This window comes from Hyaena hyaena, unplaced genomic scaffold (assembly GCF_003009895.1).
Source record: "Hyaena hyaena isolate Hyena2069 unplaced genomic scaffold, ASM300989v1 scaffold_210, whole genome shotgun sequence".
Taxonomy (NCBI): Eukaryota; Metazoa; Chordata; class Mammalia; order Carnivora; family Hyaenidae; genus Hyaena; species Hyaena hyaena.
In genome coordinates, this window is record NW_024080841.1 from 574,552 (window position 1) to 646,640 (window position 72,089).

The 72,089-nt window shown below is 39.8% G+C and overlaps 1 protein-coding gene across 1 annotated transcript; it reads left to right on the forward strand.

Annotated features, from left to right (window-relative positions):
* The first annotated feature begins 6,786 nt into the window (after positions 1-6,786).
* Positions 6,787-57,031, forward strand: MRPL3 (mitochondrial ribosomal protein L3). Its single transcript, XM_039242235.1, has 11 exons — positions 6,787-6,798; positions 12,497-12,726; positions 13,752-13,936; positions 14,942-15,033; positions 17,483-17,581; positions 24,533-24,632; positions 26,144-26,204; positions 43,308-43,416; positions 48,467-48,544; positions 52,030-52,107; positions 56,623-57,031. The coding sequence occupies exons 2-11, from the start codon at positions 12,635-12,637 to the stop codon at positions 56,773-56,775; spliced, it is 1,047 nt and encodes a 348-aa protein (XP_039098166.1). The 5' UTR covers positions 6,787-6,798; positions 12,497-12,634; the 3' UTR covers positions 56,776-57,031.
* The last annotated feature ends 15,058 nt before the right edge of the window (positions 57,032-72,089 follow it).

Here is a 72,089-nt window from a genome sequence, read left to right on the forward strand (position 1 = left end):
ATGGGAGGGAACAAGGTGTGTGATAGAAGTGTGCTGTGGTTCTCTGAGAAATGCAGCCGCTAAGCACATGTCAGATTCTGGTGCATCAACTTCCATCACACAAAAATTCTCAGTTTAACACCAAGATTCTCAGGCAAATACCATTAAGGACAAAAAACACAAGAGAGTGTAGTCAGTGCCTTAAGGTTTACATAATGTAATTACATAATCCAGATGCGTCCCAAACTTCTCTAGCCTTTCATTAAAACCCCCAATAGAATAGAGTGATAGAAATGTTTGGGAACTGGTAGAGATGGTGGTGCACAACATTGTGAATGTACAGACTGTCGCTGAATTGCCCACTTTAAAAGGGCTAATTTTCTATTATATATGTTATGTTATGTGAATTTCACCTCAATGTAAAATGAAACAAGGAGCACCTGAGTGGCATAGTTGGTTAAGTGTCTGACTTCAGCTCAGGTCATGAACTTGCAGTTCATGGGTTCAAGCCCCGCATCGGGCTCTGGGCTGTCAGCTCAAGCCTGGAGGCTGCTTCGGAATCTGTGTCTCCCCCTCTCTCTGCCTCTCCCCTGCTCACACCCTGCTCTCTCTCTCTCTTAAAAATAAATAAACATTTAAAAAACAAAACAAAACATGTTCTAATAGCCCAGCTGATTTGATTAGCAGGCAATCCAGTTGCTCATCGGGTTCCCCTCCCAAACCCAGCCTCGCTTCTCACCTTGGACCTGGCTCCAGGGTCTTCTGCTAATCACCTCCTATCTCTAATATCTCACTAACACATTTCTAGCCTGCTGAGTTTCTCTTTAAACCATACTTCACCACCCACTCCCCACACCCACCACCACAGCTCCTTTGCTGAACCCCCTGAAGTCCTGCCAAGAACACACAGCAGTACTTAACGGACACTTCCCTGCATACTGGAACTAAACAAAAGAAATCTTAATGCAAAGAGGATACATTTAAAACCGGATGCCTTGTTTGTGCTGAGAACTCATGGATTATAAAATGCATCATTAATTTAACAACCCACAGGAGAAAAAGAAACACTTCATTAAATATTTACAAAAAGTTCATATTCCCCAACAATATCACACATTTATCCCCACAATCCCATTCTCCTTTCTTCTTCGGTGACAAAGTACATCTAAGCCTTTTTCATATTGTGGCTTTAAAGGTTCTTTTACTGTGTGCGGTTATTCAGAACACCACAAAGAAATGTTGGGATTGGTAACCATGCTTGGGACCCTGACCTTTTCGGGTCTCCAGGGTGAGTAAAATAATTCTGAAGTTTACCCAAGAACACCGGGGTTTTGTATGCATTTCCTATTTGATTAAACTCACGGTGGTTTCTATTTTAAAAGCCCAGTGTGGAGTCACAAAGGAGCACAGGCTGCCTTTCCACCCCTGTCTGTGTTTCAGATTCCTGGGAGCATAAGAGGCTCCTGAAACTGCAGCCTGTTGACAGAGCACAGAAATACTTTTCCACGGAAAGTAAATACAGCTTCAAGTTCTGACACTATGAATACTTTCTCTAGTCTTGCTCAAGAATTTCTGAAAGAAAAAAAATAGATTCAAACATGCACTGGTTTGTTATAGTACATGGAATGCCCTTTCCCTTTATGCATCTAAGTACACACACAAATGCACGCACATGTACATACAGTCATTAACTTTCACGTTTGTAAAATTGAAAGCAGAGCCCAAGGTTGGCGGGCTCACTCTAAAATGAACAGACACATGTTGCTCCCATCCTGATGGCCGGGGTGAGATTTCTAGGAAAGGAACTTCTTTCACAGATGATCAAAAGATACGTTATGTTTCAAAAGGAAGATCTTTTCTTCTCTCTCACCTATTGAATGATTTTTCCAAGTAACATAAAAATGCTAGAAAGGGCCTCCTGCATTCATTAGCAATCCAAAGGTAAATCCTTGGCAACAAGCTGGGATCCACTGGGATTGAAATCCTTGCGTCACGGAAAGCAATCAGAGCCCAAATGTCAAACCCGGGTGGACTGGAGTGTGGGATATTAAAAAATACGTGCACCCAGAGAGACGGGGTTAGGCTGAGAAAATAATTTCATAATCTAAACTAATTCATTTAGAGTTTAATAGGAATCAAATGAATTGAAAGGGGCTAAAAATATCCTTAAGTATAGCCATGGCCCAGAAATTACCAGCACATTCTGTGTCTGTCTCTTTATTGAATATCCTCGGGATCAGAACAAGCTTAGCGGAGCTGCCTTTCTGCAGCTATCCCTTCATTATAGGACGTGCATTCATCCTTTCTAGCAAGGAGAGTTAACAAGCTGGCCTGACCCTCCTGAAGAAGGCAGAATCGTGATGGTTATGAGCAAGAGTTTTGGTGCCAGCAGAACTGTTTCCCAGAAAATAGAAATTGAGTTGCCCTCTCTGAGCTTCAGATTCCTCACCTGTAAAATGGAAACAATACCATCTACCTCTTAAAGTTCTTGTGAAGACTTAAGGAGATATCTTTAAAATGTCAGGCTTGGGGCTCCTCAGTCTGTTGAGCGTATGACTCTTGATTTTGGCTCAGGTCATGAGCTCACGGTTTTGTGAGTTCAAGCCCCTCGTTGGGCTCTGCACCGACAGCGGTGGGACCTGCTTAGGATTCTCTCTCCCGCCCTGTTTCTCTGCCCCTCCCTCACTCACATTCTGTCTCTCTCAAAATAAATAAATAAACTTTAAAATGTTTTGAAAATGAAAATTATAAAGTGTCAGGCTCAATGGATGGCACACAGGAAGTGGTCTCTAAGTCATTATTTATAGCATAGCAGTAAGCTGTGTAGCCTAGAAGACAAAAGAACGGTGAAAAAATTAAGGTAGACTAAAAACAAAAACAAAAACAAAAACAAAAACAAAACCCTGCAGAATTTAATGGCCCTAATCACAGTGACTGGCTCAAGGATAAATGTGTTAATCCAAACCCCAGACTTGCTGGAGCCTCAGGAGAAGGTAAGTTTCCTTTGCTGTGGGAGGACATGAATCTTCCTGGGCAGGAGCCATCCCACCACTTCATGGGAATGAGGCCAAAACATAGGAAAGCAGAACTAAAGCAGTACAATAAGAAAAAGTAATATGGCTGCCTGATGACCTCCTCTGTCAGCCTCTGGCCCCAGCCTCATCACTGGAATTTTCCACCTGCAAAACCCATAAATTCCCTTTTCACTTAATCCAGCTGACGCTGGATTTCTGTTGCTTACAACCAAAGATTTCTGATTGATGTAGCTTGGGCAGAAAGGAAAGATAGGGGAAGGGGGTCAGGAGGCGGTGCTGCACGGCCATTCTTCTCCATCCCTAACAGCTGCAAAGAGAACCCAATTCCCAGACTTCTTTCTGGCTGCTGAACCCTGGTAGGGATGAGAAGTCTCCAAATTAATATATTATCTATCTATTAATATTTTACTGTACGTATTCTGCCCCAGGACCTTGGAGAACAGGTTCATCTATGATTTCCCTGTAGGATCTAACACACAAGACAGCAGATGGCACACAGGATTTGGAATATAGAAGGTACTTGGATGTTTGTTGAGTGAAACGAACATGTTGCCCATCCAACCAGCCTCTACTTCCCTTCTTACGTGAGTTGGAAAATAAACAGAGGAGATACAGGTAATTTGTTCCTAGGCTGGATAAAATCGTTAGATTTGCCACTGCAGGGAAAGGGCAAAAGGACAGGCGATCATAGTGCCCCTCTCCTCCGCCTCTGGAAAATCCAATGTGCTCCTTCCTGGTGGCCTATATTCTACCACTTCTTACCATTTCCCTTTGACGTGCATTATATGACGACCCACTGCATATCTCACTTCAGGACTTGGATTAAGATCACTCAGATTTAGATGCATGGAACAATGGAGAGATTAAGGTCAAATCTCTCTTAGGTTCTTTGGAAGCAGGAGGGAAATAGCAGTTAAGGTTTTCTCTAAATTTTCTGGAAGTTTGAAGTGCAGGGGTGGGGGGGATCTGAGGGAAGTTAGAAGGAGAATGGCTCCTTGTCCTATAAGCTGGCTTCTTTGTTCTCCTCAGGAAAGGCCACTCTCCTTTCGAGTCCAAGAAAGCATCCATTATGACCAGCAACCTTTCTATTGCTTGAGGCCTCCCTACTGCCCAGTGCTGGGACCTTCTCCTGAGCCCATGGGAGAAAATGCCAAGTTTAGGTGACAAACTCAACTTCCCCAGGAATCAATTTCTAATATGTTCTATCCGGATGTCTGACCAAGTCCCACACTCCCTTTTGCAGAAGGACTTGCACACTCGGAATGACATTTTACATTAGACACTTCCAATCTGTTGATATTTCACTTTAAAGATCATTTTTTCCCCTCTCCTGCTGGCCACAACTTAAGCAAGGAGACATTTTACAAATAACTTCTTTCACTCATCCAAAACAGCAGACCAAAGGCCCAGCATCATGGAGAGTAGAAAAACAGAGGGGCGCCTGGGTGGCTCAGTCAGTTAAACATCTGACTTCAGTTCAGGTTATGATCTCATGGTTCGTGAGTTCAAGCCCCATGATAGGCTCTGTGCTGATGGCTTGGAGCCTCGAACCAGCTTCAGATTCTGTATCTCCCTCTCTCTGCCCCTCTCCCGCTCACTCACTTTCTCTCTCTCTCTCTTTCAAAAAGAAAAAAAAAAAAAAACAAAGAAAAAAAAGAAATACAGAATAGGAGTTAGGAGACCTGGTTCAAAACCAGACTGAACTAAGTATACACAGCTTTACTAAGGATATTTATTTACTAGATATGTGGTCTTGGACAATTTAACTAACCTCTCTGGCCACAGTGCTTTCCTCATAGATTATTCTGGGGATTAAATAAAATAATATTTGCAAAATATTTAGCATCATACTAGACACAATATAAATGGCCTTAAAAAGAACATTTTTATGAGCATGTTCATTACTAGTATTACTACTATTATGGTATAGCAGCAGTTTCACTTCTGAAGGATACATGTTCTCTCAAACAAATGACTGTTCCCATGATGACTGACTCCCTTGAAGGAGACTGTTTGCCATTAAGACAAAGTTTGCAGACCCATGCCTGGCATTCTCTGCCTTGCTCCTGGACTGGGGATTGCAAATTCCAAGGAGACAGAAAGGGAAGGAAGAGAGGGGGGTGGGCTTGGCATGCACAGCTTGTCCAGAAAGGAGCTCCGGTTCCCTGAGGATGGTGTTGATCGGACGATGACATGGTGTTTTTTAATAATGATAACACTGTTATTGCCCATGTTGCATCTCTGTAGTGATAAGAAGAGATTGGCACACATGGAGATAAAGGAACCTGAGGCCAAAGAACGATGAAGAGATCCGCTAGCTTCTTGTTAGAGTCTGATTGCGTCATGATGAGATTGTCCATGTAGACAATACCAAAAGGAAAGTCAAAAAAGGATGAATCAAGATTTTTCATAATTATCGTAGTATATAACAGAGAGTGAATAAAATTATATTTTTAATAATAGGAGTAGTACTTGTTTAGTTCTTACTCTGTACCAAGGACTGTGTTAAGTACATTGTGTGCATCATTACATTTAAGCTGTAGTGTTGCCTGGTGGAGGACTTTTTTTTATTATTATTATATTTTACAGACGAGGAAGCTCAGAGGAAATAAGTAATTCACCTGGGTGCATGGAGATACTAGCAAAGACAGAATCTGAACCCAGACCTTTCCACTTCTAAAAAAAAGAAAAGACTATTGCTAGCCGTTACAAGGGTGTATCAAGTCCTCTGCTTCTCTTCTTGTGGGTGGAAGAGGAGGCAAAAGGAATGTGCTTGTGGGAAAGACAGAGCCCTTTCCCTTCTGTTCGACATTTGGTAGCTCAAGTTCAGGCCCTTTCACCCCAGCTATGGCTCTGGAGTTGCCTGTACTCTGGTCAATGTGGTAATTCTGCCCATTCAGTATTTCACATCAGATTTCCATATATTTTCAATTTTCTGTTAATGAGGTATAATTCACAGAACATAGAATTCTCCCTTTCAAAGTGTACACTTCAAGACACCTGGGTGGCTCAGTCAATTAAGCGTCTGATTCTTGATTTCAGATCAGGCCATGGTCTTGCATTTGGATTCAAGCCCCTCATCGGACCCTGTGTTGATAGTGGAGCGTTTGCTTGGGATTCTGACTCTCTCCCTCTCTCTGCCCCTTCCCCGCTTGCTTGCTATCTCTCTCTCAAAATAAATAAAAATAAACTTAAAAAACCCAAAGTGTATACTTCAGTGGCCTTTGGTATATTCACAAAGTTTTGCAACTATCACCACTAAAATTTCCAACTATTTCAGAGCTCTTAGTATAAATGCAGGATTTCTGGGAGAGCTAAGGGAATATATGTTATCCTGCGTTTAAAGAGTTTGCAGTCCTATTGAGAAGACCTGGTTGATAAACTTGAGGCTTCTCCCTACTTACAACGATGAGAATAATACGGTGTAAGAACACGTGTGCATACACTAGGTGCTAAGAGAGGAGAGGAATGCATAGCCAGGGCTACCATTAGGAGGAGGTTGTCATGGGGAGGCGGGCCCTGGGATGACCTTGCAGAAAGGGGAAAATTGAAGAGGTGGTATGAGCTGGGAGGGCGTCAGAAGCAAGAACTGTCAGACTAAATGGCCCAAGTGTTAAAGTCTTGCCAAGCATGACTATTTGCCCTACTGAGAGACTGGGTGAGGCTGCAAGAGGAAATAGAAAAGAGATTAGATGAGGCCCAGTGATTTCATCCAGAGATCGCTGGGTCTATTTGAAGGTAATTTATATAATAGTGACCAGCATTTCGTCTCAGAAACTCGGCGGTGATGCTCATTGGTTGCAGCGGGATGTGTGCTTCACAGAGTGAAGACAGCATTTGGCCCTTGGTTGGAAAATCCTGCTTTAAAAAGCCATTTTGTTCCATTTTGAAATAAAGTGGGAGTGAAAGCCATGCCCCATGATGCTTCATCGCTAATAAAACTGCACAGGCATTTCTGCCTGGGCATAAAAGATTATTTTAAGCATCATCTCCTGGGCTCCTCGGTTACTAAGGGAATCCTGTCTCAGCCCAGCCGTGCAGACAGGCAAGTTGCCATGACGACCCTGCTAGGTCTGGCTGGAGTCTAAATACGGCAGATAGAGGAACCACAGTCCCTTCCTGCCTCCTGAGTGGCCCAGCAGTGCCCTCCCTGCCCCGTGGGGCTTGCAACTGCTCCTCCTGGATGCACATCACTACCCAGTCCTCGCCACTAGGGGGCATAGGCAGCTGGAAGGGCCCTCAGGGTCAGTGGCTCACCCTGTTTGATGGTCCGTCTCCCCTTCTGTTCCAGAGAGTGTCATTCGTGCCAGTCATATTCAAGTCCTCTTGGGCACATCCTTCAAGCCTGGCCTTTGCCTCTCTGAATAGAGGATATACTAGACACCTACCCAGAAGCTGTACTAGGAGAAGAAGAAAATCTGGAATAAAACTTATTTTTTTTTTTTCCTGTAAACCAGCCAAGCATAATCTGGAACTTTATTTTACAGGGTAAATCTATCATGGTAAATCTGTCAGGAACTGGTCAATTCCTGCAACTAGCTAGATGCAATTCCTTTTCTTTCACAGGGAAATACACACGGTGTTTGTGTCAGATTGTATTTTCTAAAGATGGCTGTAACAATGTTTCCCATCTCACCTGCTCTTCTAACAAGTGATTTTGACATGTTCCCATTGAGGGGTTGAGTTTATGTTCTTTCCCCTTGAATCTGGGCCAGTTTGTATCTGAAGTGAAGTAATACCATCTAATTTATAAAGATAGGTCATAAAGGTGACAGAGCTTACATCTGGTTCTCTTGAGATACTTGCTCTTGGAACCTAGCCACCATGAGGAAGCCCACGCAGTCCCACGGAGAGACCACATATAGATGTTCCAGAGAACAGCCTGGTTGAGGTCCTGACTGATGGCAGTATCTAGCACCAGACATGCAACAAATGAGCCTTCCAATGATTTCGGCCCCACAGCTAACATCACCTCCAGTCTTTGAGTCATTCTAGCTGAGCTCCCAAACATGTGCCCTTTCTGAATTCCTAACCAGCAGAAGCCACACAGATAATAAAGCAGTGGTTGTTCTCTGCCAAAAAGTTTAAAGAATAACCGCTGGAGTGGCTGGGGATTTTGGAGTCAAACAGGCCTACATTTTGAATTCCAGCTGGGCTACTTATTAGCTAATTGGGCAAGTTACTTACCCTCTGAGGAATCTCATATGTAATCACCTATGTAAAATGGTCACCATATCTACCATTATTGTGAGAAGCAATCTCGATGGTATCTTGTTTTCTCTATGGCTCAATTTCCACGTCAGCAAATGAGGGTGAAAATAATAGTATCTACATGATAGGTGAGGAGTGACTTAACATATGTTAAGCACTCAGAACAGTGCCTGCCACTCAGCAAGAGTGATGCGTTAGTTATTTCTCATTCTTCTGGGACCCCTTCCAAGAATAATCAAAATCCCAAATGAACTCGGTCTCTACGAATTTCTCAAGACTCTGTATCTTCTGGGCTCAGAGGGGACACCCTGACCATGGTTCCAGGTGACAAGAATATAGAGCCACACTCCAGCCATCAGAACTAAACTGGCATCAGGAGAAAGACCAGGGAGACGGAACTGCCTTTGGTTTAAAGCATTTGGTCCCCTGGCATGTGATGCTCCACTGAATATAGCTAACATTTCTGTTCAGTCATCAAATAATTTTAAAGAAATGCAGATGGGTTTAATTACACTAAGTTTCAGAACCATTCTGAATAACATGGGGGGCAGGATGCTGAGAAACTAAACCCACGTCACTACATGGCCACCTCCTCCTCCTCCTCCTCTGTCTTCTTTTTTTTAGGCTGATGTAAGAATTTATAAATAAAAATTTGTTTTTAAAAGCTTTGTATTGAAAGTGAAAACTGTAATTTGGTCTTACTGGAGGACACTGAAGCACAATTCATCATCTTACTGAACGAGCATCTGTGGATTTTGCAATATGGTCTTTTAAGCTTTCTACACAGCCAGCAATGGAGTCTCAAAGTTCAAAGTTTCTTAAAGTTCATTTTATCTATTGCCCTGTCCTATACTCAAAGCACCTTCATAACATCTCTATTGATTTTAGAACATGCAACATTCTGACAACTTTTAGAAAAACTGGAAGAAAGTCAAGATTAATTTAATGAAAATTTTAAGCTCACTTCAAAAAGATTTTTAATTTCAAATATAAGACATGCTATGAACTAAGAGACAGCATAAATGAATATAAAATGCAAATTAGCCAACAATGAAAAATTAATTATTCTGCAATAAGCCAAGCATATAGGACATATCACAAACATTATAAGAACTAACTGAAGAGCCTAAAAGCAGAAAGAAACACATAGAAAAGATATTTCCAATAATCTACTGGCTTGAAACCTCCTCCTTCTGGGGTGATTCTCTTTTGTTGGACATGGCTTTAGAAATTCGGAAGTGAAACTATTCCTTATGTTTTACTCAATAAGGGGTACATTTTTATATCACCTTTTTAAATTAGAGAAGTAAGAAGTGTAGAATTGTAGTACTGAAAACAGATTGTGGGGGTTATCTTTGTTCCAACGAGGAAGTGAAGTCCCAGACAGGCAAAGTGGTATTCGGGGTAGGGGTAACCTCAGAAAGCACAGGCATCTTGAGCCTCGTGCCCAAGGGCCGTAAAGGAGTCCTGGCTGGGTCCCTCAAGGACTAGCAACATACTGCCATGGCAAAATCAAGTATGATGACATTTCCAGACCCAGCTGGCAAACAGGAGATGTGTGCTATGTGCCAGCAGACACAAAGCACGCTTTGCTTAGATCCATTTAGGCAGTGGTGCTTGCTAAGGGTTTCATTGACTCAAGGCCTCTCTAATGGACCACGAGAGAGTTGGCGCCCGGGGCAAAGGCTAAACTGAATAGCTGCCTCCTCAATCCTCACAGACCTCTGTGTGTGATGCGTTTTCTTACCAATTTTCTGCTTTAGCCATAGAGGGATTCTAATGCAAGGGAAGGAACATATTGGTCACAGAGAGCCACGGAAACAAAATCGCTAAGAGCATAAGCTCTGTGCTCATATTGCTGAAATTTAAATCTTGGCTCTACCACTTACTGGCTAAGTGACCTAATTTAAGTTACGTAATCTCTCTATGGGTTTTTTTTTTCCTTGACTGTAAAATGGAGATCATTATGGTGTTATCACATAGGGTTGTTATAAAGATTAAGTGGGAAAATGCACCGAAAGAGTGAAAATGAATTGTTAGTAATCAGACTACAGTGTTTATAATGGAACGTCAACACAAGACTTCTAACAGATCATACCCAAGGCCACAGCACTGCTACAAAATGACTAACAGTTCCTTCTTCTGAGTAGTTTCTCCCTCCAAACCAGCATCAACCGAGTCTCACTGTGTTCTTGTCTCCAGAGCAAAATTTTTGAGATGCCCAATGTCCTTGCCTCTTAATAGCATTCCAAAACAATTCCCAACTTCCCCCATGCCCGCTTAAAATCTCCCAGCATAAGTCCAAATCTTATAACAAGCTCTACCCAACTCATTCTTACAGAGACATCCTCGGGTGTATGCTCTTTCTTGCTTGTAGCAAGCTAATTACACTTAACTTTGTATGAGTTCAGGTGTGGCCCTGGTGGTCTTTGATGGATTTCCACAACATTGAGCACATATTATATGCACAAGAAATGTTAGCTATTGAGGTGCCTGGGTGGCTCAGTTGGTTAAGCGTCCGGCTTTGGCTCAGGTCATGATCTCACGGTTGATGGGTTCAAGCCCCGCATCAGGCTCTGTGCTCACCGCTCAGAGCCTGAGGCCTGTTTCAGATTCTGTGTCTCCCTCTCTCTCTGCCCCTCCCCCACTCATGCTCTGCCTCTGTCTCAAAAATAAGTAAACATTTAAAAAAAAGAAAAAAGAAATGCTAGCTGTTGGCATTGATAGGAAAATTTTTTTTCCTCCTGCTTCTTCTACATATCATACCTCAAGGCACATTTGTTCAAAGAAGAGTCTTTCTTATGTAACTGGAAAGACAGATAGCATGGCTAGAATTAAGAGATGTCATATTTCCTCCAAGGCCCAAAGCGTTATTTGAAAGTGCCCAGGGTAATGGCAATACCAATTGGTGGAATGGAAGAGCAAGCAAAACAAAGTTTTTGAGCCTACTGAATTCCATGTAGGAACCAGGAATTGACCATTGCCTGACATTTTAAGCCAGGATAGCCAGAACACTAATAAAAAGAGCTTTTGAAATAGCTACATTTTTAAAGTTCTGATTCCCAAATTTCTACACTCATTTGGCAAATAAGGAAATGGACTTTTGGAGAAGTAGAATGAGTTCCCAAGGCACACACATGATGATTGGGTTGGGTCCGGAAACCAGAACAAGGGTTTGTTTGTCCAGAAGGTATGTTAGCTACTAATTGCTGCATCATAAATCACCCTAAAGCTTAAAGATAAGCGTAATCATTTATTCCCTTTGACAATTTTTCTGGTCAGGAGCCTGTGAGTTTCTTGGATGGGCGGTTCAGACTCTAGGTCTTTCATGACATGCAGTCATCCGAAGGGCTGCCTGGAACCAGAGGATCCACTTCTAAGGGGGGCTCACTCCTGGCTGAAAAGTTGGTTCCTCTTCATGTGGGCCTCTCTACAGGGCTGTTTGAGTGTCTGCAGGACATGACCACTGGCTTTCTCCACAGGGAGCAATCGGAGAGACACCACAGAAGTAACAATTCTCTGCACGACCCAGCCCTGGAGTCACACGTGATCACCTTGGCCATATTCTGTTGTTAACACCTGCCGGCCCTGTTTCAGTGCCAGCACTGTCCACATGCCAGATGTACTATTTTGGACCAGCACCAATACTCTGAGTCTCTGTTTCCTCATTTAGAATATAAAAGTAACAATTTCCTTTCCAAGCTGTTTTGAACATAAACCACTGTAACAATATCAAGGGCTGTTTGGTACAATGAGCTGCTCATCAGTAAGCATTATTTAGAAGTGACCTCGCTTCCTTAAGGAGCCTGTCCCTACTTCGCCTCATTCTTACAAAGTTTAAATTCCCTTGGGGCGCCTGGGTGGCTTAGTCGGTTAAGCGTCCGACTTTCGCTCAGGTCATGATCTCGCGGTTCGTGGGTTCGAGCCCCGCTTCGGGCTCTGTGCTGACAGCCAGCTCAGAGCCTGGAGCCTGTTTCAGAGTCTGTGACTCCCTCTCTCTCTGACCCTCCCCTGCTCATGCTGTCTCTCTCTCTCCTAGAAATAAATAAAACATTTTTAAAAATTTAAAAAAAAAGTTTAAATTCCCAACATCCTTTTTTTTTTTTTAAACCGCGGAGAGACAAATCAGTCATTCCCCGCCACCCCTCCCTTAACTCGGATCCAAAGTAGGACTATCTGGAGGCGGAACTCTAGTTCTGGGGTTGGCCCTGGTGCCCGGAGTGAATTGGGAAACGGACCGGAAGTGGCTCCCGCAGCTCTTTTCCGACCAGGGAGGGCAGCGGTAGAAAGTCGGTAGGAGGGCCCCGGGAGGGCACCGGTGGATTCGAGGCTGCAGCGTGTGGACGCCTTGAAAGCGGAGCGGCGGGGCGCGGGGAAAAGCAACGTGCCGAGCCTTCCCCGTCCGCTCCATGCCGAGTTGGAGGCTGCTGGCTCAGGCCGGCGCCCAGGTGCTGGGCTGCGGCGCCGGCGGCCTGGGTGCTGCCCGGGGCTTGGGAAACAGGTGGGTATGGGCCAGAGACAGGGTGTGGAGGGGTGGTGCCTGCAAAACACTGCGACCCGGAGCAGTGGCGTGGCCCAGTGCAGAGGGGTCAGCCCTGGGTGGAGGAGGAAGGGACTCGCTCCCAACCGAAGGCACGGAAGAGTTAGGAGCGGTACTCCAAGAAAGTGCCGTTTAAATGTCTGAAGGAGTGACTTTTTGTTTTTAATATTTATGAGCCAGCGACTGGCAGAGAGCATTACCAACAGCAGTAATATTATCTATCAATTACTGGGCGTTTTCTCTGTACTGAATGTTTTGTTGGGTATATTGGGCGCCTTAGCTCACGCAGCCTCACGAGATAGAACTGCTGTGGTTATTCGTTTTACAGATACTATCATTATTCCATATTGTCATAATTACGTTTTACAGATAAAACGGAAGCTTGGGGAAGTAACTTACCTAAGGTCACTCAGCTAATTAGTGCAAAATTTGGGACACTAACCCGGATGCACCTGACTACAAAAGGGACATAGACAGCAGAAAGTATTACTCCTTTTCTGACCCTCCATGCAAGAATTACACACCTCCTTCCCGACTTTCATCCCCTGAGGTTTTCCATGGTGTGTTCAAGTGGTCAGAGGTCATGTCGTTTATGTACCTTCTGAGCTTTGGCTATGTCATCGCAGGGAAGAGGTGAGCCAATCAGATAAAGGTCAGCATCCCATATTCTGCCACCTCCACTGGATGTAAACTATTAAGAGACACATACAAATGGTCCAGTGGCTTCTCCTGTGTAGGACAGCTGTGTTAGAAGTCGGTTTTTCCCAGAGGAGAAGATGAAGACCTTTTCCTCCAGAGTAATCATTAACAGCTAAAATGTGAACCCCATTATTATCATAAGGAATGTGAGGGAAAAAACTTACAAAGATTCCAGACCCTTTCCTAAGGCCCAGACTACACTTTCCAACTCATGTGACTTCCCTTCCGCACATTAAATGCGGGAATCTTTTATATTGTGGTCTCTTTTCCAATGTTTATTTTTACAGAGCAGACATCTGGCTTTTGGTTAGAAGTCTCCATGGGAGGAGTGGTACTTGGTGGGATGAGCATCTTTCTGAAGAAAATGTCTCCTTTGTTAAGCAGTTGGTCTCTGATGAAAATAAAGCCCAATTAGCAAGTAAACTGTGTCCTTTAAAAGATGAACCATGGCCTCTACATCCCTGGGAACCAGGTAGTTATTTTACATTTGATAAGTTCTCATTTCCTAATGTGGCTGGCACATTCAAAATCATAGTGACTGCTGCAAAATGATAAATTTCTTGAATTTATTTTTCATGGCTCAAGTGTGTTTCATTGTAGTGTGGTTTGCAAGATTATTTCTAGCATGCTGGTCCACTATGAGTGAATGTCTGATGGTAATCAAGACTACCTCAAGAAACTATTTTGCAGGTGAAAGGAAAATCATTCTGCATGTCTTCTTGTGTCCTTCAGATAATAAAATAAAATAGATCAGGGAAGAAAAGCTGGATGAGTATGATCTAAACTGCAGTGTGTCACACTGATGGCTTTCAGTTGGGACCCTAGCCCTCCAGGTTTGCAAAGCATAATCCCAGAATAAGCAACTTGTACCTTGTAGAGTTCTAAACCCATGTGTAGCCTGACCAAGAATAAGACATGTGCTATTGAGAGTGTGGTCTCTGGTTGGCGTTTATTATGACGATTGAATTGTATGATGGTCAGAAGTTCTTAGTGGAGTAACTTTACTAAATTATGCAAAATCTAAGTGGCATGATGGAGGCTGACATACTACAGCACCATGACCTCTTCTGTCATCCCTGTAACCCCAGCTAAGTTCTTAGAATTTGAGTGGTAGATGTTTTCCAAATAATGAGGTTAGATAGGAATTGATACTAGGAAAGCAAAGTGCAATGATGGATTTATGCCCTCTATTAATACCATTATTTTAAAAGCAGAATATTATCATTTTACCTATTTTATTTTGTACAGTTCTCATATATTTGTTCATTATACAGAGATTTATTAAATACCAATATGCTACCCAGCCATGGTTGAAGTCTCTTACAAGGAACAGTTGTATTTTACTCTATGAATATATTAACATGTTTCTTAACTGCCCATTGCTCATATTGAAACGACAGTGCAAGAAATACTGTTGCATCATGTTGACGAATGTTGAAAAAATTTGTAATAACACTGATTTTTGTTTAATTATCAGGTTCCTCTAGGGTAGGCCTTATCGCCCTAAAGCTGGGTATGATGCCTTTATGGACCAAAGATGGTCAAAGGCATGTGGTCACATTACTTCAGGTAAGAAAGAAATGGAAGATGTAACAGATTTGTATGTGTGCCAAGGTCTGTTTGTGCAGATCTGAATGGGCTGTATTTGTGTCCTAAAATACATAACTGTGTGGTAAAGAATGGGCTAATGTCAAGCATAAATACTACTAAAGAACTTTTGACTGTTTCAGTAAATGTTTCACTCTTGCCTGAGTGGTGGCCTTCTTGATACTGGCTTTGGGATAACTAGAGCAATGAATAAAAACCAGTGTAGCCTAGCTTCTCACGGATGTACCAGTTTAATTCATAATCGGAAAAAAAATCTCTGTCCGACTTTACTTTCATTCTTTCAACTCAAAATTAAAATTTTGATCTTGTGGCATATATAGACAATGGAATAATACTTGGTGATCAAAAAAGAAAGAAATCTTGCCATTTGCAACAATGTGGATGGAACTAGAGGGTATTATGTTAAGTGAAATAAGTCAGGCAGAAAAAGATAAATATCATATGATTTCACTCATGTGGAACTTAAGAAAGCAAGTTAATTTAGGGAAGGGGAGGAAAAATAAGATAAAAAGAGAGAGGGAGGCAAATCATAAGAGACCCTTAAATACAGAGAACAGACTGAGAGTTGTTGGAGAGATGTTGGGTGGGTGAAAAGGCCAAATGGGTGATGGGCATTGAGGAGGGCACTTGTTGGGGTGTCACTGGGTGTTACATGTAAGTGATGAATCACTGAATTCTACTCCTGAAATCATTGCACTGTATGTTAACTAACTTGGATTTAAATAAATTTTTTTTAAAAAATTTGATCTCTTTGGTAACTTAGCATTGGTCTTGGGAAGCATTTTGTTCTCTCAGATAATACCAACTCTAATGGTTATAAATGTGGGTGCTGGGACCAGAATACCCAACTTCAGATCTTGGTTCTTCCGTTTCTTAACTGTGTTCCTTGGAGCACTGTGCCTCTTCTATAAAAGTTATAATTGTTTTTGGTAAAGGAAATAACTATTACCTACCTCAGATGGCTTTTGTGAGAGTTAGTTGCACAAGGTGATAAGTGTCAAGCACTTAAAACAGTGTTAAATGTCCAATTTATGTTGGCTGCTGTTGTCTTTACAATTATTAGAGAAAGATTACTGATGGAGTTAGGAGACCGTCATTCCCCAGATTGGGTTGGACATCTGAGTTCATCTTTGGGGCCTGGTCCTAGACAGGTGATTGGACAGATGGTGGTAACTAAAATGAGTGTTGATGCACAGAAGTATGCAGAGTGGAGTACATCATAGACCCCAGGGGGCCTACGAGCCTTAGGACATTGTTATTGACCCTGAGTGATCAAAGAGAGGATTATAATTTCTGAAACTCTAGGGAACTTTGAGAGCTTGTAGGAGTGCCTAGTGGGATTGTGAATTGGTACAACCACTTCTGAAAACAGTTTAGCATAATTATGTGGTAAATTTCATGCCCACCCAGGGACGCAAAAAAAAAAAAAATGTGGTAAAGTTGAGATCGATGAACCTTGTAGTCTGGCCATTCCACTGCTGAATGTGTAATAGGAAACTTGAAGAGGATGCCTCTACAACAGTGATTATAGCAGTGTTGCTCTTAATACTCCCAAACTAGAAATAACTCACATGTTTAACAGAATGGATAAACAAGTCATGGTATTCACACAATGGAATGCTGGATAGCAGTGAAAATGAACAGAAGAGAGCTACATATGGGTTCAAGTTAGAAGTATAAACAAGTGCAAGAAGCAAAGCATGGAAAAGTACATCCAATTTGATTCTACTTATACAAAGTCTAAAGCAGGCAACACTAAACTATATTATTAAACACTTCAAAGTTACCAATTATAAAGAAAAGTAAGTAAATGATTACCGTAAGTGTCAAGAATAGTAGTTATTTCTAGGGCAGGGCTTTTCAGATTTTAATGAGCCTCAGAACCAACCTGGAAGGCATATAAAATGATATTCTGATTCAGTAGGAATCAGAGCCTGAGGGTTAGCATTTTCACCATATTCCCAGGTGATGTCGATGCTGCTTGTCTGGAGACCACAAGTTGAGAAACACTGCTCTAGGGGTTAAAAAAAAAAAAAAAAAAAAAAGTGGGAGGCGGGGAGGGGCAGGGCAGTTGGGAGGGAGGTTATTGGGAAGAGCCACGCAGAGGCTTTGTGGATTCTACTTCTTGACGCAGGCGGTGGTTAATGCCTGTTTTCTTCATAACTACTCATTCTGTTGCATATTTATGTTTTAGGCACTGTATGTGTTGTCTCTGTGCTGTGTATGTACTTGGCTTTTTTGTTTTTTAAGGGTATTTCTGTATTTTAAGATTGTGGTTGGTGTTAAGAAGAATGGTGAGATAATTAACTTTAGGGAATTCCTAATTGTCCTATGGCTTCGGTGTGGCTGGGATGGTATGTTAAAATGTATCTTGGCACATACTTAAGTTTCTTTATATTTGTTTTCTTAGGTACAAGACTGTCACGTTCTAAAATATACTCCAAAGGAAAACCTTGATGGAAAAATGGCAACCCTAACTGTAGGAGGAAAAACTGTGTCACGTTTCTATGTAAGGATGTATTTTCATTCTTTAGAATAGTACGTTTCATTAGCTTCAGATCTGAATTCTTTAAGTTTTAAGGCTATTCTGTAGTCACAGACTTGTGTTTGCCCATGCAGTTAATTGTGGATTTGGGGGGAGGCAGTCTGTGGAAGCCATTGAGCCCAGGATTCTTAGAGATTTTGAGTTTGTTCCAGTTCCTCTCTTTAGTATTTGGAACAAGTAACTTTACCTCTAAGCTGAAGTATTTGCCCATCTGTACAATGAGGATAAAAATACTGCCTACCTAAGAAGTTTATTCCCAGGATTAATGAGATTTTTCATACGTAGCTTCTACAAAGACATGGAAGAGGGTATGTGTGCTTGGGAAGAGAGGTGTGGTATGTGAGATCTTAGTGTGTGAGTGTGGGGGAAGGTAGTCAGTGTGCAAAGATGCACCTGTCCAGGTAGAGTGCTGAAGGGTTTAGACTTCTTCTGTAGACTTCCAAGAACTTTCTGAATTCTTAAAAAAAAATTTTTTTAATGTTTGTTTAGTTTTGAGACAGAGAGAGACAGAACATGAGCAGGGGAGGGGCAGAGAGAGAGGGAGACACAGAATCCGAAGCAGGCTCCAGGCTCTGAGCTGTCAGCACAGTGTGATGCAGGGCTTGAATTCATCAACTGTGAGATCATGACCTGAGCCAAAGTTGGACACTCAACCGACTGAATTCTTTCTGAGCTTTCTGAATTCTTTAACTATGGCAGTCATGTGGTCAAATCATTATCTTGGGTAACTAAATGAGAAGAATCTGGATGCAGGGAGGACATTTAGGAAGTTGTTTTAAACTCTGGGGAGAGTTGGCAAAAGGTTTTGAACCAAGGTAATTGCATTGGGCTTAGAGGGGACAGGGATTTGAACAAGAGTGGGTGAGTATATGCTGAGGAGATGCAGGCAGAGAATGGTTCCTAAGCGAGCACCTGGTTCAGTGCTGATGCTGAAACCTGGAGTAGCGACAAGGAAGGGGGAAGTTTTGGAGGAAAGAAGTATGTGTGAGCTGTTTACAGAAAATTCAGGTGGAGTTGTCCTTAAATAGTGGGATATACTAATCAGTGAATTCAAGGTGGTTAAAACCATATAAAATCATCGGAGTCCTGTAGTTTAGTAGTACTAGAGGCCATTTAGGCCTGTCTCATAAGTGTTAGAGAAGTTAGTTACTTTTGCATATTATAGTAGTATAGTCTATTTATATATAGCCTATTTATATTTGTTTTTAGTTCTGCTAAACATTCTGCTGTTCATTCTTGACAATTTATTGGCTAATAATTTTAGGATTTAAAATAATTTCACAGTAATGAGAAAGCACCGTGAGGTATTTATGGAAACTTTTTTAAATGTCAGATTTTTTTCAAATGTTTGGGTTTTTTAATGTATATATGCTAGTCTTCGTGTGAATAATTCTTTGATAGATGTTTTCTTGTTGATTGTGCTTCTGTGTTTTTGTTATGTCTAGCACCATCATCTTTATTTTCATGACCGATTTTGTAAATTCATGCCTTCATTGCCTTGATGTTTGTAAGTCAGGCATAATATTGGGATAATACACTCTGCTGCAACAGACCTGTGAACAGTACTTCCCAGAACTGTGAGCCAGTGCAAAAACAAGTGGATGTGGGGTCAGAAGAGCCAAGTCCTAATTCTCACTTCTACCATTAGCTCCCTTCACCCCAGTGTCTTGAACATCTATTTTCTTGTACATAAAAACGGAGTTGGATTTGATGGTTGCTAATCCTCTTTTGATTTTAAAAGGCTCACATTGGCTCTCAAATATTTTAGTTTTCAAGAAAAAAAAAAGTTCCCCCAAAAATGTATTTGGCAGCTCATTTTATTCTATTTTACTTAGTGAAGAAGATATCTTATAGATAAGATTTTATTAGCATAATTCTAATAATCAAAATATTTCGGAAATGGTAGTACTGCACTTTTGTACCTGAAACTGTGGTCTACGCTTTTTTGGCTTTATTCTCTTTAGTGAATATACCACACAGCAAGGTGATTTGGATGCTCTATTATAATGTTGTGAATGATTTCCACCCACTTACCTTACATGGACTTTTTATTTACTCTCTGGTATAGGAGGTGATACAAAGGCCATTCTTGTTCTTCAAGATAAACATTTTCCTGGTCCACAGAACATGTATTAATAATAGTAAGAAAAATCTTTGTCTTTGACCTTTCTTCAGATTGAGATGTGAAAGTGAAGTTTTAGAATTCTTTATAAGTAAAGAATTTTTGTTCAGAATGGAAAAAGATTTTCAAACCTAAAAGTAAGCAAACTTCTTTTTGTATGTTGTAACCCTCAGAGAAACTTCAAGTACATTAGTTATAGAAGGTTTTAAAAACAAATAGACTTATGAATATAGAATCTCAAATAGTTAAGCATTCTAAAATGATTGAGTCCGTTTTATTTATAATAAATATAATAAATATTGATTTATATATGTTATACAGTATGTAATATATAACTGTTTTGGGTTGGGTTTTTTTTTTTTTTTTTTAACTCTGTAAAGGACTTAGGCTTCCCAGAAATTAGACTATTTTGCTTTTGCTATTTTTGTAACTTATTATAAATAAGAACATAGTCTTTTTTAATAAGGAAGTTAAGTGGCCTTAAAAGTTGATCGAATCAATTCATCTTAGCAGCAGAGAAGCATTTTCATTGTGAGAAGGATAATTGCAGAGAATTTTGAAGAGGGAGAAAAAAATGCAGCCTCATAGATGGGATTATCCGAGTGTGACACTGCTGTCAGTCTCTTAAATTGCCTTTTGAAATCATTTATTTGGAAGTAAAAAAAAAAAAAAAAAAAACCCTTGTGTTACATTGCTGCTGCTTTCAGCTCAACTTGAGCATTCGGTTTTTCTAATGATCGATACCTAGTTTTATGATATTTTGATTTTTAAAAGAAAAAATTAAAGTATTCAATTTTAGTGAAATCAAAAGATAATCAAGAAGTATGTTATGTATTACCTTTTTTGTCTCAGTCTGTAGTTACTTAGGTTAAGATGTTTATCTTAATCTATTTTGTGTTGCTGAAAAGTAAAATATTTTTCTTAGAAGCTCCCTTGCACACTTAGAAGCTATTAATAAAATGTTTTTTAAATCATCAGGTAGAATATGTGCATGTCAAAAATAAATTTGAAATCTATTCTAAAATGTAATAAATCTAAATCTGAACATCAGGAAAGTAATTGCAAGGAGCCACATTTTTTTTTTTTTTTTTTACAAATAGTTTATTGTCAAATTAGTTTCCACATAACAATCAGTGCTCATCCCCAAAAGTGACCTCCTCTATGCCCATCCCCCCTCCCCCCCACATCCATCAGTCCTCAGTTTTTGTCAGCATTCAAGAGTCTCTCATGGTTTGCCTCTCTCCCTTTCCCCCACCATTTCCGCCCTTCTTCTCCCCCTTGGTCCTCCGTCAAGTTCCTCCTAGTCCTCCTATATGTGCAAACATATGATGTTTGTCCTTCTCTGCCTGACTTATTTCGCTCAGCATAACACCCTCAAGGTACATCCATGTTGCTACACATAAGGAGCCACATTTTTAAATGAGAACTTACATGTTTGCTTTTGTTGGAAAGTATATATGGTTGAAGAGGAAAAGTAGGGGACTTGATAAGTGTGGTGTTGAATATGAGTGTTGGATTTGAGTGTTTGGGGGGTGAAACTATAGAGAATGCCTTGGATGAACTTAGGTCGTCATTCTTTTGGAGGAAAGGAGGAAATGATAGCTTCTTGAGGGAACACTGAAGGACAGAACAATCTTTCGTGGGCATCCAAAACAGGGCTTCTCAGCATCCATTGCATGGTTCCACTGGAAGGCCCCAGGGCTTGTGGGCTGATCCAAAAATTAACATTCTGTGCTTATGGGCCAGTGCCACCCAATTTCATGTCTATCGAAGGCAGCCTTCTCAGTGTTACAAAGTGGCACTGCAGTTCACATTTCAAATTGAAATCAAGTAACTGCAGTTTGCTGCATATTCACATATTGTACAGTTGAGTGTGGCTGTGCAGATACTCCATTGGATTGGGGTGCATAGTAATGCTTGATTACCAGTGAATTATCAGCTTCCTCCTGAGTTGGTTAGGGTTTTTCAGTTGCTGCTGTTCTTGCTTTTTTAATTACAAATTACTCTTGGTCTGGTCTCATAGTGTAGCTTCCTAAAGATTTGTTCATCCTCAAAATAAGTTGTGATGTTTATTTTGGGCCTACAATTTTTTTAATGACTAGACTCATGAAGGTAACATTGTAAACACAGTAATATTGGGTGCCAAGAACTGATGCAGCAGCAGGAATGGAAAAGTGGAAAAACAAACCAGGACTCCGCATCCAGATGGATGTCTGTCCTCCATCTCTTGTGTCGTCACCGTTCATTTAGCTCCCTTCTGCAGTGTCTGACTTGCCACTGTGCTTAGCTCTGAAGTTACAGATACAGGTGAATAAAGCAGCCCGCCATCCAGGTGCTCCAGCAGACAGGCAAACAAACATTCATTGGTAAGTGTAAGGTAACATAGACAATAATTGAGATATATGCAGGGTCTAGAGGTAGCCTAGACAAAGAACAGTATGCTCTGGCACGGCTGCCCAGGCAGGAATGTAGGCAGGAAATATCACTGGAGCTGGGACTAGACGTACATTTAACAGATTTTTAACGTGCCTTGGAGGGAAGAGGTGGAGAACAATTACAGGCCAAGGGCCTGGCGTACGCAGACACAGGTAAGCATACATAGAGTCCTATGGCTCTTTGGGGGGCTACAGGTGTTTGTTTAGTGATGAGAGAGGAAGTTGAAGGGTAGAGAGCATCAGGAAGATAGATACACCTGTGTTGGTTAGAGTTGCATGAAAGAGGCACTCTTCACATCAAGAAATACAAAGTGATACAGCTTTTTTGGTAAATCTTCTAGCAATGTATATCAAGAGTCTTTAAGAATTAAAAAAGACTCAGGACGTTATTTTAAGAAATGAGGTATCCAGAAGGTTTTCCATTCAAAGATATTTTTTATTCAAGGATATTTACATTAGCGGAAAAAAAGGGCAGGGCTGAAGGGAAAAGCAAGCAGCAGGACCTACCAGGGGCTGGGGATGTTTCAGCATCTGAAGTTTCTGTTCTCAAAGCTTACGTTTTGATGGGATTAGAAGTGAATCAGGGAGGCTATAGCATAGAAGATAGACAATAAAAAATGGCTATCATGATATATAGAAGGAAGTGCTTCGAAGACTAATAAGGTAAGTTGAAAGGATTGCAAGTGAGAGTGGTGCTATTTTAGATAGAATAATCAGGAAAGAGAAGTTAATACTTGGATGGAGGCCTGAATAAAGTGAAGGAGCACTTTAGTCCTGCAAAAATCTGGCTGAAAAGCATTTCAGGCAGTGGAGACTATACGCAAATTACCTTAGGCCATTGTTTAATGTGTTGTTGGAATGGTAAGGAGGAATGTATTGTACCTGAAGCAGGGTAGCCAAGAGGAGAGTAGTAGATGATGACAGAAGGTCTAGAATCTTGTAAAACATGTTAAGGATTTAGGATTGATTCTGCATGAGATGGAAACCATTGTGGAGACATGAGTTTTAAAAGGATCGTGCCAGCCTGTGACTGTGGAGAACAGAGCATGGAGTCAGGAGTGTGGAAGTTTGTAGACCGATTAAGAGGCTCTGGAAATAATCCAGTCAAAAGATGGTGGATTGGGGTGCAGATGAGAAGTAGTTGATATGGGCTGTATTTTTTCTCTTTTGCTTGAGAGACACAGAGCGTGAGCAGGGGAGAGGCAGAGAATCCCAGGCAGTCTCCACACTCAGTGAGGAGCCTGTCGTGGGGCTTAATCCCAGGACCTGTGAGATCATGACCTCAGCTGAAATCAAGTGTCGGACACTTACCCGACTCAGCCACCCAGGCCCACATGGACTGTATTTTCAGAGTCTGCAGGAACTGCTGATGAGTGGGACGTGGGATGTGAGAAAGAAAAGAGTCAAAGGTAATCACGAGATTTGGGGTCCAAACAACAGAAGTATGGAGTTGCCATTTATTGAGATTTAGAAGATCAGAGGAAAGCAGTCTTCTGGGGGAAAGTTGAGTTCAATTTTAGACGTGTCAAATTTGAGTTGCTTTGTGACATTGAAGTGAGATACCGAGTTGACATTTGGACAAATGAATTTGCAGTTCAGAGTGGAATTTGCGATTGAGGTTAGAAATGTGGGGTTATTAGCATGGGAAAGAACAGAGAGTGACAGTCTCAAGGAGAAAGTGGTCACCTGTGCCAAACATTGATGATAGAGCCCATAAGATGAGTATTGACCAGTGTTTTTGACCACATGGAGATGGTTGGTGACCTTGACAAGCACTTTGCATTGAGTATTAGGTGCTGCAAGTACCTAATTAAAGTGGGTAAGTTGTTTGTTTTAATTTATTTTGAGAGAGATGGAGAGAGAGCACACATGCACACGCATGGAGGAGGGCAGAGAAAGGGGGAGAGACAGAATCCCAAGCAAGCTCCATTCTCTCAGTGCAGAGCCCGAAGTAGGGCTCCATCCCATGAACTGTGAGATCATGACAGGAGCCAAAGTCAAGAGTCAGATGCTTAACCGACCGAGCCACCCAGGTGCGCCAGGATTGGGTTTCTTGGTACTTACAGTCTCCACTCAGAATTCACATATGATCACAACTCTAGTTTTTTTCCTACAGAAGGAAAGTCTTTTACCATTTACTGTACATGAGCTCAACCATGCACATGGTTGGGCCCTTGGTGTAATGGATTATAGATGAAAATCCCACCTCCCTTAAATAAGAGGAATATGGTGCTCTTTGTTCATTAGGGGAACAGTGTGCTCTTAGTGATGTTAACTTGGTTTAGATCTTAGATCTCTGTGCATTGAACTCCACATTTAGTATTAATGAGTTACGTATGTGCACTGCTTTTCCTTTAGAAATCTCCATCTATATTGGAATTTTACCAAGAACTTGGATTGCCACCAAAGCAAAAAGTTAAAATCTTTCGTGTAACAGATAATGCTGTGATTAAGCCAGGTAATCTGAGGTTGGGGAAAGGAGGGAGGCAAAAATACCCAAATACATGATTTGTTTAATGTTAGCCCTTTCTGTAAAGCTGAATCCACAATTCAAAGCCCCAAAACATTTATTTTTAAATACAAAACAGTATCTAATCGCTGGGGACAAACAAGCTTTTTTCCTTTTTGACTGCAAAGAACTGTAGAGAACTCTTTGTTTTCCATTAAAGAGGGAGGAGTGCTTTTGTTTTTAATTTGTATAGGGAGTTTTACATTTGGAAAAGTCACTCCAAATAAATACACTAACTTTTATTTATTTTTATTTTTTTAAATACGCTAACTTTTAAAATGTGATGTTCAGTCGGTGTAGGGTGACATTTTAATAAGTGAGGAACAGCTAGACTCCCATTGAGATAGAATTTGAGAAAATATGAAACAGTAAAGTGACAAATCATAGCACCTCCATTCTTACTTAAAAATTCCGAAGTATTTTACCTACTCCACGAAATGTCAAAAAGTACAGTTTGGCAATGTGGTTATATCAGTTTATGTAGTTAACACCATTTTGACATCTTTGAACTTCAGAAAAGCTCCTGATCTCTTGAACTTGAGTTCTAACATTTAGACAGTTGGAGGGTGTTTTGAGATTTGATATTTAAAATCTGAACCGAATTTCATGAAGTAAAATACAGTTGCAATAGACCTTACTGATTGGAGTGACAGGAACAGCCTTGATACAAGCTAGAATAAAAGTGTTTTTTTGAAGTTTAAGTTTTATAGTTCAAAGCTAAAGTGAATGGAATTAAAGGAACAGATGTAAAAATTCGGTCCACATTAACTTTTGTCATAGCTCAAACCATGTGAAATTGTTTTTATGGCTTAAAGGTGGTCGTGTATCAGCAGTTCAAGTCATTCAGCCTTCTAGAAATTCAGTCAGTTTTAATCTCCCCTATTTTTTTTAATTCAAGGTTTTTTTCTGCCCATGCAAATCTAGATTAGGTCCTGCATTAAAGGATACTACCCCTCTGAAATCCCATGGAACCTTATTCCCTGTTAAACAAGCCAAAATTAACATTCAGTTATATTCCCTACTACAATGATTATGGCTTTTTTTTTTTTTTTTTTAAGAAAAAAGAAGTCTCTTATTTGATGATGTTAATGTTGATTCTTCATCTAGATAATAAATTCTTGAAGTCAGAAGCTGTGTCTTATGCTTCTGTTTTTCTAACTGTACATATAGTAAATGTACAGTATTTGCAGATTAAATTGTCAAATTAAATAGTTCTCATAGTGTTTTAAATTTATGCAAACAAAATGCTGTAAAGGGATTTCCCTTACAAAATTCCTTTAAATAACACATTTTTCTGGTGTATTTTAAGTAAGACTCTTAATATATTATTATAATAATTATAATTGCAGAAGAGAATCTTTTACTTTTTTTGAAATCTGATAGGCTTTCTAGATGTAATTTATGTTCAGTGAAGTTGTCCTGAGCCAACATTTCAAGTTGCTTGTTTTCTTTTCATAAAGGTACTCCTCTTTATGCTGCTCACTTTCGCCCAGGACAGTACGTGGATGTCACAGCCAAAACGTAAGTCCACTTAACAGGATCTTTTCCTTTTGTTCTCCTCATATTAAAAAATTATGGAGCAAGTGAAAGTATAATCTTTCAAGTGAGTGAGTAAAGATTAACCATTATTGTCATTCATAATTTTATAATGTTACTGATTGTACTGGATTTTAAATTGCACTGAATTAGTTGTATGTGAAGAGTTCATATCAACTCAGGTTTTAAACTGAGATGCATGCTCCTTGAAATGGGACTGAAAGAAAGGTCACATTACTCAGGTTCTTTTTGGGTTGGGCCCCACTTCTATTTTTAAGACCGAAGGCTACCTGCAGTTCGATGGTGAACTATAAATGCACAGTGCTATGCAGTTCAGTTCGTGTGAGATTGTTTCATCTAGTAATTGGTGGTTCTTTCCAACTCTAGGAGATGGTTAAATTAGAAGTATTTTATACTGTTCCTGATAGTTGTTTTGCTTAAGGTTCCCCTAGGGTAACTATAAAACATTTTGTTAACTGTGTTAAAAGCCTATCAAAAGCTGGAGGAAGCAGTAGTACACCTTACGCCACTAGTAGCATGGTGTTCTCTCTCAGTACTGGACAAGTGAGACTTCTTCCATAAAAGCAGGATAGTTTTTATCCTTAAACAGAGTTTAATTTGGTAGAAATCAACACTTAATTGTCATACTAACAGAGAAATGCAGACTTTGAGTCATATTCAGGCTGGGCAGAGGTATTTTTGGTACTGTAGTTTTTTCATATCTTACTATCAGATGACTTGAGAAAAGTTTGGTACCGGCAACCTGATCTCCAGGAAACATTTAGCTCTTACAGAGCAGCTTTTCAAAATTTGGTTAAGGTTACTTCACTGTGGAATGAAGTAACTGAGCCCTCATCTGTGTTTATGTAGAAATTGTTTCAGTTTATGTTAGGAGAATCCACCTGATCTAGGCTAAACTAAACTCCAAATACTAGCTCTTGGCTCTTCTTGTTTCTTGTTCTGTCAACACAGATGATAATTTTACTTCTTTTGTATGCCTTTTTTGTCATTTGAAAAATAGGTCTGGGAACCCTTTGAAAATTAACAGTGGTCCACAGATGCTCTGGAACAGTCAAAATCACAGTGACTGGGCCAAAGAGCTTTTAAGCCAGGAAACCAGATTAGTGCCAACATCAGTTTCCTTAATGCAGTCAGATATACTTTATTTCCATTCAGATAAGAGCCCTAGCAAACAACCCTTACCTTTGATTAGCTATTTAGAAATGGAATCATAGAGTCAGATAGATTGACAATTCAGTGAGTCCTCTCTTTAGAGAGATTATGTACTTCTCGCCTTTTTTTCCCCTGCATCCTGATTGTTGCAGTTTCATTCCTACTTACTGGGGCCTCTAAAATTACTTGGTAACTTTCTTTGTCAAGAACTCAGAATGTGGAAGCTGTAAAACTGGTTACCTGGGGAGATGTGTGTGTTGTGAATCAGATGATTTTGTTTTTTAAATTTTGGAGTTAATTATTACATATAATAAAGTACCTCAGTAATTCTGTTAATTTACACACAGTTGGTAGTGTGTGAATTCCATTACCTAATTTACAGGATATATGAGATATTCCAAGCAGTCCTACAAAGTCAGAGGCCTTTGTTAGCAGGTGCCTTCTGGTGGGCTTTGTGACTAGCTTGAACTAAGCCAGCTTTTAATTTTTATTTTTTTTAATGTTTTTTTATTTCTGAGAGAGAGAGAGACAGGGTGAGCAGGGGAGGGTCAGAGAGAGAGGGAGACACAGAATCTGAAACAGGCTCCAGGCTCTGAGCTAACTGTCAGCACAGAGCCCGATGCGGGGCTTGAACCCACGAACTGTGAGATCATGACCTGAGCTAAAGTCGGACGCTTAACCGAATGAGCCACCCAGGCGCCCATAAAGCCAGCTTTTTAGATGCCTGTGTTCAGTAAACGCTTTCATTTCATATGCTGTTGTCAGGTTTCGTTGGATTCTTAAAAGTTATTTTAAAAACTTCATCTTATTATGGGCACAAAATGAAAAGGAAACTGTTTTGTTTTAATATCATGTACCTAGAAAACTGTAAACCCTTGTGCCAGCCTCAGGACTAGATGGCTGATAAGAGCTGAGAGGACAACGAGGCCTGGGATTTAAAGCAGTTGCCGTTCAGCTCTGGAGAAGGGAGGACTTGCGTTTAAGAAGATCTCACTGTTGTGTGGGCTGCAGTACAGGATTCTCTTCGACTTTTCACTGTGTAACAGGGCAAGAGTTACCCCACACAAGTGTGCACTTTAGTCTGAGGGCGTGTCTTTACGTGGTATCACTTGAGATCAGATAAAATAGAGCTTCACTTTTTACTGAATATTTCCAGTGACTCTTGTAGCTAGCATGTTAGTATGGCCTCAAGATGCTTATAAGTGCTTGTAGATTAGTAGGACTCTGTCCTTCTCATGAGGAGCCATTTTGAATTCCTTCCAGGGGCAGCACTGGGTCCTCAGCTGATACAGTGGCTACTGCCTCTTCTCTTTGCCACTGACAGATTATGGGAAACACACATGTGCATCTGCTTGCTTTTCTTTGTCGTTTTTAAATTCTGTCTCCTTTGCCTGATGCTTTTCATTTTAGGGAGTTGACGTTCTTCACAGCCAATGAGAATGTTCTTCTCCTTGTTGACTGTGAATGGAACCATCATCTTTTGGGAATAGACTACAAGTACTCTCAGTCCCGTACTGTGGCTTACTTGTAGCCAGAGATGTGCTTCTTTGTCCTCCATTTCCAGCCCCTGTTTTAAATGTTTTGAAATGTCTGGACCCCCTCTTCTTGATTATTAATCCTGTTAGAAAAAAATTATACAGTGACACAGGTAAGCACAGGTAGGTCAGATGATGGAGGGCATGCATTTGCAGGCAGGGGCAATGCTTGTCACACTTGAGCAGGTTTCTGAATCTGCAGGACTGCTTGCTAGACACAGATTATAGGGAACCCCCACCCTCAGTTCTTGTTCGGTAGATCTGGGTTAGTACCTAAGAACTTGCATTTCTAACAAGTGCCTAGTGATGTGGATGCTACTAGTCCAGGGACCACACTTTAAGAAACACTGGACTGAAGAACAGTCACAGGCTCACCAGTGAAACTGCTTTCCCTTCCTACTCCTTTACCCAGCTTGGAATCCTAATTCCTTCCTTTCCCTAAGTCTACTCAAATTATAACACGTTAACATCTGTTTTACAGCAAGCACATTTAATCAATTCAGTTTCAAGTAACAGGGCAATAAAAGTAGACCTATTTATAACTCACATTTCAGTTAACAGAAAACTGAAAATTGGTCTCTTGAGTAATTAATGGGCTTCATCATCTTTCCATTAGAAAAGAAAAATCTCAAATCTCTAATTGAAAATCTTCATTTTTCTCATAGTGTAATAATTATATTTAATTGTTAAATCTTTACTTATATTTTGAGTATTTTAACTTTTTTTGCTTTATACTTTGAATTTTAATTGCTTGACTAAACATATTTTGGAAATAACTAAGAAAATTTGGGGGTGCCTGGGTGGCTCAGTCAGACATCTGATTCTTGATATCGGCTCAGGTCTTGATCTCAGGATTGTGAGTTCAGGCCCCGCATTGGGCTCCCTGTTGGGCATGAAGCCTACTTTACAAAAAAAATTAAAACGGAATTAAAAGGGGTCCCTGGGATGGCTCAGTCGGTTGAATGTCTGATTTAGGCGCTGGTCATGATCCTAGGGTAATGGGATCAAGCCCCACATTGGGCTCTGCACTGAGCATGGAGTCTGCTTAAGATTCTTTCTCTTCCCCCCTGCACTATCCCCCCACCCCCTCTCCCTTCCACCCCTCTCCTCTGCTCACACTCTTGATAGATAAGAAAATTGAAAACAAAATACTACCTAATTCAAGACAATACAGTGTTAATAGAAACTACTTCAAGGGTGAAATTGTCTGCATTTTTTTAAGTGACCAGTGACCAACATTAGCAACAACTTCTTGAAGACTTTCTTAAAATTTTTTAATGTTTCTCTGTTAATAATTGCATTGGCAAATCTGCTTGCATTGAAAGATACATTGTATTTATCTGTGTTAAATTTGGGTATGACTCTCTATATAAATAAGTATTTACTCATGTCACTTTGGAATATGAGGTAAATACTTTCCAGAGCTCATTTTAATTTTTACTTTTATACCAGAAATCATTTTTTATCCAAAGGGTTTGAGAATCTAAATCCAATTTAGATTAATGGGAAAGGTTTTTACATCTAATATATAAAACCATTCTAGCAGAATAAGTTTTCAGTTTCATTATCCTGTTTACAGCTATGCTGTTAAAAGCCCTGCCTTTGAAATGTGACAGTTTTATGTAATTCATTCTAAGTAAAATTTTAAGACTAGCATGTATAATGATGTGTTCCTCGCGCCCTGCCTTAGCACCCTTTGAAAGTTTATATCCTTATTCTGTAATGGCGACTACATTCCATTGTAACTTCTAATAGATAGTTTGGGGTCTAACGTCCTCCCTTTCTTTCACTCTGTTTTGAGGAGTAAACAGCTGTAGTTAATATACAAACAATGGGTGAGATGAGAGTGACTGTTGATTCTATCCTCAACATAGGATAGAATGCTTAGCCCATCATTTTCTAGTGATCCTAATGGTGCTTATCATATTTTACAGGGTTTTCTTTTTTTAAAGAATGAAGTTAGACAAGAATGATAGAATAAACAAAAAGAAAACTATAAAAATGCACTCTACGTTATAGGGAAAAGTGGTCAGGTCTTGTCTGGAAGGACACCCACAGTGGTGATACCGCTATAATGTGAGCATGGTGCACTTTCCTGCCAAGTGTTTTATTAAGCTTTATTATTTTTTTTTAATGTTTATTTATTTTTGGGAGAGACAGAGACAGAGACAGAGCACAAGTGGGGAGGGACAGAGAAAGAGGGAGACACAGAATCTGGAACAGGCTTCAGGCTCCAAGCTGTCAGCCTAGAGCCTGACATGGGGCTCAAACCCACGAACCGTGAGATCATGGCCTGAGCTGAAGTCGGATGCTTAACTGACTGAGCCACCCAGGCACCCCGTGTTAAACTTTAAATCATGAGAGTGGCATACCTGAAATAAGTTTTTCTCATGGTTGTCTGGATTTATTTATTCACTTATTTAAATTCTGAAGCCCAGATTGAAGTTAGAAAACAGTTCATTCAGCTACTTAAAGGACTTTTTTCTTTCTGTACAAAGGATAATGTAACAATCTTGTTTACAAATCTGGGCTAATTACAATAACCCGTATATTTTTAGGAGTTATTACTTTAAAGTCATCAGTGCTCTTTTGATTCTTATTGCCCTTTGGCCTCAAAATAGAAGAGTTGGTATTTACCTTGATAATATTATCCTTGGTATTAGAAATGAAAGGAGTGGGGGAGATTAGGTGACTGGTAGAACACCTTGCACATTTACTGAGATTCAGTTCATTTGGTTCTTTATTAAAATATCACATTGTTTACAGAAATATGGCTACCCATCAAAGTCTTAAGGTGATTAAAATGCCAGGTGGATTCTTAAAAGAGCAAGGACTCTTTGGGCTCTATGCCCAATCCTGCACACTACCCAGAAGGGTGCCTGTATACTGTCAGAAACCCTTCCCACTAGCCCATTCTATTCTGTCTAGCAGGTGTTGGCTCTGAACTCTAGTAGCAGAAAACAAGGCATGTGCTGCCTTCAGGATACAAATGCTGTTTAGCCCTGTACATTTTCAACTTTAATTCATTTTTAATAAGTTACTTTACTATTATTCAGAGCAGTACATTTTTAAGCATAGTAATGAAACAGTTTTCAAAATGAGTGATTAAACTGTAGAAGGAAATAATCCCTATAGAAACTAATCCCTCTTATTTTTTTTCCTTAAATAGTTTATTGTCAAGTTGGTTTCCATATAACACCTAGTGCTCATCCCAACAAGTGCCCTCCTCCATCCCTATCACCCCCCATCCTCTCTCCCCCACCCCCATCAGCCCTCAGTTTGTTCTCAGCAAAAACTAATCCCTCTTAAATCATACTGAATGTGTGTTTCAAGATAAAGGAGAGTTTGGAGGGTAGTGTTTTGGGGTTATATTTTGTTGTTTTTGTTACTTTAAAAATTTATATAGTAGTCACCTACAATCATCTCATTCTTAACTCTACAAAATAGCATTTTTTAACTCAAAATCAGCAAAATTAAGGCCTAATGAGAAGCAGAATAGGGAATGGCCGAAAGCATGGGCTTTGCTTCCCAGTAGCTGTGTGACCTGGACAACTTTCTCAACCTCTCCGTTGTCTCATCTTTAACGTGAACATAATTATAGCCCTACCTCATAGCCATGTTGTAAAGATTGAATGAGAATGCACAGAAAGCTCTTAGCTCAAGGCCTGCCATGTATTAAATGCTCAGGAGTATTGGCTACTGGGACTATTGTTGATATTACTGCTTTTTAATTTGTTTCAGATTTTAGAGGAAAAAAAATTCTTTCAATAGGAAATATCTTTTAAAATGAATAAAAACATTAAGTCATTAAGAATTCTGTTGTGGTATTTTCTAATACATCTATTATTGCCTTCTTAAGATTGACTTGTATAGCAAAGTTGAAGCTTTAAAAAGCACTCTAGGTAGTTTTAAGGTTACATACTACCTGCTACATCTAGAATTTACAGAGTAATGAAGATGCCTTTAAAGTAGTTTTATGACACTCCAGTGTACGGGATATTTTTGGATATTTGCTCTAATCTGTTTCCCAAGAGCCAGTATGACCTGTGTTGGAAGCATGGCCAGATGTTTCCGTTTACCAGGGATTTATCCTTGGGAAGGTGGCTTGACTTGTGTGGGTGTGGATTTCATTGTCTTTACCATAGGGGCAGGAGACTATATGGTTTCTAAGATTCCTTTTGTTACAAAAACTTATTTAAAAAAAATAATCCCTCCATTTTCCAAGTGGCATAACTCACTCTTATCTATATTAATGAAGAAGTAAGACTTACAGTAGATTCAACAAAACACAGCAATATGGTCTTCTGGTCTAATGAACACAATAATATGGCTAAAGACCTGCAGAAAATTGTTATGTCCTTTCATGATATTGTGAAATGATTCAGTTATTTTTTTCTTAAATAGTTTATTGTCAAGTGGGTTTCCATATAACACCCAGTGCTCGTCTCCACAAGTGCCTTCCTCCATGCCCATCACCCCCTTCCCCTCTCCCCCACCCCCATCAGCCCTCAGTTTGTTCTCAGCATTCAAGAGTCTCTGATGGTTTGCCTCCCTCCCTCTCCCCAACTACTTTTCCGCTTCTTCTCCCCCATGGTACTCCATTAAGTTCCTCCTAATCCACCTATACGTGCAAACATATGGTATCTGTCCTTATCTGCTTGACTTATTTCACTCAGCATAACACCCTCAAGTTCCATCCATGTTGCTACACATGGCCAGATTTCATTCTTTCTCATTGCCATGTAGTATTCCATTGTATAGATGAACCACATCTTCTTGATCCATATGTCCGTTGATGGACACTTAAGCTCTTTCCATGTTTTGGCTATTGTTGAGAGTGCTGCTATGAACATTGGGGTCCATGTGCCCCTATGCATCAGCACTCCTGTATCCCTTGGGTAAATTCCTAGCAGTGCTATTGCTGGGTCATAGGGGAGTTCTATTGTTAATTTTTTGAGGAGACTCCACACTGTTTTCCCAGGGGCTGCACCCGTTTACATTCCCACAAGTGGTGTAGGAGGGTGCCCATTTCTCCATATCCTCGCCAGCATCTAGAGTCCTCTGATTTGCTCATTTTAGCCACTCTGACTGGCGTGAGGTGGTATCTCAGTGTGGTTTTGATTTGGATTTCCCTTATGAGGAGGGATGCTGAGCATCGTTTCATGTGTCTGTTGGCCATCTGGATGTCCTCTTTGGAGAAGTGTCTGTTCATATCTTCTGCCCATTTCTTCACTGGGTTGTTTGTTTTTCAGGTGTGGAGTTTGGTGAGTTCCTTATAGATTTTGGATACTAGCCCTTTATCTGATATGTCATTTGCAACTATCTTTTCCCATTCCATCGGTTGCCTATTAGTTTTCTGGGTTGTTTCCTTTGCTGTGCAGAAGCTTTTAATCTTGATGAGGTCCCAGTAGTTCATTTTTGCTCTTGATTCCCTTGCCTTTGGGGATGTGTCAAGTGAGAAATTGCTGCAGTTGAGGTCAAGGAGGTTGTTTCTGGCTTTCTCCTCTAGGGCTTTGATGGTTTCCTGTCACATTCAGGCCCTTGATCCATCTATGATTTGTTCATCACATTGAAGATTTCCTGCCATTCCTTTCTGGCTTGCCAAGTTTCAGTAGATAGGTCTGTCACTCCTCTGATAGGTTTCCCTTTGTGTATTAGGGCCTTTTTATACCTAGCTGCTTTCAGAATTCTCTCTTTGTGCTTATATTTTGCCAGTTTCACTATGATATGTCGTGCAGAAGATCGATTCAGGTTACAACTGAGGGGAGTTCTCTGTGCCTCTTGGATTTCAATGTCTGTTTCCTTCCCCAGATTGGGGAAGTTCTCTGCTATAATTTGTTCAAGGACTCCTTCAGCACATTTCCCTCTCTCTTCCTCTTCTGGAATTTGTACGAAATGGATAGTGTTCTGTTTATTGTATCACTAAGCTCTTGAACTCTCCTTTCATGTTCCTGGATCAGTTTATCTCTTTTTCTCAGCTTCCTCTTTCTATAATTGTGTCTTCTAAGTCACCTATTCTACTCTCTGCCTCTTCAATCCATGCATTGGATGCCTCCATTTTATTATTCATCTCATTTATAGCATTCTTTAATTCATCACAACTATTTTTAAGCTCCATAATCTTTGTAGCAATAGTTTTTCTGATGTCTTCCATGCCTATTTCAAGCCCAGCGATTAATTTTATGACTATTGTTCTAAATTCTTGTTCAGATATGTTGCTTATATCTGTTTTGAGCAGTTCTTTAGCTGTCATTTGTTCCTGGAATTTCTTTGGAGGAGAGTTCTTCCGTTTCATCATTTTGGTTAGCTTTCTTTATCTTGTTAGTTTTCAAAGTTTGTTATGCACTCTGCACCTGTGAGTACTGCTGTATTAAAGAAGGCTCTTTGGGGGCACCTGGGTGGCTCAGTAGGTTAAGTGTCCAACTTTGGCTCAAGTCATGATCTAATGGTTCATGGGTTGGAGCCCCACGTTGGGCTCTGTGCTGACACCTGGAACCTGGAGCCTGTTTCGGATTCTTTGTCTCTCTGTCTCTCTGCCCCTCCCCCACTCATTCTCTGTCTCTGTCTCAAAAATAAACAAACTATAAAAAATAAAAATTAAAAAAAAAAAAAGAAGGCTCTTTGACTGTCCAGGGCCTATCCATTCAGGAAGTGTTCTTTGAATGGTGTCTCTCTCTGGGTCTCTCTTATTGAGACTTTGGTTATTTTATTTCCCTACTCGTAGTGGTATTTGGGACTCTTCACCCTATGTACTTGGCTTGTTTTGTGAGGTAGCCCTGGAAAAGAAAGCAGACAGACAAACAGGGAACAAAAGCACTCAAACACACAGACAAATCCAACAAACACAAAACCGAAAGGCAAAAAGAAAAAGATTTAAAAAGGGGTGGGGTGGGGGACAAAGAGGAAGGAGGAAAAACAGATAATAAAAATAAATTTAAAAAAAGAAGAAAAGAAAAAGACCCCAAAAGACAAAGGACAGTCTGAAAGCATAAAACCAGAATTCCCAGCTACAAATAAAGAGCAAAGTGTGTGCAGTGCTGATGGAAGAGCATATACAGAGAGAGAAATGACAGAGCAGGGAGGAAGCCATATTGGAAGAGAAATTACCAGGCAGAGGGTCTAAGAGACTTAATTCAGAGAGAGAAAGAGAAGAATATGGTTAGAGGCTAGGAGAAAGAAACGAAGATTATGTTACTCAGAGAAACTATAGAGTCCAATTACCCCAGAGAGAGAGAGAGAGAGAAAGGTAGCGGTGGAGGTGTAGAATATACATCTAGAGAATGGATTAAATGTGATTGTTTAAGCAAACCAGTGACCAGAGTGCCTGGTCCAGCAGAGAGGAGGGATATGAATGAGACAAGGGAAAATATATCTGAAAAGAAAGAATTGATCTAGAATTAATCACAGTAGTGCATCCATTTTGGTCATGCCCAGGGCTCTGGTTAAAAAAAAAAAAGGCAGCCCTCTAGTGGGGATGGGCGTGGCTTGGTGTAGGAGGGTCTGAGCCTCCACTACTCCTGGGACTGCTCCCTGAGGTCCCGTCTTGGTGGTTGTGGGGAGAAATATGGAAGCGCCCCAGTCCCCTCTCGAACTAAGCATTGCAACTCACTCTATTGGGTCCGATCTCCCTGTGCTGCAGGCGTAGCTGAGATGGGCCATGCTCTATATCCCAACCTCTGGCTCGTTTCCAGATCTTAGTCCCAGCGCCCCATTGATACCGCCGGAAATAAACCTGCAGGCTGAGTCCCTCTGAGCAGTTTCAAGTCTCTCACCTCCCCAGTGGGAATCCAGCAGAACCCGAAGAGCAGTGGGGCGGCTTCAGGTGCACTGCTTCCCCTCCAGGTCGACGATCTGGCGAGCAGAAGAGCGTTTTCTCCTGGCGTCTCCTGGAAGCAGTGCATCCCGCTCAATGTCAGCTGCACAGCTGGAAACCGGATCCCTTTGTGTCCTGAGCTGAGATTTTTCTCTTCTCCAGGGACAGGGACAGTTCCTTGAGCAGTTTCAGCTGCTCGCTCTTTTCCCCTCGACTCACCACGGCTCCCCGCAAAGGGGACTCCCACCCCTCCCTCCGTGTCTCCGGTCCCGGCCCGATTTTATCTTCCCCAGTTTGCACTCACACACCTATAAGGTTGTTTTCTCAGCAGGCTCTGTCTCCTTTTCCTCCCAAACTCCAGGATTCTGTAAGGATTCCTATGGCTTCAGGCCTTTGTTTGAGAGATGGGGGCAAGTGAAATGTACGGAACTCCCTACTTCTCCACCATCTTGCCTCCTAATCGAAATGATTCAGTTATTTGAGGGGTTTTTGTGTGTGTGTGTGTGTGGTGGTGATGGTGGTTGTTTTAGAAGCACACACACATTGAATTTAGGACAGCAAGTGTGGTTTCCTCAGTTTATTTAGGACAGCCAGGAAGTGCTCCCTTTTATAAGAGGACTCAAAGGAATCACTGTATCTTTGGCTCCTTATACTGTTGAATAAGCTAGCTTGAGTCAGGAAACTGCAAGCCGTGCACTCCTAGCAGTCACTTGTTGATAAAAATGTTCCCAGATGTTGATGGGAGGTATATGGTTTTTAGACAGAAACAATACATTCTGCATTTCAGGTCATGCTGTCACAAACTCATCCTAGACAGTAACAGCTATACAGCTATTTGGTGCCAGCTTTTAACTAACTGTGATAGAGCACAAAGCAGCTGAAAAATTCCACTGTGCCTTACTTGTGTGGGCTCGGGAGCTGTACATCACTGATTAAATGGGTTTAGACAACACTGAATTAGGTAGAAATTGACTCCTGAAGTTTATGGTGGTCCTCAGAGAGATGCCTTGGAATATGCAGAGATGAAAGTAGGGAGATAACATCTATCTGCATGAGTTTGTTGAAATGAGAAGTTATAATTAAAGATTAAAACATTTGTGCCTTATTAATTTATCATAAATTAAAGGCTAATCCTGATGGAGATCATGAATTAGCTAATAGGGCCTTTTATATACATGTAATGTATTTTATTAAAAATTGTCCTTTTTTTTAGTAAAAACGTTTTAATTAAAAGCTTTTGTAGGAGGCACCAGGGTGGCTTAATGGGTTAAGCATCCGACTCTTGATTTAGGCTCAGGTCGTGATCTCCCAGTCGTGAGATTGAGCCCCAAGTCTGGCACCACACAGGGTGAAGACTCTCCTTCTCCCTCTGTCTCTCTCACACAAACTTGGGCTCTCTGTCTCTCTCTGTCTCTGTCTCTCTCATTAAAAAAAAAAAAAGAAAGAATAAAACCTCTTTGGGTGGTTTGAATCTAAAACATAGGAAAGTAATGTCAAATTATATCCTAAAAGAGATTCTTTTGATTGTTGATTTGGACATTATGCCTTTATATTTCACATTACTTTTTCACAAGTAAAGATACCATCTTGTTCTATTCTCAGTTGTTCAGTTTCATGAAGAAGCAGCCCAGTTATGATTTTGGTGAGGACCTAATGTGAATCTCTATTGCCCTATATTCATAGTAATGTTTAGCCATAGAGAAGCTGGTTTTAAAGCAGTGATTTCTTCATCTTCCCACCCTCACATCCATTAACATATAGTCTGATCTTGGGGCATCCTTAGAGAAGTCAAGAGTTCTCTCTTCCATTTAGTACTCAGCTGGGTTTTCTGAGAGATTATGTACAAGTTTTTACAGCATAAATCAGGTAAAGAGAAGAAGTAAAGCTTAATTTAGAAATGGTTCTAATACAAAAACCTCTACTTACAGTATGGATTTTGATTATTTTTAATAAAAAAAAATCAAGTACTTTGTAGCTGTTGTAACACATGACGACAAACACTTTTAGTTTTTTTCATGGTAAAAATAGACAATGCAGTGAGAAGGGTATTTGAGGCTGAGGGAGCAGAATGAGCAAAAGTAGGAGAGAGAGTAGCATTCTTAGGGATTCACCAGAATAATCTGCTCTGACTAGGATCTATGATGGGCAGTGTTTGAAGGTAGACTGGACCCAGTTAAAAAAGGCCTTATATGCCCCAAGCTGAAGAAGTTACTGACAGCCACCTAAGGTTATGGTTTAGTTTGTTGGCTTGCTTTTGTTGTTGTTGTTTTGCATTGTAAAGCAGGGGACAGCTTGTGTGAAAAGACTGCTATTGTAGGAATGTCATCCTAGTGTCTGTAAAGGAGGGTGGCTTCAAGAAAGAGATGTTCAGTGTCTGTTTCTGGAGCATTGTAACTGAAAGGCTGAGATGCTTCCGATTCGTTATGGACAGTGCATCTGTGCAATGACAACGTAGCAGGATTCTTGCCAGAGGGCAAGGTTTGTGGAATCCTGGCTTATTAGTAATAGGTTCAAGAGTCAACAGACCTTTTTCTCAAAGGGCCAAATTTAAAATCTTTGAAGTTTACAAGCATTATGTTCTCTGTTGCAAATTATAGCTCCGTAGCAGCCGTAGGCAATAAGTAAATAAATGTACGTGGCTGTGTTCCAACAAAACTTTACTTACAAAAGTGGCCACTTATAGGCCATAGTTTGCCAACCCTGATTTAATTTTTTTTAATGTTTTTAATTTATTTCTGAAAGAGAGAGACAGCATGAACAGGGGAGTGTCAGAGAGAGAGGGAGACACAGAATCTGAGTCAGGTTCCAGGCTCTGAGCTAGCTGTCAGCCCAGAGCCCAACGTGGGGCTCGCACCCATGAAACGTGAGATTATGACCTGAGCCGAAGTCACACAATTAACTGACTGAGCCACCCAGGTACCCCGCCAACCCTGATTTAAACAATATTGGAAAGAGGGTCAGCAGTAGGACTCTTAAGATCATTGTTTCATGTAGCAGGAAGAGGAAAGAAACTTCTCAAAGAGCATTAGAGAAGCAGAAAAATAGGGAGGAAATGATGATTGAGACTAGTGAGGGGAAGGGTCGTAAGCAAGGATAGAAGACAACCCTTTCTATTTTTATTTATTTATTTATTTATTTATTGGTATTTTTTTTAATAAATAGTTTATTGTCAAGTTGGTTTCTATATAACACCCAGTGCTTATCCCCACAAGTGCCCTCCTCCATGCCCATGACTCCCCCTCCTCCCCACACCCATCAGTCCTCAGTTTGTTCTCATAATTCAAGAGTCTCTCATGGTTTGCCTCTCTATTTTTAAAAAAGGCCCTAGAAATTTGAATAGTGACTAGTTATTTGATATTAAGAATCAATGATTTTTTTTTTTAGATTATGATGATGGTGTTGTGGTTTTGTTCTTAAAAAGGATCCTTAAAAGAGATCCATATTAAAATATTTATGGATGAAATGATAGGATATCTGGAATTTGTTTCAAAATAATCCATTAAAGAGTAGGGGAATAGATAAAACAGAGTGCGTATTCATTGTACTAGTCTATCTGCTTTTGAGTATGTTTTAAAATTTCCATAATAAAAAATTATTTTTATAAAAGTCTTTAGATTTGGGAATGAAGGGAGAACCATTTGCTTTCCAAGGAAGAATAAAGGGATACCAAGGAGAGAGAGATAAAAGAAGCCCATGTTGAGGGAAAGATGCAGTGATGAGAATTTGAGAGGAAGTTCTCCCAGGACTCAGAATGAATCTAGGTTGGGCAGAGGTGTTGAATAATACATGATCCCCTGCCCTTCATGAACTTAAAGTATACCAAGGGGAAATAGACTGAGAAACAAAGGCAGTAGAGTCTCCTAAATTTAATAGGATCTCTGAGTTTTTTGATGAATTTTTGGTTTATCAAGTATAAAAGCTATAAATAAGTTTTTGTTTTTCCTAATTTTCTGATATGTCTTACTAAGTTTGGAACTTCTCACATTGTGTTCTTTCGGACTTGAATTTAATTTGATTGATTTTTTCCCTGCTAACTAAAAATTGCAGCAGAAAAGGGGTAGGGGAGGGGAGGTAAAGCACAGTGCTATGTGCTACACATCGTTTTTAGTAAAATAAAGGTTTTCTTTTATGTTACCTGTGAAAACCTTATATTTGAAGTGTGACTGGGTATGCTAAGTATATAGTTCGGTTCACTTCCTGGCTTTTGTTTTGTTTTTGTTCTTCAGTTGGGTGACAACTGAGAGAAGCAGTAGAATAGATAGCTGTACCGCCCATGAATCAACAGGTGCACTCTCTTCTCCATCATCTGAATTAAACCAATAATTTGTCATGTCATTTGCATTTATCCTTTTGTTTACATGTTATTTATTGAAGAGGTTCCCATTGTACACAGTATAACAACATGATGCATTCTAGAGTTAGATTGAAAAACAGTCTGTAATTAGCCGACAGGTAATTAGCACTTTCTGGATACCGCTTTCATCTTAGACGCATTTACTCTTAAAACGACCTAAATTATCTTCTATAATTTACCTGGCATTTGTTCTATTGGTGCACACACTGGCACCCTTTCTTTTTAAGTAAGTAGTGAATCAGTTTGAGAACTCAGAAGGTACCAGTAAACTTTCTACCAAGAATGGCCACTGTTTAGAATGTGGTATTTTTAAAACATGTTCAATTTAGTGTTGCTAGTCCTCTCTCTTTTTCCCTTTAAACTGTTATTTGCCAGATACTATACATAGGCTTAGATGACTTCGTAAGTATTTCTTTTTTATTTTTAAATTACCAAGCTTTTTATTTTTCAAATGTTCTAAATTTCAGCATTAACTAGAAATATTTAAGTTTCTGAAGCAAAATTTCAGGAATACATTTGATTATCACAGTTTCTGTTCTTAGATGACAGTCTCCTTGCAAAAGTTATAGTCAGTTTTTTCATTTAATACATGTTAAGTTACTATTTTAGCTCTTTGACCAGGAATAAGCATTATCTTAAGTTTTTGAGGCAAAGCAGAATTATGTGCACACCATTCAGTTGATTAATGTGAAGAAAATGGTGTAAGCTACATTTAAATTATTCCTATACAAGTAACTTTTGGTGTGCCGTTTGATAATATTCAGCTGTTAGGTTCTACACATAGTTCATTTGTTTTTATGTTGACTTTGTGACTTATTTAAAACTATTATTTGTATGGGCTTATTTCAACCCATTACTCTTTGATAATTGTCAAATGCTTAACATAGTCCTTGTGGAAGTAACATGGTTTTTATAATCTTGTGCTTTTGGTCCATTTTGTACGTAGCCTGAACTATGCATTGTCTAATAATATTTATACAGTATTTTGTTAGTGTTAGGGAATACGGTATTAAAAATATGTTGACATATTATCTAGTGAAAGGTAAAAATTTAAGAGTATACAAATATACTTGGTACGGCCTTGCAATGCATTTTAGCCCTTTCATTATATCTATGTACTGATATATTTGACAGAGACAACCTTAATAATGCTTGAACCATAGTATTATCCACTTTCTACCTACATCACAGAATGTTTCTCTACTGAGCAGAATTTGAAATTAGAATGGTTTCATTTAAAAATTGAAATACTAGATTTTTAAGAAATTGCTAGTCTCTGATTCTATTTCTCTGTGAGCTTCCCATTCAAACTTTGAGAGCAAGATCCATCGGATATCCTATAAAAGTAAACCTTGTCCAGCATTAGGGCATTATTATAGTTTTATTTAGTGTTATATTATCTATTGCCACCTAACATTACCCCCAAAATATAACTGCTTAAAACGACAAACATGCGTTACCTCACAGTGTCTGTGATCAGGAATCCCAGCCCAACTTAGCTGAGTGCCTGTGGCTCAGGGCCTCTCACAGGCCTGCAACCAGGCCATCGGTCAAGGCTGCAGTCATCTTGGTCCAACGTGAGCACTGCCTTCCAAGCTTGCTGACCTGGCCTTGAGAAGCCTGAGGCCCACATAAGTTGGTTGGAGACCACATGACACTCTTTAGGAAATGGCAGTAGACTTCCTCCAGAGTCTATCAGGGAGAGTATGCAAGTAGAAAGCCACAGTCTTTTTGTAACCTAATGTCAGAAGTGACCTTTCATCAGTCTGCCACAGTTTGTTCCTTACACATGAGTTCCTAGGGCAGCCAGACTCCAGGGGAGGTGATGGCACAAGGGCATGAGTACCAGGAGGTAGGGATCTTCATGGTCGCCTGCTACATAGCTCATGAGTACTTTGGAAGTTCTAGAAATTTACCACGTTTACTATGTTGTTTTACAGGATAATAGAACTCCCTGTTCAGATAGAACGCCCTCTGCTTAGCTTGTCTCATAATCCTGAATTAATCATTTTATATGGAATGAGGCTCCATGAAGGGGTGCAGACCAGGACATAGATAAAGAAATGTTCATGTTTGGGTTTCCTTGCATAGCTTTTCCCAGTTATTTAGATAAGCAGTGTTGTTAAAACTCTAAGGTACTGTTAGGAAAATGCACAGTTGGGAATATTTTATGCTCTGTTTATTATGTGAATTCTAATGTCTACCTTGTTCAGTATTGGTAAAGGTTTTCAAGGCGTCATGAAAAGATGGGGATTTAAAGGCCAGCCTGCTACTCATGGTCAAACAAAAACCCACAGAAGACCTGGAGCTATTTCAACTGGTGTAAGTATAACTTGAATGATCTTCGTTTCAATGCTAAATATTCAGCTTCACATATAGTGCTCTCATCTCTTCTTGGGATCAAGTCACATTATTTTAATCTGACTCCAGGTGGGTCATAGTACTTGTCACGTTTTAATGAGTCATGGCCTCACTTACTTTCCAGAGATAGACTTGAACCATTTCACAATAACCCATAAGCTTATAGCCAGTGTTCTCAGTACTTTTCCTGCCCTCTTTCTCATTTCCATCTCTGTCTCCTGTCCTACCTTCTGAAGTCTGCAGCAAGAAATCCGGGATTATGATGCCCTTCCATCTGCCCAACTGGTTCCTTCACAGATTCATCTTTGCCTTAACAGAGACTGTTGAGGAAGATTGTCAAGGATGGTATCATGCAAGAGAGAGGTAGTAGAGGAAAATGGAGAAACAAACAATGAGAGCATAGAAAATGGAGAAGGAATTTTATGTTTTGAAATAATGTCCTGTAAATTATAGTATTGAATATGATAAGTAAACACATTGCGAATGGGAGCAAATTTCTCACTACTAGGAAAGGATACTCGGGTATGAAAAGGAGGGAAATTGGAACAAATTGTATAGTGCTGAATTCAGACTGTAGATATCAGTATATATTCATTGTTTGTATATATAAGAGAAGTATAGATATGTTTCTATGTGTATATTTATTCCTTAGCTCTCTCTGCTGAAAGTACCTAAAAGCAAAGGTATTCTATAGCATTAACATACCTAGACCCTAGCTCTTGGTTTCTAAACATCATTCCCTACTGAAAGGAACTAGAGGGGCGCGTGGGTGGCTCAGTTAGTTAAGGGTCTGACTCAGGTCATGATCTCACAGTTCATGGGCTCCAGCCCTGCATCAGGCTCTGTGCTGATAGCTTAGAGCCTGGAGCCTACTTCAGATTCTGTGTCTCCTTTCTCCCTGCCCCTCCCCCATTTGTGCTTGCTCGCTCTCTCTCAAAAATAAACATTTAAAAAGAAGAAAAAGAAAAGAAAGGAACTAGAGCTCATTGGAGAAATGGCCAATTTCATTATTGGGGCAGGAAGAATACAAGATGACCCCAAAATAGCTTGCTCAAGAAAGCAAGGAGTGTCATGTACAGCATGGTGACTATAGTTAATAATGCCATAGTATATATTTGAAAGTTGCTAAAAGAATAGATCTTGAAAGTTGTCATAAGAAAAAAAATTAACTCCTTTAGAAATTAAAATAACAAGGAAGAAAGAAGGAACTGCTTAAAAGATGATGGCACATGAAAAGGACACAGCAGCCAGCTCCCACTTGGAGAATTTGGGACAGTTTGATCTGAAAATAAAAACTGACAGAATTCATGGAATAAAATTACAGTTGGTGAACTCACACTGATATAGATAAGTAAAGTGAGTGGATAGATTAATAAATGGGAGAAAAGAGACTGTTCTTCCTTACAGGATTATCTTAGCTAATAAATGTTAAAGGAATGATGAAGTTAGAATTTCACTTTTGACAGCCATTGTAGGAATAATTGATTCAGCCAGGAATTATCAGTGGATGCTGAATCAAGTGGTGAAAACTTGATGGAAACTAGTTATTTACAAAGTCCCAAAACTCCTCTGTTAATTACAGAGGAAAAGATGATAACCTTAGAGTGGATTAACCAAGTGAACACAAAAAACACAGAGAAGAATACATCATCTATCCCTTTTGTGGAGATTTCCTGCCAAAAATGTTTCACATCAATCTAATCATGGAGAAACATTAGACCCAAAGTGAGTGATAATCTACAAAATAATTGGATACAAAATAATTGGCTTCAGAAACATCAAGATCATGAAAGATAATGGCTGATTGCCTGCTCCATACTTACGGAGACTAAAGAGACCTGACAACTAATTACAGTGTAGAATTCTGAAGTGGATCCTGGACTTGAGGAGAAATAGCTATTGGGGCAAAATTTAGAATGTAGACTACAGATTAAATGATAATATAGTAAATTTTTTGAGTTTCATAATTGTACTGTGGATATATGAGAAGATATTCTTGTTCCTAAGAATTACCACTGAATACTTGCAGGTAAAGGAGCGTCCTGTCCACCACCAAATTTTAGATAGGACAGGACAAGATGTGCAATTATAAAGATAGAGTGAACGTAAAGCAAATGGGGCAACATGTAAACAATTGGTGAATTTAGGTAAAGTCTATGAGAGTTTTGGGTATTTCTTTTGCAACTTTTTTATAAATGTGAAATTATGCAATTGTACATTATATGAAAATAAATTATAAAAATAAGTAGATCCCAGACATAAATTTAAGAGCTAACTTATAAGTTCTTGAGAAACATAGGAGTAACTCTTCATAACCTTGGGTTAGGCAAAGCCTTAGATAGGACACCAAAAATACAAGTAACAAAATAAAATACAAATAACTTAGACTTCATCAAAATTTAAACTTTTGTGTTGCAAATAATACAGTCGAGAAAATGAAAAGACAGCGCACAGAATGGAAGAGAGTATTTGTAAATCATGTATCTGCTAAAATGTATAATCCAGGATATAGAAAGAACCCTTATAACTCAGTAGTAAAAAGATAACCCAATTTGGCCAAAGGACTTGAATAGATATTTTTCCAAAGAAGACATACAAATGGCCAATAACCATATAAAGAAATGCTTAACATCTTTAGCCATAAGGGAAATGCAAATCAAAGTCTCAATAAGATATAGCACTTCATGTACACCAGAATAACTATAATTAAAAAGATAGATAATAACAGATGTTGGCAAGGATGTGGAAAAATTGGAATCCTCATATGTTGATGGATATAGAAATGGTAACAGCTGCTTTGGAAAAGTTTGGGAGTTGCTAAAAAGTGTTAAGTTACCATATGACCAGCAATTCTACTCTTAGGAGTATACCCAAAAGAAATGAAAGCATGCACAAAACACTTGTGCATGAATATTCATGGCACTTAATCATAATAATCAAAAAAGAGAAATAACCCAAATGTTCATCAGTTGATGAATAGGTAATTAAAATGTAGTATATTCATGCAGTATTACTTAGCAATAAAGTGGAATAAAGTATTGATACATGCTGCAACATGGACGAACCTTGAAAACATGCTAAGTGAAAGAAGCCAGTCACAGACTACATATTGTATGATTCCATTTACATGAAATGCTCATCATTGCCAAATCTGTGGCGATGAAAGTAGATAAGTGGTTGCACAGGGCTGGGGGGAGTTGGAGGGAGTAACCACTAATGGGTTTGGAATATCTGTTTTAGATTGAATGAAAATGTTGTAAGATTGTTTGTGGTAATACACAGCTCTCTCTCTGTGTATACGCCAATCTTTAAATTGTATACTTCAGGGGCACCGGGGTGGCTCAGTTGGTTAAGCATCTGACTCTTGATGTCGGCATAGATCACAATCTTATGGTTCAGTTGGTAGGATCAAGTGCCACGTTGGGACAGCACAGAGCCTGCCTAGGAGTCTCTCTCCCCTGCTCACATGCACGTACTCTCTCAAAATAAATGAATAAATTAAATTCTTTTTTAAAAAATTTAAATTGTATGCTTTATAAAGAGTAAAATGTGTGATATGTGAATTGTACTCCAATAAAGCGTTTATTTTTTTTTTTAATGTTTATTTATTTACTTAGAGTATGAGCAGGGGAGGGGCGGGGGCGGGGTGGGGGGAGACAGAATCCCAAGCAGGCTCCAGTGCTCAGCATGGAACCCTACATGGCGCTTGATCTCACAGCCACAGGATCATGACCTGAGTCTATATCAAGAGTCAGATGCTTAACCAACCAAGCCACTGAGGCACCCCTAGCTCTTTTAAAAATTAGGCATGTTCTTTTTCTCTCTTTTTCTACTTCTCTCTCTCTGCTTTTCTCTCTTTCACACACACACACACACACACACACACACACACACAATTAATTAAAATGACCTATAGAAGAACCTATTAAAACTCATAAGTTAATTGTCTTGAAAAAAATAAATGACACGTAGGAGAACCTATTTTTATGACTCAGGTTAGTTGTTTGTCGTGAAATGCACTGTTTGGTATTTGTAAATACTGCCATTCGAGATTAGCTGGTAAATACCTTTATAATCCTAAGAGTTAGGGTGTACTTTTAATGAGAATGCCAAACTTAATCAGGGAGGGTATAGTCCTTTTTTAGTAATGTAATGTTAAGCAAGGTGTGCCTGTCACTGAGCGTGTATGAAGAATGGATAAGAGTGATATTCAGTCTGTAATGTGCAGAATTGTACTTAATTTGTGTTGGTTACATAGTAACCAAATAAAATGCTATGGTGGGCTACTTCCACTGGGAGTTTTGCCAGTTAATGTCAGAGTAGTGACACAGAAGTGTTTATATTCCAAGAATTCGTGTGTCATGAGAAGCTTTCCCACTTGAAATGTAGTTCAAATTTGCTTCTTTAGATGTAGTATTATCCATTATCAAAGCCAGAATCAAAGAGACTGTGCGAAGCTGTTTGATTTATATGAATCAGAGAAAACCAGGACTGGACAAACAAACTCAGTATTCTAATAACTGACTCTTGTCCTTTAATCATTATGGGGAAGGAAAGTAACATCAAAAGCAAAAGTGGGGGAATAGGACCATTCCAGCAGCGGTGGTGTGGATGGAGTCCATTAAGTCCGTTCATACAGAAGATTAATGAAAACAGACCAGACAGTCAAGTCTTTTCTTTGGATGGTGGTGTGACATGTGTTTATGTCCTGTAATTTTTCTTCTCTGCTTCTCAACTGGTATTAGCACAGTTGCTAGTCTCCTGTTACTGAGTTTTTCTCCTTCATCTGTTTCTTAGTCTGTATTTATTTTGTTGCTCTAATCTAATTTAGAAAGGAAATCCTCTAGGGTAAATATGTCTAAATCCATATTTAGTTCCTTACTGGGGCCTAGCAGAATGAAGAAAAAGTACAACATTTTAATAACTCCTGTTTCAGTTTGCATTTTGGTTTGATCAGTGCTATTTGAAATTGAGAGTACTTAAAAGTGCTAATTTTGGTTTTCTTGTGTAGGATGTTGCCAGAGTCTGGCCTGGAACTAAAATGCCTGGACAAATGGGAAACAAAGATAGGACAGAATATGGACTAAAAGTAAGTGTCTGAAGTGGCTCTCTTTTGGGAATAGGTAAATTAATGCCTGAATGCATAGGCACCAGAGGATATTCTGCATGTGTGCCTGTGTAGAATCGTTCTGATACTTGAACTCTGTGTGTGTGTGTGTGTGTGTGTGTGTGTGTGTAGCCATAGTCATGGTAGTGTGTTTGTCTAACACCCAAGCTCTGGAATTTGCATTCATAAAAGGAAAAAGTCATCTGTTTGACCTGGAAGATTTCCACAAGAAGACGGTGTGTGAACAAAAGTCAGATTCAGAGCGTTGTGTAGAATACTGTCCTTTTTTTTTTTTTTTTTAATCAACTAATGAACAAAAGCTCCTACATGTGTATGCTGCTGTGCTGTCACATAAGCACAGAGAAAGGTGGGACTACATGTCAGGTTATTTTGGATTATATGTTGAATATGTGGGTGGATAGAAGTGGGTGTAGAGGAGGAGAGAGGGAGACCATCAAAACAGGAGGGAAAGATAGTACTAAAAGAAGGATTGTGGTATGTATCCGTCTTTATAAAATAATTACGTATATTTAAAGGGGAGAAGTTAAATTTAATCCCCACTAATTTGAGGAATTTGACAAATAACTAATGTTTCTATATATATGTGTATATGGTTCAAAGTACAGAAAGGAGAAAGAAGAAAATGGCTATTCATAAAAACAATACCCCAAGGTAACATTTTGGTTCATGTTCTTTCAGCCTCTATTCTAGATATATTTTATTTGTTTATAAATTTTGACCAGCAGAGTTTCTTAAACGTTATGTAATTAAATCTGAAGATTTCTTTCCCTTTTTTATTAAATTAATTTTGAGAGCTTGCACAAGTGGGGGAGGGACAGAGGTGGGGGTGCAGAGAGAATCCCAAGCAGTGGAGCCCAACACAGGGCTCAGTCCTACAAACCAAACATGTGATCATGACCTGAGCTGAAAACATCTGTGAGAGATCACCTGTTTGTATCCGTTGTGGGTATTTTCTTTGTGTGTGTTAGGGAGTATTTGCATGTGTGTATATGTGAGATATTTCAGTTTCCATAGTATTTAACACTTCGCCTTTATTAGCTATGAGCTATGTCAGACTTGATTTTCACCCCACATGCTTTGTTTTTTCACTACCATTTCTTGAGCATTCTCTCCCATTATGTACTTTTTTTTTTTTCATATGAAAGGCCATCTGTATGAAAGCCATCTGCTTGGCACACTTATTTTTAAAATTAGACCCGGAGAGGATGTGGCTTCCCTAGTTTCTAGTTACAAGAAGCTAGTATGAAATAAAAATAAAGTAAAATTGAGTTTCTACTTGTTAATGGTGCCAGCAGAGTCCATTAAAATAACCAAGCATTCTTGGTCGTTCAGTCACATATGTACGTTCATTCATTCATTCATTCATTTTTATTTTATTTCATTTTATTTTTAAATTTTTATTTAAATTCTACTTAGTTAACATACACTGCAATATTGGTTTCAGGAATAGAATTCAGTGATCCATCACTTACATACAGTACCCAGTGCTCATCACAAGTGCCCTCCTTAATACCCATCACCCATCTAGCCCATCTCCCACCTACTTCCCTCCTTCAACCCTCAGTTTGTTCTCTACCTTTAAGAGTCTCTTGTGGTTTGTTTTCCCTCTCTCTCTTCCTCCCCCCATATGTTCATCTGTTTTGTTTCTTAAATTCCATATATGAGTGAAATCATATGGTATTTGTCTTTCTCAGACTGACTTATTTCACTCAGCATAATACACTGTAGCTCCATCCACGTCATTGCAAATAGCAACACTTATTCTTTTTGATGGCTGAGTAATATTTGTATGTATGTGTGTGTGTGTGTGTGTGTGTGTGTGTGTGTACACACACACCACATCTTCTTTATTCATCAGTCAGTGGACATTTGGGCTCTTTCCATAGTTTGGCTATTGTCAGTAATGCTGCTATAAACATTGGGGGTGCATGTACCCCTTTGAATCTGTGTGTTTGTATCCTTTGGGTTAAACCTAGCAGTGCAATTGCTGGGTCCTAGGGTAGTTCTATTTTTAACTTTTAGAGGAACCTCCATACTGATTTCCAGAGTGGCTTTACCAGTTTGCTTCCTACCAACACTGCAAGAGGGTTCCCCTTTCTCAACATCCTTATCAGCATCTGTTGTTTTCTTGCATTGTTAATTTCACTCGTTCTGATAGGTGTGAGGTGGTATCTCATTGTGCTTTTGACTTATATTTCTCTGATGATGAGTGATGTTGAGCATCTTTTCATGCGTCGGTTGGCCATCTGGATGTCTTCTTTGGAAAAGTGTCTATTCATGTCTTCTGCTGATTTCTTCACTGGATTATTTGTTTTTTGGGTGTTGAGTTTGATAAGCTCTTTATAGATTTTGGATACTAACCCTTTATCTGACATATCATTTGCAAATATCTTCTCCCATTCTGTCAGTTACCCTTTAGTTTTGCTGATTATTTCCTTCTCTGTGCAGAAGCTTTTTATCTTGATGAGGTCCCAATAGTTCATTTTTGCTTTTGTTTCCCTTGTCTCCAGAGACATGTTGAGTAAGAAATTGCTGTGGTCGAGGTCAGAGAGTATTTTGCTGCTTTGTACTCTAAGATTTTGATGGCTTCCTGTCTTACATTTAAGTCTTTAATCTATTTAAAAAAATTTTTTTTTAATGTTTTATTTATTTCTGAGAGAGAGAGACCGAGCATGAACAGGGGAGGGTCAGAGATAGAGGCAGACACAGAATATGAAGCAGGCTCCTGACATGGGGCTCGAACCCACGAACCATGAGATCATGACCTGAGCCGAAATCAGACGCTTAACCGACTGAGCCACCCAGGTGCCCCCTTTCATCCATTCTGAGTTCATTTTTGTGTATGGTGTAAGAAACTGGTCCAGGTCCATTTTTCGGCATGTTACTGTCTAGTTTTCCCAGCACCACTTGCTGAAGAGACTGTCTTTATTCCATTGGATATTCTTTCCTGCTTTGTTAAAGGTTAGTTGGCCATACGTTTGTGAGTCCATTTCTGGATTCTCTATTCTGTTCCATTGATCTGATTGTCTGTTCTTGTGCCAGTACCATACTGTCTTAATTACAGCTTTGTAATACAGCTTGAAGTCCAGGATTGTGATGCTTCCTGCTTTGGTTTTCTTTTTCAAGATTGCTTTGGCTATTCAGGGTCTTTTCTGGTTCCATACAAATTTTAGGATTGTTTGCTCTAGCTCAGTGAAGAATGCTGGTGTTATTTTGATAGGGATTGCTGTTACCACTTTCATAACACATATGTGTTATACTCTTATATTACAAGTCATCCATAGGATTTGAAATTTTCCTTTTTTCATTCAATGTTTTGAAGTGCTATTATGATGATTACTTTATAGTCTACTTATAGACTCAGCTTTAAATAACATATTGCTTGTTTTAATGTAAGTATATTCTCAAATTTTTAACTCTTAGTATTTGATCATTTCTTACTTTAGGTGTGGAGAATAAACACAAAGCACAATATAATCTATGTAAATGGCTCTGTACCTGGACATAAAAATTGCTTAGTAAAGGTATGTATGTAAAATGTATGTAAACTCTCTATTGTCCATTGTTTGGACATGTGAATATGTGCCATAAGTTCTCTTTTGACCCATACATGTGGCTTGGAAATAAGTGGCTGTTTTCCATAGTCTCTGCTAAATTAAATTTTTTGCCACTTTAGAGTAGTAGCTGACAGAAAACATTGTGCAAAATGCCTGCAATCTATGTTCATAAAAATATGAACCTGTGAGAAGGGTAGGACCAATAAATAGAGGCTCTTTAGAAATACAAAAAGGGGGGCCGCCTGGGTGGCTAGTCGGTTGAGTGTCTGACTTCAGCTCAGGTCATGATCTCACAATTGGTGAGTTTGAGCCCCACGTCAGGCTCTGAGCTGATAGCTCTTGAGTTTGAAGCCTGCTTCAGATTCTGTTTCTTCTGTCTCTGCCCTTCTGCTTGTGCTCTCTCTCTCTCAAAAACAAACATTTAAAATAAGAAAAGAAATACAAAAAGGATATTAGGATAACAGTTGCCAAAATATCAATATCCTTCCACAAAAGAATTTTTAATTTAAAAAAAAAAATACTTTGACACAGGAACTAAAATACATGAAATGGCAATTCAGTGAGTGAGTCATTAAGACAGGGAGTAAAGGGGCACTTGGCTGGCTCAATTAGAAGAGCGTGTGACTGTGAGTTTGAGCCTCACATTGGATGTAGAGATTACTAAAAAAAAATAAATAAAACTTTTTTTAAAAAAGAAAGGTGGTTACTAGCATTGCCCTCATTATATTTTTAGTGTTTTAAAAATATCCACGTTCGTATTTATGTTCAAAAACAAAGTAAAAGAAGAAAAATATGTATAGGATAATTTGAAAAAAAAAAAAAACTTGCACTCTCACAGACTTATTTCTATCAAATAAAATAGAAAACAGGTATTTGGCCTGGGATTCAGGCCAACGTAATACAACATAAGAAATCACTTTTGAATTTTGAATTTTGAATCATCCATTCTCAAAATGAATATGTAGTAGAAATGATACCAGCAATCCCCAGAAATATATTCTTTATTAATTTTCCCACAGTTAACAACAAAAATAGGTTGAAACTTAAACGTCAGATTTTTCACATTGGGTCTTTCTCTATGTATTCTTTTCATTTCTTAAAGTGGGTTCCATTAATAGCATGAAGTATAACACTCGTTTTAATCTTACAGTAATTAAAATTCCCTTTCTGAAGTTCACTTTTTGACTGAATTAATCTCATTTTTCTTAAAGAAAAACTACGTCTTACAAATTTTTGCAAGTACTTTTTTTTTTATTCTGCATGTTTTCAGGTTTAAGTAGATTTCCAGTCTCCAAATGACCTAGTTGTATAGACACTGACTTCTTATATAACATTTTGGCCTCATAATTAAATGTATCCCTCCATGTTACAGATTTATTACATGGTATAAATATCACAACCTAATGAAAGAGAGAAGAGGAAAATTAAATTATTTTCCATAATAAAATCATATGTATGACAGATGAATTTTTACATGATCTTCCTTTTCTCCCCATGTTGCTGCATACAACGTTCTAGGCTGGCTTTCCAGCTGGACCCTTCTGCCTCTGTGACTTCTCAGTTACCCCTCAGCATTTTCTTTGACACCAGTATAGACGAGTAGGTCAGCTGTCTTGAAAAAGCATAATATGTGCAGTGATATGCTGACTGGTTGCTATAAACAGTTTACAGTCAACACTTATTTTTCTTCCACCTATTTCACAAATAAAAAAGTGCCTCCAAAAACTCAACTCTGTTAATGGTGCCATTACTGAAGACATTCGGAAGGCATATGAAAGGCAGCTCGAGAAGGGGAGTCCAAGTATGTTTGAAGAAACTACCATCAAAGAATGTCTAGTCCACTTTGAACTGTTAACACACCAATGACTGTATTTTCAAGAAACATTTTGATTAAAAAAAGAACTCATCTTAAAAAAAAAATCTTTTTTTTTTTTTTAATGTTTTATTTATTTCTAGGAGAGAGAGAGAGACAGTGTGAGCAGGGGAGGGTCAGAGAGAGAGGGAGTCACAGACTGAAACAGGCTCCAGGCTCTGAGCTGGCAGTCAGCACAGAGCCCGACGGGGCCGAACCCATGAACCGCGAGATCATGACCTAAGCAAAAGTCGGACGCTTAACCGACTAAGCCACCCAGGCGCCCCTTAAAAAAAAAAAATCTTTGAAAGATAGTGTCTAAAGAAGTCTTTTGTAACCTTATACAAATATCTGTCCCAAACATTAAGATACGGGTTTGGGGAGTGTTTTGTGGGCTTTGTTTTAAATGTAAAAAGTGTAATATACTTCTTGAAAACTTTTCCTATCATCCCACTTTTTCTATCCTTCTAGGTGCTTCCATAGCAAGTGAAAAAAGCCCCCTTGCCCATGGAGATTGAGGCACTTCCTAGTGGACAGGCAGCCTCTTCAACATTCTCTCTTCCCACAGGAACTGGGCCCTCCCACTCCCAGAGTACAGGGCTGCCGATAACTTTTTTTTTAGTGCCAAAGTTAGTAAAGATAGTCCTAGGGATGACCAACCTGTTTAATTAGCGTAAGCATTTTTTGTTGTTGTTTAGATTCACTAAGTATATTTAAAAAGCCTAAAGAACTTGTTTACAGCATTATGTGGTTTATATTATTAAGTATTATTTGTGTATACTCATTCCTATATCCTAATTTATAATTTAAGTTTATTCTAGATTTCTTGTTTTTGTGTATATGAGTCCCACCTCTCCCTTTTCCTCAAAGGATTGGAACTGGCTTGCCAATACACAGAAATCTAAAAAGAATGAGCCAGAGAGTTGAGGGAGTTTTCGTGAGGTGGGGAAATGACAAAGCCAGAGGTTAGATTAAGTGCGCTAAAATACATACTATAGAGTCTTACACATTTGTTAAAGGTGGGATGCAAACTTTTGGCCCTCAGCTTTAGAGCCAACAAGACAAAAGAGATTTAAATAAAATGTCATACATGTTTCAAATCAGTGAATTATAGTACTAGAGCATTTATAGTTAGAATATATAAGCAGTGCTTTTGTCTGAAATGATCTGTCAAAATGTAAAAGCAACTGAGAATTTCATGTTTAGATCATTTATGACTAAATTTTCACAGTTATCAAATTAGCACAGTAAGTTTTACTATTTGTTGGTTTGGTTGTTTATTTGCTTGGGTTTTATTCTCCATTCTAAATACTGAAACAGTTAAAGTTAGTAAGAATATGACTTTCTCCCCCCATCCCAAGTTCAAGTTCAACCCAAGATTAGTGACTTGGAAAGAAAAAATTAAATGGGTTTATTTTCTTCTGAGCAACTAACTGAAAATTTCTTGGAACAGTTTTAATGAGCGAGATTAAAATAGATGTTTTTCTGTACATAGCTGTTCCTAGCAGCTGTGTACTTATTTCAACCAAATTATTCGTTTCTTATTACCAAAATGATTATGCAGTATTTTACTCTGTGTGTATAATTACATGTAATTTTTTTTATTTCTCACTGAATGAAAGCTGTAGAATGACTCAGAAGCTTTAAAGAACCAGCAATATTTTCCAAAAATAAACCCAAAATTTTACATCATATCAGTATCTGAACTATTTCTTGGTTTTTAAATTCACAGATATAATTAGAATATTTTTAGATTATAAAGAGTTAATAAAACTAGTATAAGGACTAGTGGAATGATTATTACTGTTTTTTGGTAAATTATTTTGTCTTTATCTTCTCACTGGTAATGGTACTTGTTAAATATAAGCGTATTTCCTTAGTAAAACTTGGTATTTTGGGGGGCGCCTGGGTGGCTTAGTCAGTTGAGCGTCCTACTTCACTTAGGTCATGATCTCGCGGTTCGTGGGTTCGAGTCCCGCATCGGGCTCTGTGCTGACTGCCAGCTCAGAGCCTGGAGCCTATTTCGGAGTCTGTATCTCCCTCTCTCTCTGACCCTCCCCTGCTCATGCTGTCTCTCTCTCTCTCCTAGAAATAAATAAAAAAAATATTTAAAACAAAAAACTTGATATTTTTGGTTTTATGCCTTTCGATGTAAGACTAACAAAAATACTAGGTAAATTCTTTTTTAAAACCTCAACTCAAAAAAATCTATGATAGAAAATAAAATAATAAAAATAGATAATAAATTAAGGTCAATAATTAAGTAGATGGTAAGAACTTTTAGGTATGTAGTTTGGATATAATTGATATCCTGAGTAGTAATTTTAAAATACAGTTTATCCATTTGGGGAATTCTAGAGATTTGGAAGTTATGGATAAGATATAAGTTAATTATCAGAGTAATTTAGAAGGTAGATGACAACTTGAGGAAGGTTGTATTTCATTGGATTAATTAAATTTATTGGAATAAAAAGAATACATTGAGTTCCTTTTACTGCATGTAACAGTTGTGTTATTCACAGTAGAAAGTGTAGGAACAGATATTCTTTATTAATATTTAAAACATACTATCCTTAAGTAACTTTAACTGGTACTACTTACTAATAAGATCTTTGTCTCCCTCCTTCCAGATCAGAGATTCTAACCTGCCTGCATATAAGGACTTCTGTAAAAATCTACCATTCCCTACATATTTTCCTGATGGAGATGAAGAAGAACTACCAGAAGATTTATATGATGAAAATGTGTGTCAACCCAATGCACCTTCTATTACATTTGCCTAAACTCAGTGGACATGGCAGAACCTTCTGAATTTTATGAGCTTTGATGAGCCACAGCACTATATAACCAGGAAATCTATTTTCCTTTCTTAATCACAATACCACACTTCGTGGCAGGGCATCTTTGTGAAGGGCATAAATATGTCATTCCGTCCCCCAAACTAAATTTTGTTTTAAAAAATTACCACATTAAATAAATCAGTTAAGTAGATTGGATATGCCAAACGTAGATGGACTGGCAGTTTGCATATGAGCCAAATCTTTTGTAATTTGTGAGCTTCATTCTTTTATTCTTTTATCTTTTATCATTCTTTTATCACTACATGTTTCTCAAGCATCTTCTCTTAAGATGCTTATGACTTCAACTTCTTTTGTTAAAGATATTTCTGTGTTTCTGACAGGGTGGTTGTGGAACAGCGGCAAACTATTTGGGAATTATGGTGTGACCTATTCAGAAAAAGAAAACATTTCCTAAAATTCATTTTTATCATTCTTACACTTTTTAGGTCCCTAAGCAGATAAAAGAAGTAAGATTTTTATTTAAGTTACAGAAATAAGTATGTCATAAAGACCTGACAAAGGAAAAACAATAAAATCATAAATTATGCATCCTGTTTATACATCTGTTAGGAGGAATACTTTTTATTTATTTATTTTTATAGTTTTATTTATTTCTAGGAGAGAGAGAGAGACAGCGTGAGCAGGGGAGGGTCCGAGAGAGAGGGAGACACAGACTCTGAAATAGGCTCCAGGCTCTTAGCTGGCAGTCAGCACAGAGCCCGACGAGGGACTCGAACCCACGAACCGCGAGATCATGACCTAAGTGAAAGTCGGACGCTTAACCGACTAAGCCACCCAGGCGCCCCTGGAGAAATACTTTTTAGTTTGATCACTCAACTATCGATAGGTTTGATCATTTTACCTTGCTTTCCCAGAAGGATTTGAAACTGGCCCGGGATTGTACGTTCAACAAATTTATCAATCACCTATTTTTAAAAATATTAATGTCCCCTGAGTGTTTTTCATGTATGAAATTAAAATGTGTTTACTAATGGCTTTATTATGTCCAATAATCAAGCTTAGCAATTCAAGTTTAAGTAGTCCTTATTGAAATACTGGAGTACCTCTGAACCAGATTCCTGAGGACCCACAGAATCTAACTTTTACCTCAAGATGTTTTCTCAGACTTGATTCAGATGGCAACCCAAGAGACATTAATCATACTGCTAGATCACCGTATAATTTCCTGATAACTAATGGATTTGTATTTGAAAGGTCCAAAGGCATTTTTTTTTTGGCTTATGTTTCTCTCATTCTTGATTTTAAATCCAAATGTAGTCACATCTTTTTTAAAGTTTTCATTTATTCTTCACCTAACTCCAGTAAGATTTGTTGCAGTTGACAGGAAATCTGTAGTCAATGGGCACCTGGGTGGCTCCGTTGGTTAAGCATATGACTCTTGGTTTCAGCTCAGGTCATGATCTGCTGATTTGTAGGTTCAAGCCCTATATCAAGCGCAGAGCCCACTTGGGCTCCGCCCCCCCCCCTTTCTCTCTCTTTCTCTCACCGCCCCTTCCCTGCTCATGTGTGTGTGTGTATGTGCTCTTTCAAATTAAATAAATAAAAATAAATAGAAAAAAAGCAAATGAGGGGGAAAAAACACCTAGGAGAATATAAATCAGAATAGGTGGGGAGTTGGGAACAAATGGTAACTATGATATAGGTGACCAGATTGTGAAATGTAGAATTGTTATACCAGTTTGAGCTGCCTGGGTACCAAAGTAAAACAACATTGATCTTTTACATACTACTCTTTAATCATGAGTTCCTCAAGAGGAATTGTTTTAAACTGGAGTAAAGTCTTGGTCACTATACCATTTTTTATTAAAAATAAGAATAACTCATCAAATTAAAAATTCCTGGACTTGTTAAAAGATTATATCAAAACATATTCAGAGGTAAAATATTAGACACGTTCTTATCAGAGATCAGACCAGAATAGATAACCTTTACTACTGTTACTCAGCGGTGTTCTTGGAAGTCTTTGTCAGTACAGTTACCAAGACAAGAAGTAATGATACAAGTATTAGGAAGTGAGAACATTATTTGTAAGAAATATCTACCTAGAAGACAATCAGCTGACAAGTCATTAGAAACAAGGCAGTTCAGCAAGGTGACTGAAAGCAAGATTAACATATAAACATAGCAATATTGAGAAATTTTATGGGGTGAGGGGGAATGCATACTATTCCAATGGCAATTTTTTTAATTTTTTTCCCTTCATAGTTTATTGTCAAATTGGTTTCCATATAACACCCAGTGCTCATCCCAACAAGTGCCCTCCTCCATGCCCATCACCCCCCTTCTTCTCTCCCCCACCCCCATCAGCTCTCAGTTCTCAACATTCAAGAATCTCATGGTTTGCCTCCCTCCCTCTCCCCAACTATATTTCCCCTTGTTCTCCTCCATGGTCCTCTGTTAAGTTCCTCCTAATCCTCCTATGCGTGCAAACATATGGTATCTGTCCTTCTCTGCCTTATTTCGCTCAGCATAACACCCTCAAATTCCATCCACGTTGCTACAAATGGCCAGATTTTATTCTTTCTCATTGCCATGTAGTAGTCCATTGTATAAATGGCATCTTGATCCATTTGTCAGTTGATGGACATTTAGGTTCTTTCCATGATTTGGCTATTGTTGAGAGTGCTGCTATGAACATTGGGATCCATGTGCCCCTATGCATCAGCACTCCTGTATCCTAGGAGTAAATTCCTAGCAGTGCTACTGCTGGGTCATAGGGGAGTTCTATTGTTAATTTTTTGAGGAACCTCCACACTTTTCCAGAGGGGCTGCACCAGTTTACATTCCCACCAGCAGTGTAGGAGGGTGCCCATTTCTCCACATCCTTGCCAGCATCTATAGTCTTCCTGATTTGTTTGTTTTAGCACACTCTAACCGGCATGAGGTGGCCTCTCAATGTGGTTTTTATCTGCATTTCCCTGATGATGAGGGACACTGAGCATCATTTCATGTGACTGTTGGCCATCTGGATGTCCTCTTTGGAGAAGTGTCTGTTTATATCTTCTGCCCATTTCTTCACTGGATTATTTGTTTTTCAGGTGTGGAGTTTGGTGAGTTCCTTATAGATTTTGGATACTAGCCCTTTATCTGATATGTCATTTGCAACTATCTTTTCCCGTTCTGTCAGTTGTCTATAAGTTTTATAGATTGTTTCCCTTGCCGTGCAGAAGCTTTTTATCTTGATGAGGTCCCGGTAGTTCATTTTTTTTTTTTTAATATTCTTATTTATTTCTAGGAGAGAGAGAGACAGCGTGAGCAGGGGAGGGTCAGAGAGAGGGAGACACAGACTCTGAAATAGGCTCCAGGCTCTGAGCTGGCAGTCAGCACAGAGCCCGACGCAGGGCTCGAACCCACGAACCGTGAGATCATGACCTAAGTGAAAGTCGGACGCTTAACCAACTAAGCCACCCAGGCGCCCCCCGGTAGTTCATTTTTGCTCTTGATTCCCTTGCCTTTGGGGATGTGTCAGGTAAGAAATTGCTGTGGTTGAGGTCAAGCAGGTTGTTTCCTGCTTTCTTTTCTAGGGTTTTAATGGTTTCCTGCCTCACATTCAGGTCCTTTATCCATTTTGAGTTTATTTGTGTGTATGGTGTGAGCAAGTGATCTAGTTTCATACTTTTGCATGGTGCTGTCCAGTTCTCCCAGCACCATCTGTTAAAGAGGCTGTCTTTTTTCCATTGGATACTCTTTCCTGCTTTGTCAAAGATTAGTTGACCATACATCTGTGGGTCCAATTCTGAGTTCTCTATTATGTTCCGCTGGTCTGTGTATCTGTTTTTGTGCCACCAATAGCAATTTTTTAAAGGGTTACCTAGGGGTGCCTGGGTGGCTTAGTTGGTTAAGCATCCAACCTTCGCTTAGGTCATGATCTCGCGGTTCATGGGTTCGAGCCCCGCGTTGGGCTCTGTGCTGACTGCCAGTGCAGAGCCTGGAGCCCATTTCAGAGTCTGTCTCCCTCTCTCTCTGACCCTCCCCTGCTCACGCTGTCTCTCTCTCTCTCTCTCTCCTAGAAATAAATAAAAATATTTTTAAAAAAATAAAAAATAAAGCATTACCTAGAAATAAAAGCCTAACAAGAGTCTTACTGGAAAGGTTAAAACTTTATTGAAGGAGGGGCGCCTGGGTGGCTTAGTCGATTAAGCGTCCGACTTTCGCTTAGGTCATGATCTCACGGTTCGTGGGTTCGAGCCCCGCGTCGGGCTCTGTGCTGACTGCCAGCTCAGAGCCTGGAGCCTGTTTCAGTCTGTGACTCCCTCTCTCTCTGACCCTCCCCTGCTCACGTTGTCTCTCTCTCTCTCTCCTAGAAATAAATAAAACATTAAAAATTTAAAAAAAAAAAACTTTATTGAAGGATATAAAACAAATAGTGGAGACGAATATCATGGTTATGAATGGGAAGACTTAATATTGTAAAGAATTCAATCCTATTTTTAGAATCTCAACAGAATTTACCATAGAACTGTTCAAACTGATTCTGAAATGGATGTGAACGTGTATTCAAAAATAGCCAAAACATAAAATTGTAACCATTATGTATGTCCCATACTATGCTTACAGACTTACATTTCACTTTGAAATTCAGCATACTGTATGCCTTAATTCAACTGCCTCAATTGCATTTGATCAAAAGATTTTAATGAACTTAGAGATGCATAAAATTTGCTGATAAACCAATGGGAAGCAGCTGTTCCTTTGCAAGACAAGTGACCAGTTCTTGCTGGGAGAACATAAAAACCTTGTTTCCATATAAAGCATTTGCAGGGGTGGAGAGAAAGGAATCCTAGCATCTCAGAGTAACCAGATGGATAGGAGAGCAAGGAGCCATTCAGCAGTCATTTGCCCAGGACGTGCCATGTTTTGAAGAAGGCAGGGATTCCCTCTGCACCAGAAAGCCAGCCCTAGACCCACCACCATTTGTCTATAGAGTCTTCAAGTAGTCTTTGAATCTGCTTTTGACTTTAAAGAAGAAATTTTCTGATCACCTTTCAGGGTCATGCGTGTGAATCCTAGCTTCTAGAATCAGGGAGCAAAGCATCCACTTACACGCCCCACCTTCATCCACCTCCTACTCCCCACTGCCACGGCCTTGCACCAATCAAGGAGGATCTGGGCCCCATTCCTGCGAACTCTCTAAGTAGCCCAGAAGTAACCCAAGTTGTGTTCTACTGACCCAGGTGGAAAGGAGGACGCCTTCTTTATAGCTATGGAATACATAGGCCAGAATCTGCCTAGTCCAACACTAAGCAAGACAGGTAATTTGCTAAGAACTTTGGGTCACTGTTTTTGGCTACATGTTTATCATAAAATGTTCCCCTCGAGGAAAATAGAACTTAGCCCACTATGGTTAAGGTGTACATGGTCTGGACACTGGCTCCCCACCTCACTGCTTGGGAGTCCAGGCAGTAAGGGGCCACCTTCTCCGCAGTTCTGGCCACTGCTCAGATGTTGAGGCATTTCAGTTCCCAGCAGTGGAGCCCTCTCAGCTCCTAATTTGGACTTGAACCTGATTTACTATTTTAGATTTGTTTTGAATTGAGAACGTTTTTATAACTAACCTTCATTCAAATTAGACATTTGTTCCAGCCTTTGTTGGTACTAGCTATTAGTTATAAAATCAGTAAATGCTGAATCTGGTAAAACTGGATAGGCCTCAGGAAGGCCACATGGTCAAGCATATCCACTTTAATAAGAGTTACACTGACCGTCGGTTGTCCTTCCTTTCCAGGACACTCACCTTCCTGGAGTAGCTGAAGCTGAAACATTAATGCTGATTAGTTCTGTCTCCACAGTGGGCCCTGGCATGGGGTGAAAATTGGATGGTGACAAGCTGTCACAAATACCAAAATGTCAATGAAAGCACTTCTTATCCACCAGCAGATGTAAGGATATAATTTGCAAGGAGATTAAGTTTTTCAAAGTCAATAAATAGTGCTTTCAGTAATCTTTAATGCTTCTCAACTTTTCACAAGGAGTAGAATATAAGAATGACTTTGACAGCTTATTTCCAAAGGTAAATTTGTGAATGGAACCTGAGTGCATCTGAGTATATATGATGAAATATATGCAGAACTATGGGGTTTGGGTTGGGAGAGGGGGTTGTTCTTTTAATGTGAAGTGTTATGACACACACTAGTCAAAGCAGCCATTCAGGGTTCCTGATATTTCAGGATAAGTTCCACCAGCCTGTTGGAGTGTTGTTTTTTCCTCATCACCATCTGTATTAGTAATCCAAAGAGTGTCTGTTTGAGAAAAAAAAATTATGTATATATGTATGTGATATGTGTGTGTGTGTGTGTGTGTGTGTGTGTGTGTGTGTGTGTATTTATCAAAATGAGAGCCTCTCCTTTTTGCAGCAAAACGGAACCTTGGTCCTTAAGTCACTGCCCACAGATACAGGGTCGGCCTTATCACAGTAAGGCCCACTGCGGGAGAAAGAGCAGCATTGGGATTGCGGACTCCGAGTCTGGTGTTCGAGCCCCTGGGACGGATGCCCATATGAATGTCTTTAAGTGTCCATATCACTCCTCCTTCTTGTCAGAGTGGAAATATACTGCCACAACTTCTGGTGCCATCCGCCTTGCAACGTGGTCTGCCCTCCCGTGCAAGGTCTTCCGGCAGCTTCTCCATGGCTGGTTTCTTTTTTATTACTCTAAAAGTGCCCATTACTACCTGTGTCTCCTGAGGTCAGTACTTCAGAAGCTCTCCCCTCCTCTTGCAGGAAGGATGGTGGGGAGAATGGACTTCAACTGCTCATCTCTTGTTTACAGATGGTCTTGTAGTGGAGCCCTTTAGTGACGATGAAGGGCATGTTGCTGATCTCCGTCTTGGCTGAGCCAAAAGAGGGCACTTAAATACAGATAGACAGAGATAGGTCACTGTGCTGTGAGGCCCCCTTGGGCCAATGTCTTCAGGAGCTTTATAATCATATGTGTCACTTTGGGGCTACCCGTTTTCTAGATAGGAAGCAATTCTTCACTTGACTAATGATGAAGTTTCTTCTGTTTTCAGGGACTTTCTGCCAAGTTGACTCTTGTAATAACCCACTTTTCTCCTTCAGTTTCCAGTTTTACTGCTGTATATGTTATATACAGTTTCCAGTAATAACTCCTGGCAGAGCGGGTGGGAGCTTGGCCCTGGAAATGGCAGTGGTCTCTCCGAGCATGCCTCACAGGACACATGCTGCCTGCCATACAGATTCTGCTTCTAGCAACTGCCTGGGACTTCCTGAAATAAGAGGACCCAATTAACGTGTCATCATCCCCTCCAGAAAATAGCCAGAGTCCTAAGTGCTGGTTGCCAGCCTCCATTTCATCATTTGCTTTTCTACTTTTAAATGTTGTTTCCACAGAACGTAGAGCAGTCCACCTCATGCGTTGCTTTTTACTCTTTTTTAGACTAGTGAGGTGCCCTGTTCAAGCAAGACAAGCCAAATGAATCTCGACAAAGGCAACTCATAACACCATAAAAGCAAATAAATGATTTTACCTCAGCTGGCCAGAACATATTTTTGGGAGGCACAGAGGTGTTCTCTCTTGGCATTTGACTGGAAGAGTGAAAGTGACAGTTGTGCCCTTCTCCAAAAGCAGACATTATATGAGCACCGAGTATGTGTTAGGGCATTTAGAAAGTTAATTGTTGGTGTTTTTTAATTTTTTTTTAAATCATAAAGCATCTTTTTTAAAAGTTTAATGTTTTTATTTGAGAGAGAGACAGAGCATGAGCAAGGGGGTGGGGGGGGGGTGGGCAGAGAGAGAAAGAGAACACAGAATCCAAAGCAGGCTCTGAGCTGTCAGCCCAGAGCCCGACATGGGGCTCAAACTCGAGAACCATGAGATCACGACCTGAGCCAAAGTTGGACACTCAACCGACTGAGCCACCCAGATCCTCCTAAAAAGTCCATTGTTTTTAAAGAAAAACATAAAGCAGTGCCTCAAATCTGCTTTATTTGAGAATGAACTAACTGAATACTCCATCACAGAGGTCCTGACAAAGATGCATGAATGACTGTATAAAAGGGACTGGGTCAGAAGGAACAATAATAAATGGCTTTATTGGGCAGCCAACATACATTTCCTCATCTAAAGTGGTGTGAGAAAGCAAAAACGGCATTAGAGCTGTTGGCTGGCGGTCCACCTTGTTCTGCAAAGTGCAGAAACACTGAAGTGGTGCTTCCCTGATGGAGGGGTGCCCGGACCTGTGAGGAGGGTGCCCTTCCCCTCCTCCAGCAGAGAATTCTACAAGCTGCTAGTAACAGCCAGCCTGCCGCTAAAATATCTATGAATGTGAACCAAGGCAACAGGATCTTCAGAGAAAAATGTGTATTGAGGAAAACATGAATCAAAAATGAGGAAGTAAGCAAAGGAAAAAAAAACTGATAAAAAGGAAGGAAACAGGAAAAGATCTGTTCTATAAAAAGTCAAACCTTTTTTTTACCTGTAAAAAAAAAACCCTAAGAGGGAGTTTCTCTTCCCTGCTTGCATGGTTCACTTCTCTAGCCAGTCATTGATAAACACAACTCTACCAGGGGGGAAAGGTTGTGATTGAATGATCCAAAGCCCTTTGACTCCACTTTCCATAAAAACAGAGGCTAAAAGTGCTGTGGCCCAGGGGCCCTTGAGCTGTGCCCACAAAAAGCCGAACCTGGAAAGGGAGCTCATCAGGCACAGGTAATTCTCACAGTGGTTTACAAAGGCCAGTCTTTCCTTCACCTAGCACAGTGCCCCTCACTTCTGGCTGCACATTAGAACCACACAGGGGGCTTTGAGAACCCCAGTCCAATATTCTTAGATTCTCTGGGTCTCAGCCCCAGATACCAGTATTTTTTAAAGCTCTCCAGTACCAATGCACAAAGTTCAGAACCACTGGCCGAAAACAACATGATGTATAGAAGGGCATGTCATTTGTGGTACCCGGGCCAGTTATTTGGGAGCCATTCACATCGGAGGAATATTTATTTTTAAAAGTGTAATAATAGTAATGGTTTATATGTGTGTAATGTCTTCTGTTCAAGGTGTTTTTATGTTCTTATGAGAGTACTACCCTGGAAAAATGTTTTAACATCTTGCAAGACTATACAAATGTTAGGTATCATCCATCTTGTATGACTGAGAAAATAAGCAGACTGAGAAGTCTAGGACTTGGTTAGGAATGACCTCATGGCAGAGCTTGGGCCAAAATTAGGCTCCTGATTTCCCCATATCCTTCCACATGACAAACTGAGATTCATGACTTTCTTTAAAGAGAGTCTAATTATTAATATAGCTGATTTCCTCTTGTGAACTGTGATTTAACCTCATACACATGTGTATTAAAATGTTTCAGAAATGTGTTACTTTAGTACCTCACCTCTGATTTAAAAAAAAAATCACAAGTGAAACAAGCTGTCAATCTTAGCTTGTCTGAATTTTTCAGTTTACTATTGTTGTTGCCAGTATTTTCTCCTTTGCTTATTTCACTTGTCCTGCACCTGCAGCAAGTATCAAAAGCTTTGAAAAAGTTGCTGAGAGAAAATATTGAAAATGGAGAGAATTTTATGCATAAATTTACTTTTCCTTTTTCTGCAATTTGGGATAGATCAAGACTCTCTTCTGTTTTCATGGCTGAAAGCTCTAGAACAGCTCCAGAGAAGCTGATGTGGAGATGGGGGGGGAGGGGGTTGGGTATAGGGTGAAGTTGCACCAGCAGATTCCTAGGGGGTGACATATTAATCAGTGAATCCTCCCTCTTGGGCCGCATCAGGACCCCTTCCCCTTATGACTTGAAGGTTAGCAGTCAGGGCTATAAGACACTTATTGAACCCCCGCTAAGTATCAGGTGTTTTACACAGTGTCTCATTTAATCCTCAACCACGCTGCCAGGTAAATGTTATTACCTCTACTATATACATGAGGAAATTGAGACTCAAAGATTATGTAGCATTTCCAAGTCAAATACCTAGTGAATGGCTGAGCTGAGACCAGCACTGAAGTTCACCTCTGGACTCGAAGTCATGCATTCTGGACAGAGCCCCAGCTTCCAGGCCCCCGAGTTTCCTAACCATCTGATGGAAACCACTGAGTCAGCCCTCTCTTCCACTGTGGGGAGAGAAGAGCCCTGTGCCTCTCTATGTACCTGTAGATATGATTTAGACAACTTCTCGGGGTAGTTTCTACCATAGAAGGATGAACCAGGCATGAGTGTGGGGGTCTCTTGCTCCCAGACCATGGAACTTTGGTGGAGGCCCCTCTCATTTAGAATGGAGTGAAATTGCTCCACTGGCAGGTCCATCTTCACCATCCTTAATGGGGGGAAAGGTTGAGGGGTTGGGGGGATGAGAGTTTCTGTCCTTTCACTCCAGGTACAGATCAAGACAATCATATTACCCTCTCAGCTAGCTCCAAAATGATTATTTGGAACTGGGCAAAGGTCATAAGCCTGACTAATAGATATTGATTAGACCTGCAAATAGCTCCAGGCAGCAAAACAGTATGAAACCTAAAAAGAAAAAAAAAAAAATCCTGAGTTTCCAGAGTATCAAAGAGGTCATACTAAAACTGATGAACCAACTTTTAAAAACAATAAACATTGATTCAAAATTTAATTGAATAGAGAACTTTCACAGCTTTTTACAGACAATATCCCAATTTTCTCAGTCTCACAGGTAGTATGGTGCATTGGACCCCTCTTCATGGGTGGGCAGGCCTAAGAAAAATATCTGTGGATATTTATAGGATTTCTCCTATTTATTTGGTAAGTTGGTTTGACCTAATTCATCAAACACAGAAGGTCAAGGATCTGGCAGATTTTAAAATGTTCCCATGGGGTGCCTGGCTGGCTCAGTCAATAGAGAATCTGACTCTTGATCTCAGGGTCAGAAATTTAAGCCCCACATTGAGCATGGAGCCTACTAAAAAAAATTTTTTTAAATGAAAAAAGAAATGTTCTAGTGATCCTTTTCTTTCACCATCAGGTGGGAAAGTATCTGAACTCTTAGGATCTTGATGTTCCCCTGGCATGGAAATTCCACTGTTTGCTCTTTGCTTGTCTCTGTGTGGAATTATCTGGCCAAGGTAGGGGTCCATGTTGTCATTTCCTGGGCTCTTGGTTTGTTGAGTCTGTGTTGAACCAGGGCTAGTTTCCTGTTCTCACTGAAATGATAGAGAGACATTCAGAGAATCCATCAAACGAGTAAATAAAGACTGGGAAAAGATCATTATGGTTCAATCACCCAGTTTGATCTTCATGAAGACTAAGAAAAGGAGTAATAAGATCCTTTAAACTCAAAAATAAACTGTTAATTTTGCATCAGAAAAGTAATCTTTGCTTATTGTGCATATTTAGAAAATGAGAAAAATACTTCATGATCCCATCTTGCAGTTACTAAGACAATTGACTTCTAGAACTCCCATGCCTGTGTATGTGTATGGCTGTATAATAAATAGGATTACTGTGCCTGCTGTTTGATAGTCTTTTTCTCAGTTGATAATGTATCTTTCTGTTTCATAAAAGTTTGGGATTTTTGTGGTTTTGAACCTTCCCCCCCCCCCCCCGCAATTGGAAACCAGGCTGTGATGGACATCTTTATAGCTAAATCTTTGTGGACATCAATAATTATTAAGTAAATTACTGGAAGCAAAATCACTGGTTCAATTGATGTATAATACTAAATTACCCCTGAGAAAGATTGTTCCAAGTTAAATACGTTCAAAACACCCTCTGTTTAATTAAAAATAGCGGGTCCCTCACTTCCTGCTGTGAGGCGTATTGAGGCATCCTCCTCAAGCAGTTGCCTTAGTGTTTCTCCCCTGGTTCAGCTGAGGGTGCTGCTTTTGTCCTTTCCTTTCCCAAGTTCCAGACGGGTCCGTTCCCAGTCTTCTCTGATTTCACTTTTCTCCCTCCACCCCTAATGATTTATCTCTTTAGTGAGCCATGCAAGGTCTCTCCATACTAATTTGGAATTTCCAGAATCTCTAGGAAGACTTCATGCCCAAATGATGTTAGACCATGGCATGGAAAGCAGAAAGGAATGCAAAGGCACAGATCACTTCCACCTGTGATATTGGATGGGTCCAAGCATCTCCATCAGAGTCCCAGGAAGAATGTTGCATCGCACAGCAAGGGAGCAAGGAGACTGGCTTCACTGGGTCTGCTGGTGGGAGACGGCATTCAGACTGGCAATATTGGAATGGTGCTGACACTGGACAACCATCACTGGGTGTGTCTCCAGTAAACCAGGTCTGTGAGGCCCAAAGAGGGCAGGTGTCGTCATGAACACTACTGCTAGGACATTGTCCACACTCCTTATACCCAGGGCTGCATGATACATCTTCTCAGGGATTAATGTTAGATCTGTTTTCTCCAGTCAAAAAGAGGACGATTCCTTGAGTCAGGGAAAAGAAGTTTGTATCCGTAATGTCCCTCTACCTTGAGCTCCCCAAAGAGTAAAAGTGAACTGACTATTCTTAGCCCAGTTTCTAGGATAATTATCTCTCTTTACCCCATCTCTCCTATCCAAGTTGCATGGCAATTAATATTTATTTGTATACTTTCAGGTATATGCAGCCCTACTCTGTGTCTCTTAGGGGTAGTTGTAACACCTTTTCAGGAGAAGGAAAGAAGAAGATTTCATGAGAGGCTAATCTGGAACTGAACTGTGAGTCTCAAGTTCCATTCTGATTTACCTAAATACTGGAAAGGATTTTCTCCCTTCCATTTATCCAGGACTCGCTGGACCAAGTAAATGTTCATTAAATTCTTGTTCACTGAAGACTTAAGTGTGGAGGTTAGGAAAACACCTGAGATTGTGTTTCCCAAATACCTGTGGGAGAGAGGGAAGGAGAGGTGGAAGGAAGGAGTAGGGAAGAAGACCAGAAGGCGGAAGAAATAAGTTATGGCTTGGGGGCATCACTTTGAACCACAGAAGGAGCCGTAGCCTACAATCACTGCAGTGCAGTGACTGGGGCCATTTCTCCCCACCAGGAGCATAATGCTTGCATCTGGGGGCTCAGGCTTGTCTGACAGAGTGACAGGGATCTGGGCCACACCTGGGAGTTGACAGCCTCCTAAAAGGTGCTGAGAAACTAATAAGCCCTAGAGAAATTTGCTGAGCACTTTTCAGCCCCCTTCGTTGTAGCTGCCAGAGGTGTCTGAAGATCTTAACTGCTTATTGCAGAGCACAGAAAGCACCTGAATGCTTTCTGGTGATGCCAGTGGAAGTCCGTCCCTTCCCACAGAGTTTTGTCCCTTGGAGTAGGATGGAGAGAGTGAAGATCTCAGGAAATGTTTACAGATTTTAAGTTAGCTTTTTCTCAAAAAAAAAAAAAAATGTTCAAAACAATTGTCAGGTATCCCCCCCTGGCCTTTTGCTGCTCTATGTGCTCTCATTTGGCAGACGTGCCCTTCCCCAGGTTGTAAGTTAACACGGTACGAATTAGTCATGTAACATTTTATTGAAGGTCATTATCAGAACACATTAATAATTTTCCAGCCAGCATGTTACCACCTGCTGTGTTAAGCAGGAATTCCTGTCGCCTACCTAAAACCGCTGTCTTCAAGCTCCAGGATGCTGCACTGTAGTCAAGCTTTTTGAAATTTGATAGACAAGTTCATGATCATCCCATCCCCACTTCATTAGGCATTAACTCTATAGCCCCTTAGTCTTCTGTGGACTCCCAAAGGCAGGGCCTGTGCTTTGTTCATTCTGTGTCCCCATGGCTGGCTGTGACATCTCACAGGCCTTTCAGAGGCCCTCCCTATACAAGAAAGGAATGAAAGGACCATACTGAAGCCTTTGTTTTTCCTTCTACTCATTTAACTGTATTTGATTTTCTCTGGTCTGGCTTCCCCTCTGTGTTCCCTTGTCTAGTACCATGCCTGCCAGGTGAAAAGTAGGACCTTCAGAAGCCTTATTTGGTAAGTGAATGAAATTAGCATACTGAAGAGTCTTCTCTTTGTATATCTTTACATGTCCTTGGTTATGTTATTTGCTTTTCTCTTGGTTGATTCCAGCACCATAGTGACATACTTAAAAATGTTTGAAATCCTTTGAGAATCGCACAGAGCAATAGCACATCTGTGTACCCTAAGCTTATAGAAAATGTGTTCATTATAAATGTTATTGGTCAGACTAAAACTTGAATAAACAAGGAGCAGACTTGTTCATGATGAAAAGACCACATATCATAAAATTGCCTATTATTTCTAAATTGGTTTGTAGGCCCAAGATAGTTTTTATGTTTGTTGGTTTTCCTTGTCTGTTTGTTTTAGGGAGAGAGAGAGCATGAGTGAGGGTGATAGAGGAGTAGAGGGAGAGAGAGCAAGAATCTTGAGCAGGTTCAATGCTCAGTGCAGAGCCTGATGCTGGGCTCTCTCCCATGACCCTGATCTGAGCCACTCAACTGACTGAGCCACCCAACTGACTGAGCCACCCAGGTGCCCCAGTGCAATACAGTTCTGCCATAATTCCACCAGAGTTGAGGAAAGGCAGAGGGAAGGAGAAAAGGCATAGGGAATAAAATTTCGTAAGAATGGTTCTAAAATTCATCCAGAGTAATAAACTGGAAGTAAACATCAAAAAAAGTATAGACAATGAGTAAGCAGAAGAAGATTTCTCTTTCCAGATTCTATACCATAGATACCACTTTAAGAATGAACAAAGCCCAAGGTGCCTGGTGGGTCAGTCTGTTAAGCATCTGACTTTGGCTCAGGTCATGATCTCTTGGTTTGTGAGTTTGAGCCCCACTTTGGGCTCTGTGCTGATAGATCAGAGCCTGGAGCCTGCTTTGTATTCTGTGTCTCCCTCCCCTGTTTTCTCTCTCTCTCTCTCTTTCTCTCTCTCTCTCAAAAATAAATAAACATTAAAAAAAAAACTTTTAAAAAAGGAAATGAAGTCAAAGTTTGAGGAGGAATGCCAGGAACAATGACAGAAGGTGCTGCTCCTAATTGCCAGAAGAAACCCAAGGGCAATCTTTGAGTGTCTTTGATTTTGGAACAAATCCCTTGCCCTCTAAGCCTCAGTTTTCTCATCTGCCGGGTAGGGACAATCGTACTTAAATTCACAGGATTAACTAGGAATTAAATGAGTTAATGTGTAACAAAGTAGACTAGAAGTTCCAAAATCATTACCAGGTTTGACCTATGGATCCGATTCCCCCTTCCCCACCCCCTGATTTCTTTTTAAAGTTTGAATTCTAAGGTTTAAACACTGAGAGTTCTCACATTTAAAAAAAAAATATCCTGGCCCAGTTGGTTAAGTGTCT

Excerpts from the sequence above, each read along its gene's own strand:
- MRPL3 (XM_039242235.1), top strand. The coding sequence starts at position 12,635 with ATGCCGAGTTGGAGGCTGCTGGCTCAGGCCGGCGCCCAGGTGCTGGGC. Across the intron at positions 43,417-48,466 it reads CTGGAGCTATTTCAACTGGT|GATGTTGCCAGAGTCTGGCC; the intron begins GTAAGTATAACT and ends TTTCTTGTGTAG. Across the intron at positions 48,545-52,029 it reads GGACAGAATATGGACTAAAA|GTGTGGAGAATAAACACAAA; the intron begins GTAAGTGTCTGA and ends TTCTTACTTTAG.